This window comes from Heterodontus francisci, chromosome 7 (genome assembly GCF_036365525.1).
Source record: "Heterodontus francisci isolate sHetFra1 chromosome 7, sHetFra1.hap1, whole genome shotgun sequence".
Taxonomy (NCBI): domain Eukaryota; kingdom Metazoa; phylum Chordata; class Chondrichthyes; order Heterodontiformes; family Heterodontidae; genus Heterodontus; species Heterodontus francisci.
In genome coordinates, this window is record NC_090377.1 from 137,114,116 (window position 1) to 137,186,204 (window position 72,089).

The window sequence follows — 72,089 nt, forward strand, 5'->3', positions numbered from 1 at the left end:
TGTTTGGTGCGGTGTATCAGTCCACCTTTCGGGCAATGACCCTGAGCTCCAAGCACCCATTGAAGCAGGTAGACTGTGGCGGGACAGAACCTTATTGACCGGGGGCTGCCCGGTTTGAGGCGGGCAGTAGCTGTCCAGTGAGGTGCAATGACCTCTCCCACCGACAAAGGCAACCCGTGGCGCCCAGTTTCTACGCCAATTTATCTGGACTTATAACCCGTAACTGCTGCCTTCCGTGTTGTGTCAGTCGCTGTGAGGCAACTATGGAATGACCTCTCCATGGCGCATGCCGGGGCAAGTTTATGGAGGTTGAGAGTTGCCCAGTCGTCAAAACCCCCCTCTCGGCCTTTCTGGTGGGGTCCAAAGGAGTGCAGGACACGACGTTTGGCACCAGTATGGCTGCAGGAACTGCCGGAAACATGCCAAAGGTGACACATGACCGCCTACGGGGTTCTGCTCCGGATTATCTGTTAGGGTTTACTCCCTTAGCCTTGGTCTCTCCCGAGATGCCCACAAGGCAGTGGGGTTGTTAGGGCCCCTACACAGGTGTAGGATGGTGCCTGTGGGAGGAGGGGATGCGAGGGGGAGGGGTGGAGGGAGGGGGGGTGCGAGGGGGAGCTGGGAAGGGGGCTGTAAGGGGGTGGGGTGGGTGCAGGGGAAGGGGGTGTGGGGGGAAGATGGTGCGAGGGGGGGGCGGGCTGGGACGGGGTTGTTGGGGGGTGAGCTGAGAGGGTGGAGCAGGGAAGGGGAAGGGGGAAAAAGCGGGGGGGGGGGAAAGCGGGTGCAGGTAATAAGGTCCCTAGTGCCCACCATCGACGTCCGGAAAGCTCATCCACGTCCTTCGGGAGGTGAAGCATCTTTTGGCAGATTTACAGAGGTGATTACGTTCACTAAGGGTTTTTTTCCCAGTGGTTTAAATAAAGGCATGCAGCATTGCCGACAGTGCTGCAGATGCTCTCCGAGCCATCTCCATCGGGCGCTTTGAAGTTGCGGCCGGGGGGGCCGTTCGTGGATTTTTTGAATATCGGGGCACCTTTTCTCAAGACTTCTCTAGGGTCCCGCTGCTCCTTCTTCACCTCAATGGACTTACCGCATGCCGTGGCTGCAGACACTCTGGGCGGTGAAGACAGCAGGATCGGAGATTAAAGTATCACCAGCTGTGCTCGTCAGTTTCATCCAGATCAATTTCATTGAGAAAACAAAGAGCTGGTGTGGCTGGGGGAGGGCAGTGGGCCCAGGTAACATACACTAAACTAACTGTTAGCTTTTAGATAGGGCTAAAATGAACTGATTTAAAGAGCTAGGGGAGTTTAAACAGTTTAAGAGGGTAGCTGAAATATGCCTGTCCATTGTTCGCAGGTCATGAAATTTCACTGAATCATGGAATTACTGAAAAGTACCGTGAGAAGTCATTCAGACCATCGAGTATGTGCTGGCTCTATGGAAGAGAATACATCTGGCCCCGCTTCCCCACTCTTTCCTCATATCCCTGCAATTCGTTTTGTGCTTCAGATATGTACCCAACTCTCTGTTGAAGGCTACTATTGTATCCATTACCTCAGAAGGCAGTGAATTCCGCTTCCTAAACACTCGTTGTGTAAAAACCCTGAATTGCTCAGTGTCACCTCTGCTTCTTCTGCCAATCACCACAAATCTTTGCTCCCTTATTATCGATCCTACAGCCATTGGAAACAATTCCTCTTTAATTCCTCGATCTAAACCCTTTATGACTTTAAACAGCTGTATCAATTCTCTGAGGAGAACACCCCCAGTTTTCCAGTCTATCCACGAATCTGGAATCCCACATTCCCAAATTGTTTTTAACTTTCCATTGAACAAAAGCCAAAACATTTGTTGTTCACAACACAGCTGCTGAAATGGCTGGAGTGCCATAGGCTTGGAGCCATTGTTGAATCATTTAAAGATTACTTCTAAAAATCACCAGTTCCGAAGGGTCACTGACCCGAAACGTTAACTCTGCTTCTCTTTCCACAGATGCTGCCAGACCTGCTGAGTGGTTCCAGCATTTCTTGTTTTTATTTCTAAAAATCACCATGCCAATTGAAAATAATGATTATATTATGTTTCGATGAAAAAGAGGTGGATTGAAAATGGTAATAAAAACGCGAGTCCATGCTGGCAGGGAGTCAGATTTGAATTTCTTTTTAAAAAATTCATTCATGGGTGTGGGCGTCGCTGACCTGACCAGCATTTATCCCTAATTGCTCTTGAGAAGGTGGTGGTGAGCTGCCTTCTTGAACCGCTGCAGTCCATGTGACGTAGGTACACCCACAGTGCTGTTCGGAAGGGAGTTCCAGGATTTTGACCCAGCGACAGTGAAGGAACGGTGATATAGTTCCAAGTCAGGATGGTGTGTGACTTGGAGGGAACTTGCAGGCGGTGGTGTTCCCATGCATTTGCTGCCCATGTCCTTCTAGTTGGAGGAGGTCGCGGGTTTGGAAGGTGCTGTCTAAGGAGCCTTGGTGCGTTGCTGCAGTGCATCTTGTAGATGGTACACACTGCTGCTACTGTGCATCGGTGGTGGAGGGAGTGAATGTTTGTAGATGGGGTGCCAATCAAGCAGGCTGCTTTGTCCTTGATGGTGTCGAGCTTCTTGAGTGTTGTTAGAGCTGCACCCATCCAGGCAAGTGGAGAGTATTCCATCACACTCCTGACTTGTGCCTTGTAGATGGTGGACAGGCTTTGGCAAGTCAGGAGGTGAGTTACTCGCCTCAGGATTCCGAGCCTCTGACCTGCACTTGTAGCCACGGTATTTATATGCCTACTCCAGTTCAGTGTCTGGTCAATGGTAGCCCCTAGGACGTTGATAGTGAGGGATTCAGCGATGGTAACGCCATTGAATGTCAAGAGTAGATGGTTAGCTTCTCTCTTGTTGGAGATGGTCATTGATTGCCACTTATCAGCCCAAGCCTGGATATTTTCCAAGTCTTGCTGCATTTCTACACGGACTGCTTCAGTATCTGAGGAGTCACGAATGGTGCTGAACATTGTGCAATCATCAGCGAACATCCCCACTTCTGACCTTATGATTGAAGGAAGGAGAAGATGAAGTAGCTGAAGATGGTTGTGCCTAGGACACTACACTGAGGAACTCCTGCAGTGATGTCCTGGAGCTCAGATGATTGACCTCCAACAACCACAACCATCTTCCTTTGCGCTAGGTATGACTCTAACCAGCGAAGGGTTTCCCCCCTGATTCCCATTTACCTCAATTTTGCTAGGGCTCCTTGATGCCATACTCGGTCAAATGCTGCCTTGATGTTAAGGGCAGTCACTCTCACCTCACCTCTTGAGTTCAGATCTTTTGTCCATGTTTGAACCAAGGCTGTAATGATGTCGGGAGCTGAGTGGCCCTGATGGAACCCAAACTGAGCGTCACTGAGCAGGTTATTGCGAAGCAAGTGCCGCTTGATGGCACTGTTGATGACGCCTTCCATCACTTTACTGATGATTGAGAGTCGGCTCTCAATGGGGCAGTAATGGGCTGGGTTGGACTTGTCCTGATTTTTGTGTACAGGACATACCTGGGCAATTTTCCAAATTGCAGGGGAGATGCCATCATTGTAGCTGTACTGGAACAGCTTGGCTAGGGGTGCAGCAAGTTCTGGAGCACAGGCCTTCAGTACTATTGCCGGATTATTGTCAGTGCCCATAGCCTTTGAAGTCTCCAGTGCCTTCAGTCGTTTCTTGATATCACGTGGAGTGAATCGAATTGGCTGAAGTCTGGCTTCTGTGATGCTGGGGACTTCAGGAGGAGGCCACGATGGATCATCAACTCGGCACTTCTGGCTGAAGATTGTTGCAAATGCTTCAGCCTTATCTTTCGCACTGATGTGCTGGGCTCCCCCATCATTGAGGATGGGGATATTTGTGGAGCCACCTCCTCCAGTTAGTTGTTTAATTGTCCACCACCATTCATGACAGGATGTGGCAGGACTTCAGAGCTTAGATCTGATCCGTTGGTTATGGGATCACTTAGCTCTGTCTATCGCATGCTGCTTATGCAGTTTGGCACGCAGATGTCCTACAGCTTCACCAGGTTGATACCTCATTTTGAGGTATGCCTGGTGCTGCTCCTGGCATGCTCTCTTGCACTCTTCATTGCTGTTGATGCTATGAAGTAACCACTAAGCGAAAGCTGACGCCAATAAAAGGAGGAACACCCTTAACGAAGAATGAGCTCACAAATGTCACATGCAGTACAAGTCAGGCTAACGTCAATCAGAAGTTTTCCAAGAACACAAGAAATAGGAGCAGCAATAGACGATATGGCCCATCGAGCATGCTCCGTCATTCAATATGATCATGGCTGATCTTGGGCTTCAATTCCATTTTCCTGCCCGCTCTCCATATCCCTTGATTCCCTGCAAGATCAAAAATCTATCTATGCCATCCTTAAATGTATTCAATGATGAAGCATCCACAACCCTCTGGGGTAGAGAATTCCAAAGATTCACAACCCATTGAAGTGCAGCAATTTTTCCCCATCTCAGTTGTGAATGATTGGCCCTTTATCCTGAGACTGTGCCCCATGTTCTAGATTCCTTGACCTGTGGGAATAATCACTCAGCTTCTACCCTATAAAGCCCTTTCAGAATCTTGTATGTCTCAATTAGATCGCCTTTCATTCTTTTAAACTCCAGAGAATATAAGCCCAATTTACTCAGCCTCTCATCATAGGACAACCACCTCATCCCAGGGACCAATTTAGTAAATCTTCGTTGCACTGCCTCCAGTGCAAGTATATCCTTTCTTAAATGTGGAGACCAAAACTGCACACGGTATTGCAGGTGTGGTCTCACCAAAGCCCTGTGCAATTTTAGTAATACTTCTTTATTCCTGTACTCCAAACCCCTTGCAATAAAGGCCAACATGCCATTTGCATTTCGAATCGCCTGTTGCACCTGCATGTTAACTTTGTGCATTCCTTGCACGAGTACAACCAAGTTTCTCTAAACATCAACACTTATCAGTTTCACACCTTTTAAAAAATATGCTGCTTTACTATTTTATGACCAAAGTGAAGAACTTCACACTTCCCTACATTGGTCTCCATGCAAAGGCTATGGGCCCTGACATTATTCTGGCAATAATACTGAAGACCTGTGCTCCAGAACTTGCCATGCCCCTAGCAAAGCTATTCCAGTACAGCTGCAACACTGGCATCTACCCTGCAATGTGGAAAATTGCCCAGGTATGTCATGTACACAAAAAGCAGGACAAGTCCAACCTGGCAAATTACCACCCCATCAGTCAACTCTCAATCATCAGTGAAGTGATGGAAGTTGTCAACAACAGTGCCATCAAGCAGCACTTGCTGAACAATAACATCCTCAGCGACGCTCACTGTGGGTTCCGCCAGGGCCACTCAGCTCCTGACCTCATTACAGCCTTGGTTCAAACATGGACAAAAGAGCTGAACTCAAGAGGTGAGGTGAGAGTGACTGCCCTTGACATCAAGGCAGCATTTGACCGAGTATGGCATCAAGGAGCACTAGAAAAGCTGAAGTCAATGGGAATCAGGGGGAAATCACTCCGCTGGTTGGAGTCATACAGGGAATGCCTTCGTGCTAAGGGATCAGATGGGGAAGAATTTGTTAAGTGTGTCCAGGATAGATTGCTGAAGCAGTATGTGGATGGCCCTACAAGAGAAGGGGCTACACTCGACCTCCTCTTCGGAAATGAGGATGGGCAGGTGGTTGATGTGTCAGTGGGGGAGCATTTTGGGACCAGTGACCATAACTCTATTAGCTTCAAGATAGTTATGGAAAAAGATAGGACTGGTCCTCAGGTTGAAGTCCTAAATTGGGGGAAGGCTAATTTCGATGGCATCAGACAGGAACTCTCAAAATGAATGGGAGAGGCTGTTTACAGGTAAAGGGACGTCTGGCAAGTAGGAGGCTTTTACAAGTGAGATAGGAAGAGTTCAGGGCAGGCATGTTCCTGTTAGATGGAAGGGCAAGACTGGCAAGTTGAGGGAACCTTGGTTGACGCGGGATATTGAGGGTCTGGTCAGGACAAAGAAGGAGGCATATGTCAGGTATAGGCAGCTGGGATCAAGCGAGTTCCTCGAGGAGTATAGGGGATGTAGGACTGCACTTAAGAAGGAAATTAGGAGGGCGAAAAGGGGCCATGAGATTTCCCTGGCAGATAATATAAAGGAGAATCCTAAAAGATTTTATAAGCATATTAAGAGTAAAAAGGTAGCTAGGCAGAGGGTAGGTCCCCTTCAGAATCAGTGTGGCAATCTATGTGTGGAGCCATGGTAAATGGGCGAGGTCTTAAATGAATATTTCTCGTCCATATTTACCGTGGAGAAGGTCATGAAAGCTAGTGAGTTCAAGGGAGGGAACACCGATATCCTGGAGCATATCAACATTACAAAGGAGGAGGTGTTGGAGGTTTTGAAGCGCATTAAGGTGGATAAATCCCCAGGGCCTAACTAGGTGTATCCTAGGATGCTATGGGAGGCAAGGGAGGAGATTACAGGAGCTCTGGCAGAGATTTTTGTATCATCGTTAGCCATGGGTGAGGTACCGGAAGACAGGAGGATAGCTAATGTTGTGCCTTTATTCAAGAAGGGCAGCAGGGATAAGCCAGGGAACTACTGGACAGTGAGCCTTACATCAGTGGTGGGAAAGTTATTGGAAGGGATTCTGAAAGACAGGATTTATATACATCTGAAAAGGCATGGTCTGATTAGGGATAGTCAGCATGGCTTTGTGCATGGGAAATCATGTCTCACGAATTTGATTGAGTTTTCGAGGAGCTGACCAAGAGGATTGACGAGGGCAGGGCGACGGACGTTTTCTACATGGACTTTAGCAAGGCCTTTGACAAAGTCCCGCATGGTAGGCTGGACCAGAAGGTTCGAACACATGGGATCCAGGGTGAGCTAGCAAAGTGGATACAAAATTGGCTTGGTGACAGGAGGCAGAGGGTGGTCGTGGAGGGCTGTTTTTCAGATTGGAGGCCGCTGACCAGTGGTGTGTCGCAGGGATCGATGCTGGGCCCTCTGTTGTTTGTCATATATATTAATGACTTGGGTGTGAATGTAGGGTGCATGAGTAGTAAGTTTGCAGATGACACCAAAATTGGTGGTATAGTGGACAGTGGAGAAGGTTGTCTAAGGTTACAACAGGATATAGATCAACTGGGAAAGTGGGCAAGGGATTGGCAAATGGAATTTAACACAGACAAGTATGAAGTGATGCATTTTGGGAAGTTAAACCAGGGCAGGACATATACAGTGAATGGCAGTGCCCTGGGGAGTGTTGTTGAGCAGTTGAGCAGGGTGCAAGTACATAGTTCCCTGAAAGTGGCAACACAAGTAGACAGGGAGGTGAAGAAGGTGTATGGCATGCTTGCCTTCATCAGCCGAGGCATTGAGTACAACAGTTGGGTTGTCATGTTACAGTTGTACATAATGTCTGTTAGGCCACATTTGGAATACTGTCTGCAGTTCTGGTCGCCGCACTACAGGAAAGATGTGATTAAGCTGGAGAGGGTGCAGAGAAGATTCACAAGGACGTTGCCTGGTTTGGAGGGCTTGAGTTATAAAGAGAGATTGGACAAGCTGGGTCTGTTTTCCTTGGAACGAAGGAGGCTGAGAGGGGACATGATAGAAGTATATAAAATTATGAGAGGCATAGATAGGGTAGATAGTCAGAATCTGTTTCCCATGGTTGGGGTGACTAAAACTTGAGAGCATAGATTTAAGGTGAGAGGGAGGAGATTTAAAAGGGATCAAAGGGGTAAATGGTTCACACAAAGAATAGTGGGTATCTGGAATGAGTTGCCTGAGGCAGGAACAGTAGCGACATTCAAGAGGCATCTGGACAGGTACTTGAATGAGCAAGGCATAGAGGGATTATGGAATTAATGCAGGCAGGTGGGATTAGTATAGATGGTTATTATGGTTGGCATGGACGCCGTAGGCCGAATGGCCTGTTTCTACTCAGTACGACTCGATGACATACCCAACGCAAGCTAAGATGGCTGTGACTTTTTAATTATTTTTTTTAAGAGATGCAGCACTGAAACAGGCCCTTTTGGCCCACCGAGTCTGTGCCGACCAACAACCACCCATTTATACTAACCCTACAGTAATCCCATATTCCCTACCACCTACCTACACTAGGGGCAATTTACAACAGCCAATTTACCTATCACCTGTAAGTCTTTGGCTGTGGGAGGAAACCGGAGCACCTAACGAAAACCAACATGGTCTCAGGGAGAACTTGAAAACTTCGCACAGGCAGTACCCAGAATTGAACCCGGGCTTCTGGAGCAGTGAGGCTGCGGTGCTAACCACTGCGCCACTGTGCCGCCCAAGTCTGAGCTCCAGGACATCACTGTAGCAGTTCCTCAGGGTGGTATCAGAGGCCCAATCATCTTAAGCAGCTTAATCAATGACCTTCCTTCAACCATAAGGTCAGAGGTGGGGATGTTCGCTGATGATTGCACAATGAGGCAGTCCGTGCAGCAATGCAGCAAGACCTGGACAATATCCAGGCTTGGGCTGATAATTGGCAAGTAACATTCGCACCACACAAGTGCCAGGCAATGACCATCTCCAACAAGAGAGAATCTAACCTTCTCCCCTTGATATTCAATGGCATTACCTTCACTGAATCCCCCACTATCAACATCCTAGGAGCTACCATTGACCAGAAACTGAACTGAAGCAGCCATATAAATACCGTGGCTACAAGAGCAGGTCAGAAGCTAGGAATCCTGCGACGAGTAATTCATCCCCTGACTCCCCAATGCCTGTCCACCATCTACAAGGCACAAGTCAGGTGTGTGATGGAATATTCTCCACTTGCCTGGATGGGTACCACCTCAAAAACGCTCAAGAAGCACGACACCATCCAGGACAAAGCAGCCCGCTTGATGGCACCCCATCTACAAACATTCACTCCCTCCACCACTGATGCACAGTGGCAGCAGTGTGTCCCAATTTTTATACCAATCACTTTAAATCGATGCTCCCTCGTCACTGACCTCTCTGCTGAGGGGATTTGACCCCTTACCTCCACTCTATCCTCAAAATCTTGTACATTTCAATCAGATCTCCCCTCAGCCTTCTCTGTTCCAAGAAGAACAGCCCAGCCTATCCAATCTTTCCCCATAGCTGCATTTTTCCAGTCCTGGCAACATCCTCGTAAATCTCCTCTGTACCCTTTCCAGTGCAATTACATCCTTTCTGCAATGAGATGACCAGAACTGCACACAGTACTCAAGTTGTGGCCTAACCAATGAGTTATACAGTTCCAGCATAACCTCCTTGCTCTTGTATTCTATACCTCGGCTAATAAAGGAAAGGAATCCTTATCGACCTGACCTGCTATCTTCAGGGATCTGTGGACATGCACTCCAAGGTCCCTCACTTCATTTACACTTTTGAGTATTTCCCCATTAATCATGGGCAATGTTTGACCTTCCCAAATGCATCATCTCACACCTCTCCAAGTTGAATTCCATTTTCCACTTTTCTGCCCGTCTGACCAGACCATCAATAGCTTCTTGCAGCCCACAGCTATCCTCCTCGCTATCTACCACACGACAATCTTTGTGTCTTCTACAAACGACTTGATCATGCCCCCTACATTTACATCCAAATCGTTAATATATACCACAAAAAGCAAAGGACCCAGTACTGAGCCCTGCAGAACGCCACTGGAAACAGCCCTCCAGTCGTTAAAACAGCCGTGAACAATTACCCTTTGTTCCTGCCAGTGAGCCAATTTTGTATGCACCTTGCTGCATTTCCCTGGATCCCATGGGATTTAATTTTTGTAATCAGTCTGCCATGTGGGACCTTGTCAAAAGCCTTGTTAAAAACCATGTAGACCACATCAACTGCACTATTTCATCTATCTTCCTTTTTACGTCTTCACAAAATTCGATCAAGTTGGTCAAACAAGATATTCTCTTAACAAATCCATGCTCACTATCCTTGATTAACCTGTGCCTTTCTAAGTGACAGTTTATCCTGTCTCTCAGAATAGATTCCAACAATTTGCCCATTACTGAGGTTAGACTGACTGGCCTGTAATTATTCATGTCTATCCTTCGCTCCCTTTTTAAACAGAGCTACAACATTAGCAATTCTCCAATCGTCCAGCACCACACCCGTATCCAGTGAGGACTAGAAAATGGTGGTCAGACCTTCTGCTATTTCCTCTCTTGGTTCTCTTAACAGCCTAGGATACATTTCATCTGGCCCTGGTTATTTATCAACTTTCAAGGATGCTAATTCCATTAATACGTCCTCTCTCTCTATGTTTATCACATCCAATACTTCACACTCTTCCTCCTTAACTACAATATCTGCATCGCCCGCCTCTTTTGTGAAGACAGACGTAAAGGATTCATTAAAAACCATACTAATATCTTCCACCCCTACACAGGGTTACCTTTTTGATCTTTTATGGGCCCTCGTGTCTCCTTAGTTATCTTCTTACTCTTAATGTATTGATAAAACATCTTTGGGTTCACCTTGACTTTGCTTGCCAATATTCTTTCATGCCCTCTCTTATTGGGGAAACTTCAGGCACTAAAATCTGACAAGTCCCCGGGACCAGATGGCCTAAATCCTAGGATTCTAAAATATATAGCTGCAGAGATAGTGGATGCACTGGCTATGATTTTCCAGAATTCCTTAGATTCAGGAATGGTCCCGTCATATTTAAGTTGGCAAATGTTATGGCAGGAAAGGAGATAGCGAGAAAACTGGGAACTACAGGCCAGTTAGCCTGTCATTAGTTGTTGGGGAGATGCTGGAAATTATTTTTAAAGAAGTCTTAACATTGCACTTGGAAAAGCATAGTGTGTTTCGGACATGTCAGCATGGTTTTACTAAAGGGAGATCCTGTTTAACAAATTGATTAAAATATTTTGAGGATGTCACTAGTAGGGTAGATAAAGGGGAACCAGTAGATGTAGTAAACCTGGATTTTCAAAAGGCATTTGATAAGGTGTTGCATAAAAAATTAATAGGCAAGCTAAGGGTTCATGGTGTTGGGGGTAATATAGCATGGATAGAGGAATGGTTAACAGACAGGAAGCAGAGAGTGGGCATAATTGGGGCATTTTCAAGTTGGCAGGCAGTGAATAGTGGGAATAGCAAGATCAGTGCTGGAGCCTCAGCTATTTACACTCTATATTAGTGAGTTGGATGAAGATACTGACAGCAATGTATCTAAGTTTGCTGATGATACAAAGGTCGGTGGACAGGTAAGCTGTGGGGAGGACAGAGAGGCTGCAAAGAGATATAGACGGGTTGGGTGAGTGGGCAACAAGATGGCAATTTTTTTTAACTTCATTCATGGGATGTGGGCATCGCTGGCCTGGCCAGCATTTATTGCCCATCCCTAATTGCCCTTGAGAAGGTGGTGGTGAGCTGCCTTCTTGAACTGCTGCAGTCCATGTGAGGTAGGTACACCCACAGTGCTGTTAGGAAGGGAGTTCCAGGATTTTGACCCAGCGACAGTGAAGGAATGGTGATATAGTTCCAAGTCAGGTTTGTGTGAGATTTAGAGGGGAACATGCAGGTGGTGGTGTTCCCATGCATTTGCTGCCCTTGTCCTTTTAGTTGGTAGAGGTGCGGGTTTGGAAGGTGCTGTCTAAGGAACCTTGGTGCGTTGCTGCAGTGCATCTTGATAAAAATTAGAGGGAAGATGAGTCATAGAGAGATACAGCACTGAAACAGGCCCTTCGGCCCACCGAATCTGTCCTGACCAACAACCACCCATTTATACCAATCCTACATTAATCCCATATTACCTACCACATCCCCACCCACCTACACTAGGGGCAATTTACAATGGCCAATTTACCTATCAACCTGCAAGTCTTTGGCTGTGGGAGGAAACTGGAGCACCTGGTGGAAACCCAAGCAGTCACAGGGAAAACTTGCAAACTCCGCACAGGCAGTAGCGTGAACCGAAGCTGGGTTGCAGGAGCTGTGAGGCTGCAGTGCTAACCACTGCGCCACTCTAAAGAGGAAAAACCTCTTCATCCAGAGGGTGGTGGGGGTCAGGAACTCACTGCCTGAAAGGGTAGTTGAGGCAGAGACACATAACTCATTCAAAAGGTATACACCTCAAGTGCTGTAATCTGCAGGGCTCCGTGCAAAATGCTGGAGGGTGGGATTAGGATAGGTGGATCGTTTTTCGGCCAGCACAGACATGATGGGCAAAGTGGCCTCTTTCTGTGCCTTAAACTTTCTATGATTCTCTAATACTTCTTCTCGATTGTTATCAAAATCCTTAATCTCCTCACTTTTTAGCTACTAGGTTACTGCCTAATTCTGGTACGGAATTTGTGTCATCTACTGTGAAGACAGACACAAAATATTTGTTCAATGGCTCTGCCATTTCATCATTCCCCATGTTGATTTCTCCTGTCTCTGCCTCTAAGGGACCAAAATCTACTTTAGCTACTCTCTTCCTTTTTATCTACTTATAAAAGCTTTTACAATCTGTTTTTATATTGCTGGCTAGTTTATTCTCATTTTACTTTTTCCCTTTTTATTAACTTTTTTGTGGCCCTTTGCTGGTTTCTAAAACACTCCCAATCCTCAGACTTGCTACTATTTTCTGCAACATAGAAAGACTGCAGCATTGTTAGCTGTCAAGCTCCACTCCAGAGAGGTCAAGACAAAAATGAAGGCTGACACCACAGTTCAGTACTGAGGGAGTGCTGCACTGTACATGCTCATGTCTTTCAGGTAACCAAGGCATCGTCCGCTCTGTCAGGTGGACGTTAAAGTCCTACTCGGAAAAGAGAATGAGAGTTATTTCCGGTATCCTGGTTAACATGTATCCCTCAATCAACAAAAGCAAAACAGATTTTCGTGGCCTGGGAAAGGAAGACTGTCATTCATATAGCGATTCCATGACTCAGGACATCCCAAAGTGCTTTACATTCAATTAAATACTGCTGAAATACAGTCATTCTTATAGGAAGCACAGCAGCCAATTTTCACAGATCAAGCTCCCACAAACACAAATGTGTTATTGACCAGATTATCTGTTTTTGTCATGTTTATTGAAGGAAACATACTGACCAGGACACGGGGGATAACTCCCTTACTCTTCTTCAAAATCATGTCATATGTGTTCTTACATCCACTGAGAAGGGAGACGAGCCCTTGGTTTAACGTCTCATCCAAACATGCAGCTCTCCCTCAGTCCTGGAATGGAATATAAGCTTTCATTTTTGTGCTTAAGTCCTGGAGCAGGTTTTAAACCTGAATCTTTGCGACTCAAAGGCAGAAGTGCTACCAACTGAGCCACTGCTGACACTACAAATACAGTGCACAAAAGAAGAAAGTGTATTTTGCAAAAATGGGTTATAAAAATGGTAAGACAATTGTGACGGCAGCAGTGGTGTGGCAAAACATACAATGATAGCACAGCAGGAGGCCATTCGGCCCAGCGTGCTTCTTTGACAGAGAAGTCATTCTTGTTCGAGAGGGGATGTGTGAGGCAAGTTTTTTACACAGAGGGTGGTGAGTGCCTGGAACTTGCTGCCAGGGGAGGTGGTGGAAGCAGATACGATAGCGATGTTTAAGAGACATCTTGACAAATATATGAATAGGAAGGGAACAGAGGGATATGGGCCCCAGAAGTGCACATGGTGTTAGTTTAGGCAGGCATCAAGATCGGCGCAGGCTTGGAGGGCCGAATGGCCTGTTCCTGTGCTGTACTGTTCTTTGTTCTTTGTTCTATTGGCCGATAAATGCACCAGTTTGAACAACAGGCAACAAAAAGCCATTACCACCCACATTTGTCTTGCACCATCATCTCTATTGTCAGTTTATCCAACATGCCTTGCAACCTATCAGAGCCCTTCCCTTTAATTCTTTCACTTCTCTACCTCCATCTGTACACTTGTGTTCGACTTGTTGCACCTCTGACTTTTCTAGCTCTGAAGAAAGATCATAGACCTGGAAGGTTATCTCTGTTTCTCACTCCACAGATGCTGCTAGACCTGCTGAGCACTTTCTGATTTCTTTCAGCAAAGAAATAATTTTGCATGTGTCAGTTCATGGAGCTGCAAGAAAGTTTCATTCCATGACTGGGAATTTGACCAGGAATGGGGCGTGAATGAGCTGAATTCTAACTAATAGACCACCAGGGAATCAGTTATGTGTCATTCAAAGTTAGTTAATCCACGCTGTTTTCAAATTTCTTTACTTCAGGCCACTTTTACCACGTACAGATTCTTGCACCAAATGGCATGTTTAATCAGAACACAAAAGACTAGTTCAGCTAAGGACAGTACCAAGCACAATAGGTAAGAACATGAAATGAACAGTGAGGTGAAATAGTAGCACAAGCTGCGGATATGCAAGTTTCAATTTCCAAAACGCTCCAACCTAATCACTGTGGTTCCAATGAAACATGCAAGGCAATGCAAAGCAGTCATACATCAATAGAAGCAACTGGAAGATGTCAAACTCTGCCAGTTTCATGTAGGACCTCCTTTTGTTTCAGTCACTGCTTTTCCTCCAGCTCCCTCCGCTCCTCCAGCTCCCTGGTGAATAAGGTGCTTGATACAAATTCCTGAAACCCAGCTCTCCCAAATGATGCATGACTTTGGGAAGCAATGGGTTTTCAAAATAGCAGGATAAATAGGCACCAGGATTTCATCTTCCTGCCTCTTCCAGGTACTGAATACATGAATGTGCAAGAGCTGTTCCCACTAATCGCTATCCACAGTCGTGCTCTCCTTCCATTTTCTAAATGTTGCTTAGTTTGGCAATTGTGTGTATTTTTCCATTGCGTTTCAATGTGTCAAAAGCAGAGGTACGATACACTATTGTTATTCAGCAGAAACACAGATGAGGTCCTGCAGGCAGAGTTGCTGAGCATCCAACTTCCTTACCTGGTTCCCAAGTTTGATGTAGTCCCTCTGCTCAGCCACTGTTCCCATCCCATACAAATCTGCTGTCATCACCCCTCCTCAAATAACCCATCCTTAACCCTTCAATCTTGCAAATGACCGTCCCATCTCCAACCTCCCTTTTCTCTCCAAAGTCCTTGAATGTCCTGTCATCTCCCAAATCCATGTTCATCTTTCCCCACTATTATGCCTGAATCCCTCCAAGCACATTTTCACTCTTTCCACATTATTTATACAGCCCTTGTCTTTCACCACACCATTAGCAATCCCTTTGCTTGGCCCCCTAAACCTCCTTGTCAGTTAATCTCTCCTACCCTCTGTCCTATCACACACCTTCTCTTTTGTTCTCTTACCCCCCCACCCCCCACCCTTTCTTCACTTGCTTAAAACCTATACATTTCTAACCATTGCCAGTTCTGATGAAAGGTCACAGACCTGCAACATTAACTCTGTTTCTCTCTCCACAGATGCTGCCAGACCTGCTGAGTATTTCCAGCACGTGCTTTTTAAAATTTCAGATTTCCAGCATTCACAGTATTTTGCTATTATTTTAGCGTTTAATTCACTGCCATTTCTCTTCCAGGAATGCCTACCTTGAAGAAGTTTTTCTCTTCTCTCCTATGGGATTTTTGTTTCTCTCTTTTACCTTGTTCACCTTCATTGCTTTCTATTTCCCACCTGGTGTTTGATAAAGTGTCCACTAAAACTCGTTTACACAGCCACATCTCCTTCTTCAGTGACTGTCTCCATCTCCAAATTAATCCTTCATGTTTTGAATCCGCCCAGGATTACAGGTTATCCTGGTACAGATATACAACATTCCTCGGACTGCTGTTCTCGCCATATCTTGAGATCCACACTAAGTGCCATGCACCAGCACATGTACACATTTGACCTCTCTCTCCAGAAGCACCGCCTCACCTTGTCTAAAAGCTGTCCTGCTCCGCAGTTTCATTTCATCCTTTGGCTTATCCAACACATTAACAGAAAGCTTTTTCTCTTCCTTTCAGGTGTTAAGGAACGTAAGCTCCAGCAGCTGATGGGGACTAATGCCCCTCCCCTTTTCTCCTTCACTTCCTTATGGCCCCATTCCTTCTCCTAATCTGACCCCTTGCCATGTAATCACTATACCCTCTGACCTTTCCCTCTCTGACGCTGAACAATCTGTACTCAACAAAGGACTCAGTTTCATCCCCTTACACCCCCACCTCAATGAATTTCGTTCTCGGCATGACGTCGAGCTCTTCTTCCATTGCCTTCACCTCTGGGCTCACTTCTTTGACCAGAAGACGCATTCCGCCACCTCCAGTATTCTTGCTCTACCTGGACCCCTCTCTCTGGCCTCTTACCCACTCTTGATATTTTTATTCAGACTGTCAGCAAGACATTGGCCATCTCAATTTCTCCACTCCCCTTGCTCACTCGAACCTGTCTCCCTCTGAACTTGCTGCACTCTGTTCTCTCAGGGCTAACTCCAACATTGTGATCAAACCAGTTGACAAGGGTGGTTCTGTTGTTGTCTGGCGTACTGACCTCTACATAGAAACATAGAAAATAGGAGCAGGAGTAGGCCATTCGAGCCTGCTCCGCCATTCATTATGATCATGGCTGATCATCCAACTCAGTAACCTGTTCCCACTTTCTCCCCATATCCTTTGATCCCTTTCACCCCAAGAGCTATATCTAACTCCTTCTTGAAAACATACAATGTTTTGGCCTCAACTGCTTTCTGTGGTAGCGAATTCCACAAGCTCACCACTCTCTGGGTGAAGTAATTTCTCCTCATCTCAGTCCTGAAAGGTTTACCCCGCATCCTTAGACTATGACCGCTGGTTCTGGACTCCCCCACCATCGGGAACAACCTTCCTGCATCTACCCTGTCAACTCCTGTTTGAATTTTATAGGTTTCTATGAGATCCCCCCCCTCACTCTTCTGAACTCCAGTGAATATAATCCTAACCGACTCAATCTCTCCTCATACGTCAGTCCCACCATCCCAGGAATCAGTCTGGTAAACCTTCGCTGCACTCCCTCTACAGCAAGAAGTTCCTTCCTCAGATAAGGAGACCAAAACTGCACACAATATTCCAGGTGTGGCCTCACCAAGGCCCTGTATAATTGCAGCAAGACATCCCTGCTCCTGTACTCGAATCCTCTCACTATGAAGGCCAACATACCATTTGCCTTTTTTACCACCTGTTGGCCCTGCATGCTTACCTTCAGCGACTGGTGTATGAGAACACCCAGGTCTCGTTGCATATTCCCCTCTCTCAGTTTATAGCCGTTCAGTTAATAATCTGCCTTCCTGTTTTTGCTACCAAAGTGGATAACCTCACATTTATCTACATTATACTGCATCTGCCATGCATTTGCCCACTCACTCAACTTGTCCAAATCACCATGAAGCCTCTCTGCACTCTCCTCACAACTCACCCTCCCACCCAATTCTGTGTCATCTGTAAATCTGGAGATATTACATTTAGTTTCCTCATCTAAATCATTAATGTATATTGTGAATAGCTGGGGTCCTAGTACCGATCCCCTCAGTACCCCACTAGTCACTGCCTGCCACTCGGAAAAAGACCCATTTATTCCTACTCTTTGTTCCCTGTCTGCCAACCAATTTTCTATCCATCACAATACACTACCCCCAATCCCATGCGCTTTGATTTAGCATGCTAATCTCTTATGTCGTAAGCCTTCTGAAGGTCCAAATAAACCACATCCCCTGGCTCCCCCTCATCAATTTTACGAGTTACATCCTCGAAGAATTCTGGTGATTTGTCAAGCATGATTTCCCTTTTATAAATCCATGCTGACTGTCAGATTCTACCACTGTTCTCCAAGTGCTCTGCTGCAAAATTTTGTATAATGGACTCTAGAATTTTCCCCACTACCGTCGTCAGACTCGTCTAGAATTCCCCGTTTTCTCTCTACCTCCCTTTTTAACTAGTGGGGTTACATTAGCCAGCCTCCAATCTGTAGGAACTGTTCCAGAGTCTATAGAATCTTGGCAGATGTCCACCAGCGCATCCATTATTTCTAGGGTCACTTCCTCAAGTACTCTGGGATGTAGATGATCAGGCCCTGGGGATTTATCGGCCTTCAATCCCATCAATTTCCCCAACACCATTCCTCTACTAATACTGATTTCCTTCAGTTCCTCCCTCTCACTAAGTCCTGTGTTCTCCAACATTTCTTGTATGATACTTGTGTCCTCCTTTGTGAAGACAGAACCAAAGTATGCATTTAGTTGGTCAGCCATTTCTTTGTTCCCCATAATAAATTCCCCTTTTTCTGACTGTAAGGGACCTACATTTGTCTTTACCAATCTTTTTCTCTTCACATACCTATAGAAACTTTTACAGTCAGTTTTTATGTTCCCCGCAAGCTTACTCTTGTACTCTATTTTACCCTTCTCAATCAATCCCTTGGTCCTCCTTTGTTGAATTCTAAACTGCTCCCAATCCTCAGGTCTGTTATTTTTTCTGGCGAATTTGTGTATCTCTCCCTTAGATCTAATGCTATCTCTAATTTCTCTTGTAAGCCATGGTTTGGCTACCTTTCCCTTACAGCTTTTGTGCCAGACAGGAATAAAAAATTAGTGCAGTTCATCCATGTGCTCTTTGAATGTTTGCCATTGCCTATCCACCCCTCATCCCTTTGAGTAACGTTTCCCAATCTGTCATTGCCAACTCGCGCCTCATACCTTTGTAGTTACCTTGATTAAGATTCAGGACTCTAGTCTCAGAATCAACTACGTCACTCTCCATCTTGATGAAGAATTCTATCATATTATGGTCGCTTATCCCCAAGAGGTCTCGCCAACTAGATTGTCAATATTTCCTCTCTCATTACACAATACCCAGTCTAGGATGGCCTATTCTATTTTTTTTTATTTTTTTTTTAGAGATACAGCACTGAAACAGGCCCTTCGGCCCACCGAGTCTGTGCCGACCATCAACCACCCATTTATACTAATCCTACACTAATCCCATATTCCTACCACATCCCCACCTGTCCCTATATTCCCCTACCACCTACCTATACTAGGGGCAATTTATAATAGCCAATTTACCTATCAACCTGCAAGTCTTTGGCATGTGGGAGGAAACCGGAGCACCCGGAGGAAACCCACACAGACACAGGGAGAACTTGCAAACTCCACACAGGCAGTACCCAGAATTGAACCCGGGTCGCTGGAGCTGTGAGGCTGCGGTGCTAACCACTGCGCCACTGTGCCGCAGTTCCTCACATATTGGTCCAGAAAACCATCCCATATACACTCCATGAATTCCTCCTCTACGGTATTGTGACTAATTTGATTTGCTCTATCTATAGGCAGATTAAAATCACGCATGCTTCCTGGAGCAGAGCGGACCTGTCGGGAGAACGCCGGGAGCGGAGCCTATAAATTGACCCAGAGGATCGAGGCCCAGTCTGTTACCTTCCGGGAGCGGAGTGGAGAGGACCGGAGCGGACCTGTGTGAGAGCAGTCAGAGCTCTTCCAGCCAGCCAGAGTTTTGGGGAAAAAAAAAGCAAACAGTGACGTCAGAGGAGAGCTGCAAGGTGATTGGTTGGTGAGTAGCAGCTGTTAGAATACCTTAAAAAAGGGGAAAGTTTTTTTTTGTTGGAAAATAATCTCTGGTGATAAGGTGAGTACTACTAAAGTGTTTTTTTTTTACGGATTTTGGATTGAAGTGGGTAGAACAAGGCCCCTAGTATAATTAGTATTTTTTAATTAAGGGAGTAACTAATTAACCTAAGGGTAAGTCATCAATTACGTCACTCTCCATCTTGATGAAGAATTCTATCATATTATGGTCGCTTATCCCCAAGAGGTCTCACCAACTAGATTGTCAATATTTCCTCTCTCATTACACAATACCCAGCCTGTTCTATTTTGATCTGCTCCTCCTATATGGGAAATCAGGGATGCTTCCAGTGTCCCTGGTGACCATCTGTGCAGGAAGTGTATCAGCTGCAGCTACTGGTGACCCGCATTATGGAGCTGGAGCTGCGGGTGGATTCACTGTGCAGCATCCACGATGCTGAGGAGATCGTATATAGCACATTTAGTGAGGTGGTCACACCGCAGGTAATGGCTGCACAGGCAGAAAAGGGATGGGTGACTACCAGACGGAGTAGGTGCAGGCACGTCGTGCAGAAGTGTCCTGTGGCCATCCCCCTCTCAAACAGATATACCGCTTTGGATACTGTTGGTGTGGTGACCTCCCAGGGGAAAGCAGCAACAGCCAAGTTCGTGGCACCACGGAGGGCTCTGCTGCACAGCAGGGGAGGAAAAGGGGTGGAAGAGCTATAGTGATAGGGGATTCTATCGTAAGGGTTGCAGATAGGCGTTTCTGTGGCCAGGATGGTATGTTGCCTCCCTGGTGCAAGGGTCAAGGATATCTCAGAGCGGCTACAGGACATTCTGAAAGGGGAGGGTGAGCAGCCAGAGGTTGTGGTCCGTATTCGTACTAACGACATAGGCGGGAAGAGAGATGAGGTCCTGCAAAGTGAATATAGGGAGTTAGGCAGAAGGTTAAAAAGCAGGACCTCTAAGGTTGTAATCTCAGGATTACTCCCTGTGCCACGCGGTAGTGAGGGTAGGAATAGGAGGATTAGAACAAAGAATAAAGAACAAAGAACAGTACAGCACAGGAACAGGCCATTCGTCCCTCCAAACCTGCGCCGATCTTGATGCCTGCCAAAACTAACACCTTCTGCACTTCCGGGGCCCATATCCCTTTATTCCCTTCCTATTCATATATTTGTCAAGATGTCTCTTAAACGTCGCTATCGTATCTGCTTTCACCACCTCCCCTGGCAGCATGTTCCAGGCACTCACCACTCTCTGTGTAAAAAACTTGCCTCGCACATCCCCTCTAAACTTTGCCCCTCGCACCTGTGTCCCCTAGTAACTGACTCTTCCACCCTGGGAAAAAGCCTCTGACTATCCACTCTGTCCATGCTGCTCATAACTTTGTACACCTCTATCATGTCGCCCCTCCACCTCCGTCATTCCAGTGAAAACAATCTGAGTTTTCCCAACCTCTCCTCATAGCTAATGGCCTCCAGACCAGGCAACATCCTGGTAAACCTCCTCTGTACCCTCTCCAAAGCCTCCACGACCAGAATTGCACACAATATTCTAAGTGCAGCCTAACTAAGGTTCTGTACAGCTGCAACATGACTTGCCAATTTTTATACTCTATGCCCCGACCGATGAAGGCAAGCATGCCGTATGCCTTCTTGACTACCTTGTCCACCTGCATTGCCACTTTCAGTGACCTGTGGACCTGTACGCCCAGATCTCTCTGCCTGTCAATACTCCTAAGGGTTCTGCCATTTACTGTATACCTCCCACCTGCATTAGACCTTCCAAAATGCATTACCTCACATTTAGTTTAGTTTAGTTTAGTTTAGAGATACAGCACTGAAACAGGCCCTTAGCCCACCGAGTCTGTGCCGACCATCAACCACCCATTTATACTAATCCTACACTAATTCCATATTCCTACCACATCCCCACCTGTCCCTATATTTCCCTACCACGTACCTATACTAGGGGCAATTTATAATGGCCAATTTACCTATCAACCTGCAAGTCTTTGGCATATGGGAGGAAACCGGAGCACGCGGAGGAAACCCACGCAGACACAGGGAGAACTTGCAAACTCCACGCAGGCAGTGTGTCCGGATTAAACTCCATCTGCCATTTCTCCGCCCAAATCTCCAACTGATCCATATCCTGCTGTATCCTCTGACAATCCTCATCATTATCCGCAACTCCACCAACCTTTGTGTCGTCCGCAAACTTACTAATTAGACCAGCTACATTTTCCTCCAAATCATTTATATATACTACAAACAGCAAATTAGGCAAATGAATGCGTGGCTGAAGAGCTGGTGTAGGCGGGAGGGCTTCAGCTACTTGGATCATTGGGATCTCTTCTGGTGCAGAGGTGAACTGCATAAGAAGGACGGGCTGCATCTAAACTGGAGGGGGACCAATATCCTTGCGGGGAGGTTTGCTAGTACTACTCGGGAGGGTTTAAGCTAGTCTTGCAGGGGGGTGGGACCCAAAGTAGAAGTCTCTCCAATGAGATAGTTGAGGCAAATGTCAAGGTTAAAGCAAGCAAGTCCAGTAGGCAGGCCGGGCAGGGGCAGGACAGGGAGAGAAGGTCTGGTAGGCTAAACTGCATTTACTTTAATGCAAGAAGCCTTACAGGTAAGGCAGATGAACTCAGAGCATGGATTGGTACATGGGATTGTGATATTATAGCTATTATGGAAACGTGGTTGAGGGATGGGCAGGACTGACAGCTCAATGTTCCAGGGTACTGATCCTTCCGGCGTGACAGAGGTGGAGGTAAGAGAGGAGGGGGAGTAGCACTGTTGATTAGGGAGGACATCACGGCACTACTTGGAGAGGATATCCCGGAACGAATGTCCAGCGAGGCCATATGGGTAGAACTTAGAAATAAGAAAGGGGTGATCACTTTGATGGGATTATACTGTAGGCCCCCCGATAGTCAGAGGGAATCGGAGGAGCATATATGTAGGGAAATCACAGATAGGTGTATGAATTATAGGGTTGTAATAGTAGGTGATTTTAACTTCCCTAATATTGACTGGGACTGCCTTAGTGCTAAGGGATCAGATGGGGAAGAATTTGTTAAGTGTGTCCAGGATAGTTTTCTGAAGCAGTATGTGGATGGCCATACAAGAGAAGGGGCTACACTCGACCTCCTCTTAGGAAATGAGGATGGGCAGGTGGTTGATGTGTCAGTGGGGGAGCACTTTGGGACCAGTGAGCAGTGAGCTTCAAGATAGTTATGGAAAAGGATAGGAGTGGTCCTCAGTTTGAAGTCCAGAATTAGGGAAGGCTAATTTCGATGGCATCAGACAGGAACTCTCAAAAGTTGAATGGGAGAGGCTGTTTACAGGTAAAGGGATGTCTGGCAAGTGGGAGGCTTTTAAAAGTGAGATAGGAAGAGTTCAGGGCCGGCATGTTCCTGTTAGATAGAAGGGCAAGGCTGGCAAGTTTAGGGAACCTTGGTTGACGAGGGATATTGAGGGTCTGGCCAGGACAAAGAAGAAGGCACATGTCAGGTATAGGCAGCTGGGATCGAGCGAGTCCCTCGAGGAGTATTGCGGGTGTAGGAGTACACTTAAGAAGGAAATTAGGAGGGGGAAAAGGGACCATGAGATTTCCCTGGCTGATAAGATAAAGGAGAATCCTAAAAGATTCTATAAGTACATTAAGAGTAAAAGGGTAGCGAGGGAGAGAGTAGGTCCCCTTAAGGATCAGTGTGACAATCTATGTGTGGAGCCACGGGAAATGGGTGAGGTCTTAAATGAATATTTCTCGTTTGTATTTACCATGGAGAAGGTCATGGAAGCTATGAGTTCAAGGGACAGAATACCGATATCCAGGAGCATATCAACATTACAAAGGAGGAGGTGTTGGAGGTTTTGAAGCGCATTAAGGTGGATAAATCCCCAGGGCCTGACCAGGCGTATCCTAGGATCTATTTTTTTATTCATTCCTGGGATGTGGGCGTCGCTGGCTAGTATAGCATTTATTACCCATCCCTACTTGCCCTTGAGAAGGTAGTGGTGAGCTGCCTTCTTGAACCGCTGCAGTCCATTTGGGATAGGTTTACCCACAGTGCTCTTAGGAAGGGAGTTCCAGGAATTTGACCCAACGACAGTGAAGGAACGGCGATATAGTTCCAAGTCAGGATGGTGTGTGACTTGGAGGGGAACTTGCAGATGGTGGTGTTCCCATGCATTTGCTGCTCTTGTCCTTCTAGTTGGTAGAGGTCGTGGGTTTGGAAGGTGCTGCCTAAGGAGCCTTGGTGAGTTGCTGCAGTGCATCTTGTAGATGGTACACACTGTTGCCACAGTGCGTCGGTGGAGGGAGTGAATGTTTGTAGGTGGGGTGCCAATCAAGCGGGCTGCTTTGTCCTGGATGGTGTCGAGCCTCTTGAGTGTTGTTGGAGCTGCACCCATCCAGGCAAGTGGAGAGTATTCCAGCACACTCCTGACTTGTGACTTGTAGATGATGGACAGGCTTTGGGGAGTCAGGAGGTGAGTTACTCGCCTTAGGATTCCTGGCCTCTGACCTGCTCTTGTAGCCACGGTATTCATATGGCTACTCCAGTTCAGTTTCTGGTCAATGGTAGCCCCTGGGATGTTGATAGTGGGGGATTCAGCGATGGTAATGCCGTTGAATGTCAAGGGGAGATGGTTAGCTTCTCTCTTGTTGGAGATGGTCATTGCCTGGCACTTGTGTGGCGCGAATGTTATTCGCCACTTATCAGCCCAAGCCTGGATATTGTCCAGGTCTTGTTGCATTTCTACACGGACTGCTTCAGTATCTGAGGAGTCACGAATGGTGCTGAACGTTGTGCAATAACCTTTTACATTTCTAATATTTGCCATTTCTGAAGACGGCTCACTGATCTGAAACGTTAACTCTACTTCTCTCCCCACAGATGCTGCCAAACCGACTGAGTATTTCCAGCATTTCTTGCTTTTATTTCTGCTGAGCTGACCCCGCCCACCCTGGTTGATTGACGGCAGCCCTGGAACAATGGGAGGAAAGGGGGCGGGATTGGAGGTCCGGACGGTCAATTGGCTCTCCCGACATTCGGAGCGATAAGGGGGCGGGGCGGGGCGGGGCTTGGCTGGATCTTCTGGGCGGGTTTGCGCCAGACTTTCAGTCCCGTCCTCCTTGCTATTGTTCTAGATTTTTCGTGATCACCTGATGTGAGAGGTCGCTGGCCCGAGTTTCAAGTACCGTGTGCGCAAACGCATTGCGGCGCAGTGTTTGGAGAATGTGCAGCGCGAGTGATGGCGGTGGTGAGATGTTTCTCAGTCGTGCGTGCAGTCTGTAAGTGGTGGCGGGGCGGAGGGAGCGATGGGTGGGGGTGGAAACTTCAGAAACTGCCGGTGTAGGCCGCAACCCCCCCCCCCGCCAATAAGCAACTCCCGGTCCTGCGTTTGCACCCAGCGGGCGGCAGCTGCGGGGCTTTTCCTGGTGGCAGTCCTGGGTTAACGGCCGCCAGGTTTCCAGCTCTTTTGGTGGAATTAGCGGTTTAATAAACTGTAACATCAAAGGGCAAAACATTAAAGGAAACTGATCTCAATTATAAAGGGGTCTGGGGGAGGGAAGGAGGAACCATTTGGAACAAAGCACAGGGCAGGAGGTTCCCCCCTGCACAGTGGTTAGCACCGCAGCCTCACAGCTCCAGGACCCGGGTTCAATTCTGGGTACTGCCTGTGTGGAGTTTGCAAGTTCTCCCTGTGTCTGCGTGGGTTTTCTCCGGGTGCTCTGGTTTCCTCCCACATGCCAAAGACTTGCTGGTTGATAGGTTAATTGGCCATTATAAATTGCCCCTAGTATAGGTAGGTGGTAGGGAAATATAGGGACAGGTGGGGATGTGGTAGGAATATGGAATTAGTGTAGGATTAGTATAAATGGGTGGTTGATGGTTGGCACAGACTCGGTGGGACGAAGTGCCTGTTTCAGTGCTGTATCTCTAAACTAAACTAAAACTCCCTGGTTCCACAGGGACTTTTGGACTGGGCTGCACGTGGGTAGGACTGGTTCAAGGTTCAGGAAGCTGATAGGCTGAGCTGTGGGCTGGGAGGAGTGGGGGGTTTGAATGAGGGGAGGTGGGGAAGGGGATATCAGGGCAGGTACGCACACTGCTGCCCCTTTTCTTCCTGGGATGTTTTACTGGACTTGTGTTGCTGAGTGTGTCTAAACTTTGTCAGCCTATCTCGGTAATGTACGGGGATTGTAGGTTGCTGTTAGTGTTGGACTATATTGCCTCTCCTCATTATTCCTTCTCCTATTCCCAAGAACTTATGCCCTTGGCAGTTGAAGGCACAGGCGCCAATGGTGGAACAGAAAAATAGGCCATTGTTTATTCTAGTTGCATTTCCCCACGGGTCACAACATATATTTAAATTCCTTCGCATTTACTGATGTGGTCAATCATAGATTCTATTTTTATCCCATAATAAAACACGCCAACCAGGTTTCTTTAATGAACAACAAAATTATCAGTTTATTATAAAACAGATGTTAGTCAATCGTGAAGTAAAGCGTAAACACAGACATTGAAATATTAAAGCTCCTTTTACTTATCAAGTTGTGTAGCACTGTGCTAAATAGAATAGATTTCGAACAGATCTAGCAGTGCAAAACATGAGGTGCTGCGGGCCATCAGCAGTAGCAGTACTCAACCACAATCTGTAACTTCATGACTTGGCATAATCCCCCACTCTAGTATTACCATCATGCCAGGGGATTAACCCTGGTTTAATCAGGAGGGCATGCCAGGAGCAACACCAGGCATACCTCAAAGTGAGGTATCATCCGAGTGAAACTACAACCCAGGAGTACTTGCATGCCAAACAGCGTAAGCAGCATGCTATAGCCAGAGATCAGTTATCCCAGAACTAGTGGATCAGAGCTAACCTCTGCAGTCTTGCCACATCCGGTTGTGAATGGTGGTGGGCAATTAAACAGGAGGAGGTGACTCCACACACATCCCGATTCTCAGTGATGAGGAAGCACATCAGTGCAAAAGGTAAGGCTGAAGCATTGGCAACAATCTTCAGCCAGAAGTGTCAAGTTGATGATCCATCTCGGCCTCCTCCTGAAGTCCCCAGCATCACAAATGCCCGTCGTCAGCCAATGCAATTCACTCCACGTGATATCAAAAAATAACTGAAGGCACTGGATACTGCAAAGGCTATGGGCCCTGTCAGCATTCTGGCAATAGTACAGAAGATCTGTGCTCCAGAATTTGCTACATCCCTAGCCAACTTATTCCAGTATAGTTACAATACTGGCATCTACCTGGCAATGTGGCAAATTGTCCAGGTATGTCCTGTACACACAAGGCAGGAGTCCAACCCAGCAACTTATTGCCCCATCAGTCTAATCTCTGTCATCAGTAAAGTGATGGAAGGTATCATTGACAGTGCTATCAAGCGGCACTTGCTTAGCAATAACCTGCTCAGTGACGCTAAGTTTAGGTTCCGTCAAGGCCATTGAGCTCCTGACCTCATTACAGCCTTGGTTCAAACATGGACAAAAGAGATGAGGTGAGAGTGACTACTCTTGCCATCAAGGCAGCACGTGACCGTGTATGGCATCAAGGAGCCGTAGCAAAACTGGAGTTAATGGGAATCAGGGGGGAAACTCTCTGCTGGTTGGAATCATAACTAGCACAAGGGAAGATGGTTGTGGTTGTTAGAGGTCAATCATCACTTCTCCAGGACATCACTGCAGGAATTCCTCAGGGTAATGTCCTAGGCCCAACCATCTTCAGCTGCTTCATTAGTGACCTTCCTTCAGTCAGAAGTGGGGATGTTTGGTGATTGCACAATGTTCAGCACCATTCGCAACTTCTCAGATACTGAAGCAGAACATGTAGAAATGCAGCAAAATCTGGACAATAGCCAGGCTGGGGCTGATAAGTGGCAAGTAACATTTGTGCCACACAAGTGCTAGGCAGTGACCAACAAGAGAAATCTAATCATATCCCCTTGACATTCGATGGCATTACCATTGCTAAATTCCCCAACTATCGACATCCTGAGGGTTACCATTGACCAGAAACTGGAGTAGCCATATAAATACCATGGCTACAAAAGCAGGTCAGAGGCTAGGAATCCTGTGGCGAGTAACTCACTTCCTGACTCTCCAAAACCTGTCCACCACTGACAAGACACAAGTCAGGAATGTGATGGAGTACTTACCTGGATGGGTGCAGCTCAAACAACGCTCAAGAAGCTCGACGCCATCCCTGACAAAGCAGCCCACTTGATTGGCACCCCATCTACAAACATTCACTCCCTCCACCTCCGATGCACAGTGGCAGCAGTGTGCACCATCTACAAGATGCACTGCAGCAATGCATGAACGTTCCTTCGATGGCACCTTCCAAACCCATGACCTCTACCACCTAGAAAGACAAGGGCAGTAAATGTATGGGAATACCTGCAGCTGCAAGTTTCCTTCCAAGCCACACATCATCCTTATTTGGAACTATCTCGCCGTTCATTCACTGTCGCTGGATCAAAATCCTGGAACTCCCTTCCTAACAGCACTGTGGGTGTACCTACCTCACATGGACTGCAGTGGTTCAGGAAGGCAGCTTACCACCACCTTTTCGAGGGCAATTGGAGATGGGCAATAAATGCTGTCCTGGTCAGTGATGCCCACATCCCATGAATGAATAAAAAAACCTTAGTCTCTCACACACACACACACACACACACACACGCATCGGTTAACCAGGAAAATGAAAGGGATTTTTACTTAGCGTCCTATTACAATACCAAAACAAAAACACTTGGGCTGAGTACTTGCTCAGACTTGAAGAAACAAAGAAAATATGGAAAGATGTGGTTTGGTTTGGCTCCCAAATGCATTCAGGGGGCTGTCATTGGGATTTTCTTAGAACAATTCTTTCCAGGCAATGTTCAAGATCCATTTGGATAGGCTTTCCGGAAGATGCAGCTACAGGAGGTTTCGGTTAGGCTTTACAGCAGAAATGTAAAGGTTTCTTCAAATAAAGTAAATAGGAGATTTCTTTTCAAGAGAAAGAGAGGCGAGCATCTTCTTTGCTGGCAAAACACCAACTGTCTTTTTTTTATATAGTTCAAATTGAAACTGAATGCAGTCCAGATGTTAAGACTCCTGACCTCTATGAATCCCAACCTGGCATTTCTTTGCAAACATCTTCCCAAGTCAAAAACAGCCCCTACTGGGTTGTTATTTGAAAACAGGTTCCTTCCAGTAACTCTTTACAGTTCAAACTCACTTCTTGTGATTTCTTTAAAAAAAACACTCAAAAGTTCGAGTATCCATGGGATCCTTTTCAGTTTTAAAACACGAATTCTCGAAATTTAACAAAAAAGGAAGCACTCGTAACAGATCCCAGAATTAGATGAGCTCTGATCTGTCGGAGGGTTGTAGGGGTGGAGGAGACTATAGAGATAATGAGAAGCGAGGGCATGGAGGAACTTGAAAACTAGAATGAGAATTTTAAGTGAGGTGCTGCTTAACAGGGAGCCAATGTAGGACAGCAAGCACAGTGGTGATGGATGATCTCAAGTAGGGTTGAATGTGGGAGACTGATCAGGAGTGTGTTAGAATAGTCAAGTTGAGAGGTAACAAATGCATGGATTTAAGTTTCAGAGGCAGATGAATGCAAGCATTGGTGAAGTCAGGCGATGTTACTGAGGTGGAAATAGGCGGTCTGAGTGATGGTGTCAGTATGCAGTCGGAAGCTCGTCCTGGGGTCAAATGTGACACAAGGGTTATGAACAGTCTGGTTTAGCTTCAGACAGTTGCAAGGGAGAGGCAAGTTGTCGGTGACTAGAGACTGAAGTTTGTAGTGGGGACTGAAGATAATGGCTTCAGACTTCCCAATATTTAATTGGAGGAAATTTTTGTGCATCCAGTACTGGATATCAGACAAGTCAGGATGGTGTGTGAATTGGAGGGGCACTTGGAGGTAATGGTGTTCGCATGCACCTACCTTGCTCTTTCTAGATTGTGGAAATTGAGCATTTGTTATGTTCTCTTAAAGTTCTGATAGAGTTATAGATATGTAAAGTCCCTCTCCTTCACTCCCTGCCCCTCCCTCTCCCTCTCTCCTTCCATAGAGGGCAAAGTATTGTGTAGGCCCAGATTGGTTGGGAGGTTCCCTTCCGTGTAGGACATTAGTGAGCCAGTTACAACATTTTAGCGGCTTTCATGATCATTTGCAGATGACCCAAAGCTGGGTGGGAGTGTGAGCTGTGAGGAGGATACAGAGAAGCTCCAGTGTGATTTAGAGAGGTTGAGTGAGTGGGCAAATACATGGCAGATGCAGTATAATGTGGATAAATGTGAGGTTATCCACATTGGTGGCAAAAACAGAAAGGCAGATTATTATCTGAATGGTGATAGATAAGTTTAGTTTAGAGATACAGCACTGAAACAGGCCCTTCGGCCCACCGGGTCTGTGCCGACCATCAACCACCCATTTTATGCTAATCCTACACTAATTCCACATTACTACCACATCCCCACCTGTCCCTATATTTCCCTACCACCTACCTATACTAGGGGCAATTTATAATGGCCAATTAACCTATCAACCAGCAAGTCTTTGGCATGTGGGAGGAAACCGGATCACCCGGAGGAAACCCACGCAGACACAGGGAGAACTTGCAAACTCCACACAGGCAGTACCCAGAATTGAACCCGGGTCACTGGAGCTGTGAGGCTGCGGTGCTAACCACTGTGTAGATTGGGAAAGGGGAGGTGCAACGAGACCTGGGTGTCCTTGTGCACCAGTTGCTGAAAGTAAGCATGAAGGTGCAGCAGGCAGTTAAGAAGGCAAATGGTATATTGGCCTTCATAGTGCGAGGATTCGAGTACAAGAGCAAGGATGTCTTGCTGCAGTTATACAAGGCCTTGGTGAGTCCACATCTGGAGTATTATGTGCAGTTTTGGTCTCCTTATCTGAGGAAGGATCTTCTTGCTATAGAGTGAGTGTGAAGAAGGTTCACCAGACTGATTCCTGGGATGGCAGGACTAACGTATGAAGAGAGATTCGGTCGATTAGTCTTGTATTCGCTAGAGTTTAGAAGAATGAGTGCGGATCTCATAGAAACCTACAAAATTCTAACAGGACTGGACAGAGTAGATGCAGGAAGGATGTTCCCGATGGTGGGGGAGTCCAGGACCAGGGGCCACAATCTAAGGATAAGGGGTAAACCATTTAGGACTGAGATTAGGAGGGATTTCTTCACCCAGAGGGTGGTGAACCTGTGGAATTCTCTACCACAGAAGGCAATTGAGGCTAAATTATTAAATATATTCAAGAAAGAGTTCGATATAATTCTTAAGGCTAAAGGAATCAAAGGATACGGGGAGAAAGCAGGAACAGGGTACTGAGTTTGGATGATCAACCATGATCGTATTGAATGGCGGTGCAGGCTCGAGGGGCCGAATGGCCTACTCCTGCTCCTATTTTCTATGTTTCTATTTTCTTTCCTAGTGCCAGTTCCGCAAATTACATTCATTCAGCTCCATTTCGCAACTTGTCTTTGTGTTTTAATGGGTTCTCTCTTTTTTTCTGATTTAAATCAATTTCACAGGGTTTTAGAAAGGGAGAATTTGCAGCTGGGAAATGCAAAGCACACAGCAGATGGATATTTCGAGGAGTTTTTATCGGAACCCGAATATCACCGGATTTTGAACATGGAAGGAAAACGCATCGATCACGGTGGGGAGAAACTGTACATGTGTTCTTTGTGTGGACTAGGTTTCAGTCAATCATCTGTCCTTTCGAAACACAAGTGCAGTTACACTAGGAAGAAACCATGGAAATATGGGGACTGTGGAAAGGAGCTGAATTATCCAGGTGAGCTGGAAACTCATCCACGCAGTCACACCCTGGAGAGGTCGTTCACCTGCTCCCAGTGTGAGAAGGGATTCACTAAATCATCCCACCTGCTGAGACATCAGCGAGTTCACAGTGGGGAGAGGCCATTCACTTGCTCAGTGTGTGGGAAGGGATTCGCTACTTCATCCAACCTGCTGAAACATCAGCGAGTTCACACCGGGGAGAAGCCATTCACCTGCAGTGTGTGTGGGAAGGGATTTGCTGATTCATCCCACCTGCTGAAGCATCAGCAAGTTCACACCAGGGAGAGACCATTTAAATGTCCAGACTGTGGGAATTGCTATAAATATTCGGATGAACTGATCATCCATCAACGTGTTCACACTGGGGAGAGACCATTCAGATGCACTCACTGCGGCACTGGGTTCAGGCGATCATCTGATCTCACTGTACACCAGCGTACTCACACTGGGGAGAGGCCATTCACCTGCTCCGTGTGTGGGAAAGGATTCTGTACTTCATCTCACCTGCTGAGACATCAGCGAGTTCACAATGGGGAGAAACCGTTTACCTGCTCCGACTGTGGGAACAGATTCACTACTTCATCCGTCTTACTGAAACACCAGCGAGTTCACACTGGGGAGAGGCCATTCACCTGCTCCGAGTGTGGGAAGGGATTCACTACTTCATTCGACCTGCTAAAACACCAGCGAGTTCACACTGGGGAGAGGCCGTTCACCTGCTCAGAGTGTGGGAAGGGATTTGCTAATTCATCCTACCTTCTGACACACCAGCGATTTCACACTGGGGAGAGGCCATTCACCTGCTCCTTGTGTGGGAAAGGATTCTGTACTTCATCTCACCTGCTGAGACATCAGCGAGTTCACAATGGGGAGAAACCGTTTACCTGCTCCGACTGTGGGAACAGATTCACTACTTCATCCGTCTTACTGAAACACCAGCGAGTTCACACTGGGGAGAGGCCATTCACCTGCTCCGAGTGTGGGAAGGGATTCACTACTTCATTCGACCTGCTAAAACACCAGCGAGTTCACACTGGGGAGAGGCCGTTCACCTGCTCAGAGTGTGGGAAGGGATTTGCTAATTCATCCTACCTTCTGACACACCAGCGATTTCACACTGGGGAGAGGCCATTCACCTGCTCCTTGTGTGGGAAGGGATTCACTCAGTCATCCGATCTGCTAAAACACCATCGAGTTCACACTGGGGAAAGGCCGTTCACCTGCTCAGAGTGTGGGAAGGGATTTACTACTTCATCGCACCTGCTGAAACACCAGCGGGTTCACACCGATGAGCGACCTTTTAAGTGTCCAGACTGTGGGAATTGCTATAAAAGTTCTGCTGAACTGATGATCCATCAACATGTTCACACTGATGAGAGACCATTCATGTGCTCTCACTGCGGGGCTGGCTTCAGGCGATCATCTGATCTCACTGTACACCAGCGTATTCACACTGGGGAGAAACCATTCACCTGCTCAGAGTGTGGGAAGGGATTTGCTCGGTCATCCCATCTTTTGACACATCAGCGAATTCACACTGAGGAGAGGCCATTCACCTGCTCAGTGTGTGGGAAGGGATTCACTGCTTCATCCCACCTGCTGAAACACCAGCGGGTTCACACCAACGAGAGACCTTTTAAATGTCCAGACTGTGGGAATTGCTATAAAAGTTCTGCTGAACTGATGTCCCATCAACGTGTTCACACTGATGAGAAACCATTCAGGTGCTCTCACTGTGGGACTGGGTTCAAGCGATCATCTGATCTCATTGTACACCAGCGCACTCACACTGGGGAGAAACCGTTCACCTGCTCAGAGTGTGGGAAAAGATTTACTCGGTCATCCAACCTGCTAACACACCAGCGAATTCACACTGGGGAGAGGCCATTCACCTGCTCAGAGTGTGGGAAGGGATTCACTCGGTTATCTACCCTGCTGACACACCAGCGAGCTCACAAATAACTTGGATGAGGAATTTCTGCCAAATAGCAGATTTCCAACATTGGGGTTTCAGAAATCTACCATTGGCTTTTCCCTTTCCGACCTTAACCTAAAGACAGGCTTTTTAAAAAAAAAAAATGGAACTGTCATTTCATGTCAGTTCTGCTTTTTTAAAATCTGGCCAATCACAAAGCTGTCTTTTTACCTGTTCTTAAGTTGTCTTTATTTTTTTATTGTCTTCCACCTCGGTGAAAATGAATTTCAACCAGGAACGCAAGTGGGTAGAACTGCATATTCCTTCACAACTTCAGTGTGCCAGTCTTCTATAAATGGCCAAAAAGGAGGTGTGTGTACACAGACCAATTCCCAATGTTTGTATCTGCCTTCCTGGGATATCTGAGCAGAGACCACCTGAGAACTGACTCAGCTCATTTGACATGGCTTAAAATGAATGGTGCAGCATCAGTAGCTGACAAGTCGCTGATCTGCAGCAAAAACATTGGTCTGTCAATGGGAATTTGAAACTTCCTTCCATTTACACAGCAGTGTGTGTCTGAAGTAATTTCTGAAAACCCTGCACCAACTGGTTACTGCATGTAAATATCCTGCAAAGAACATGAGCTGTATAAACTTTGCAGCAACTGAAGTGATCTGGAATTTCCACTTATCGGTTTGCTCAGGTGCATGGCTGAATTCCATTCAATGTTCACCTTCGCTTTCACTGTCTACTGCCCCAGTCACACTTGAGTCAGTGTGAAGCTATCACCATAGTGAATCAAGGCAGGGAGTCTAACTCTGGCCATCTTTGTTGAATGTGTGGTTTGGCATTGCTTAAGATTATCTGGAAAAGGCTGTCCTGCAGCACAGGTGCTGTGCATTGGCTATAGTGCAACTATCCTATGAGCTCTCTGCAGTCACTATTAATGGTTACTGGGCTTCTGAGGCTGATGGCACAATACTCTGTACATGTATGAACATTTATATACAGTGTGCAGCCTTTCTCCAAGCCAATGCAATAGCTATGATTTTCAGCTCACTTTGATGTTAAATGCAGTTGCCAGTGCACCAATTGATGCAGTAGAGCAGGAGCCAGAAGTGTTCAACGCTGTTGGGTTATACAGCTGTCCATTGGACCCCTGCATTGTCACAGTGCCATTACCAAACTTTTGAGCCTGATTTGGGAATGATGCCACAGAACTTCAAACTTATTACTGGAGAGGTCATTGTCGACTCTCCCTCATTCGAGGATGCCATCTGCTCAAGGTCGCGAGTTTCTGCCATGGGTCTTCACGTGACTGCATAGGCTGATTCTCAACCTGCAGATCTTTGGGCGCATGGGGCAGGACATCCCACAAGGTAGTGGGACCTGGAGTGCAGGATTTGCTTCTTAGAGGTACAACACTAGTCTCATTACTTTTCCACAGTTACTAGCAAGATCTGGTGCAATATGTACGTTGCATAATATTTGGACCCTTTGCAGAGGAAAACCACATCTTAATTAGTTTTCATTAAGATTGTGATGAGATCTGCACAGCAAACAAGATTATTTTAGTTTAGAATCATTATAATGTGACTAATTATTTTAATTTATAAAATCTGCCATGAGTCATGATATTTAAAAACATGCATACCATCTATAGAGGCAACATATTTGCTAAAGTTAATAAGCTATATTTTCCTCTTTTTTTGTGCTTGAAGCTAAATAATTGTCTAAAAGAAATTAGGTCGGGGGTATCACATGCTCCTAACAGAATGTATGTGATATTCCTGTCCATTTAAATTAATGGACAGCAAACTGGGCAGGCTGCATAACTGGCATACAATCCTCCCTATCTGGTTTTGCTTTCTGCTTTGTTCAGGTGATTGTCATAGCACAAAATAAGAAAAATTACCTCGATAATGTTCAAGTTTCTGGATTGTCAATGTCCCCTAAAAGTTTACTTTTTATTAATTTATATACCTACTGATTTGTGCACATCGCTTACCAAGGTGCCAGAATGTGCCATCTGGTATGCTTCTGTATATTCCTTTCCCTTAAAGTTGACACATCTTCACAGAACACCTTTTACATGAGCAATCTATAAATAGGCAGAAGCAGGACATTGAGAACATGCAGCTCTGTAAAACCAATTATCAACTGTCAGGTAAGTCTCATGAAATTGTACTCTTGAGTACAGTGCAATTTTATTTATTACATATACAAAATGTACAAAATTGCCATTACTCAACCAGTTTGCTTCAATAACAGTGCTATAATTACATGATCCCTTGTCCAAAAAAATTCAGACTTTTTTGTCTTCGGCCACTAATTTTCAGAGGTTTTGGTCTTTGGCCACTCTCACTCCTGCATCTGTTACTTGTTTTTTGTGAAATAATCTCCCAATTAGTGTTCAACTGCTGGATATGATTACATGTTTATACATGTCTGTAAGGTTTCTGTGTGTCCAGATTTAACTAAGTTGTGATTTGTAACCAATAAATGATGTTTCGGGCATGACTTGTAGTCTGGTGTCTTGGTGATTTAAGAAAGATTTAATTCACTCACTCAGCAGCTTCAGGGGAGCCAGACTGAGGTTTAATGAAAATAAGAAATATGAGCTGGAGGAGGCCATTTGGCCCTTCAAGCCCGCTCTGCCATTGACCTAGATCATGGCTGATTTTCTACCTTCCCGCACTATCCCCATATCCCTTAATTTCCTTCGTACCCAAGCACTTTCAATCTCTGTCTTAAATATACTCAATGGCTGAGCATCCATAGCTCCCTGGGGTAGACAATTCCAAAGATTCATGACCCTTTCAGTAAAGAAATTTCTCCTTATCTCAGTCCTAAATGGCCGACCCCTTATCCTAAAATTGTTTAGTTCAGTTTTAGTGATACAGCACTGAAACAGGCCCTTCGGCCCACTGAGTCTGTGCCGACCATCAACCACCCAATTATACTAATCCTACACTAATTCCATATTCCTACCACATCCCCACATTTCCCTACCACCTACCTATACTAGGGGCAATTGCTTCTGGCCAATTTACCTATCAACCTGCAAGTCTTTGGCTTGTGGGAGGAAACCGGAGCACCCGGAGGAAACCCACGCAGACACAGGGAGAACTTGCAAACTCCACACAGGCAGTACCCAGAATTGAACCCGGGTCGCTGGAGCTGTGAGGCTGCGGTGCTAACCACTGTGCCGCATGGTGGGAGTGCTGTAGTATAGTGGTTATGTTACTGAACTAGTAATCCAGAGGCCTGAACTAATGACACTGAGACGAGCATTCAAATCCCAGCATAGCACTTCAGGACTTTAAAATCAATTAACTAAATGAATCTGGGATTTAAAAAAAAAACACTAGTATCAGTAATGACCACCATGCAACTACCAGGTTGTCCTAAAAACGTACCTGGTTCACTAATCTGCCATCCTTACCCAATCTGGTTGATATGTGACTCCAGACCCTCAAAAATGTGGTTGAGTTTTAACTGCCCTATGAAATGACCCAGTTGGCCATTCAGTTATTTCATGGATGTAGCTCACCGCCACCCTCTTAAGGGCAATAAATGCTGGCCTTTCCAGCAAAACCTGCATTTTGTGAATAAATAGAACAATCACATCATCCCAGGACCCTTCGTTGCATTCCCTCATGGGCAAGTATGTCCCTCCTTAGGTAAGGAGACCAAAACTGTACACAGTACTCCAAGTGGGGCCTCGCTGATGTCCTGTATAATTATAGTAAGACTTCTTTACTCTTGTACCTCAAGCCCTTTGGAACAAAAGCTTGCTGTACCTGCATGTTAATTTAATGTGATTTATGGACAAGGACACCCGGTCCCTCTGAATACAAACATTTCTCTGTCTCTCATTCATAAAAAAAAGTTTTTCTTATGTTTTTCTACTAAAGTGGATGACGTCACACTTAACCACGTATTCCATCTACCCACTCACTCAACATGTCTGTATCCCTCTGCAGCCACTTTGTGTCCTCTTCACTGCTTATTTTCCCACCTAATTTTGTATCATTGGCAAAACTGGATACGTTACATTCAACCCCCTCATCTAAGTCATTAACACAGGTTGTAAATAGCTGAGGCCCAAGCACTGATCCTTGCAATATCCTGCTAGTTGCAGCCTGCCAAACTGAAAATGTCCTGTTTATTCCTACTCTGTTTTCTGTCCATTAACCAATCCTCAATCTATGCTAATATATGACCCCTTCCCCCCCCCCCCCAATTCCATGAGTCCTAATTTTGTGTAATAACCTCTTGTGTGGCACCTCATCAAATGCTTCTTGAAAATGCAAATACACTATTGGGTCTCCCTTTTTGATTTCACCGGACTTTCACAAGTCCATGTTGACTCTGCTTAATCATATTTTGATTTCTGAGTGCCCTTTTACCACGTTCCTAATAATAGATTCTAGCATTTTGCTTACTACTGATAGGATAACTGGCCTATAGGTCCCCCTTTTTCTGTCTTTCTTGAATAGTAGATAATGTTTGCCACCTTTCAATCCTCGAGAACTGTTCTTGAACCTAAGGAATTCTGCAAGATCAAAATCAATACATCCACTATTGTTGCAGCTCAATCTTTTAAAAGCCTAGGATGCAGGTTGCAAGGTCCAGGGGATTTGTCACCGCTTTGTTCTGTTAATTTCTGATGAAAGGACAAACAGACATGAAATATTAGCTCTGTTTCTCTCTCCACAAATGGTGCCAGACCTGCTGAGCATTTCCAGCATTTGCTGTTTTTGTTTCAGTTCTACACTCACTCCTTCCCTGAAGATGCTGACTCCTGGCTGGGTTCAATTCTACAGCAACTGGTTCCTCCCTCTCTCCACCCCTGAAGACTGCTGACTCTGGCTAGGTTCAGTTCTGCACTCACTCGTTCCCTTCCCTCCCCTGAAGGTGCTGACTCTGGCTGTGCTTACGTGCTCTCTTCCCCCACCCCCACTACCACCCCCGGCACTCTGGCCCTCCCTGTCCAATGTAATATCTCCCAGTTCTGGTGATGGGCTCTCCATTTCTCCTCCTTATGCAGATGCTCCCGATCATTGCCATTTCATATAATCATACAGCTCAGAAGAAGGCCATTCGGTCCATCATATCTGTGCTGGCTCTCTGAAAGAACTATCAAATTAGTTCCACTGCCCTACACTGTCCCCATAGCCTTGGAAAATTCCCCCTCTGAAGTTTTTATCCAATTCCCTTTTGAAAGTTATTGTTGAGTCTGTTTCCTCCACCCATTCAGGCAGTGCATTCCAGATCAGAATAATTCACTGCCTAAAAATATTTCTCCTCACCTCCTCCTGCTGGCTTGATGAGCCAATTATTTTAAATCTCTGTCCTCTGGTTACTAAACGTCCTGCCAGTGGAAACAATGGCTCCCTCTCTACTCAATAAAAATCCCTCATCATTTTGAAGACATCTATTAAGTCTTTCCCCTTAACCTTCTCTGCTGTCGGGAGAAGAATCCCAGCTTCTCCAGAGAACTGAAACCCCTCATTTTTGGTATCATTCCAGTAACTTTCCTCTGCACCCTCTCCAAGGCCTCGACTCTGTTCTAAATTCTGGTGCACAGAACTGGACACTATCTTCTAGCTGAGATCTGACCGGTGATTTATTAATTTATTAGAACCTTATTGCCTCTGTACGCTAGGTTTCAATTTATAAAGTCAAGGATCTGGTTTATTTTTTAAACAGCTTTATTTCTCCTGCCACCTTCAAAGATTTCTGTACAGGCATTCCCCAGGTCTCTCTGATCCTACATTCTGGTTAAAATTGTGCTATTTAGTTTATATTGCCTCTCATTCATCCTTCCAAAATTCATTATTTTATGTTTTCTCCATTAAATTTCATCTGCCACGGATCTACCCATTGCACCACTCTGTCACTATCCTCCGGAGATCTGGTACCATCTTTCTAACTGTTTACTGCTCCCTTGTCATTTTCACACCATCCCTGACCAGTTCCATTTTCTTCTCCATTTATAGATGCTCTCTGACCAGTTTCCAATTCTGCATTTACAGACACTCCCTGACCAGTTCCTATTTCTCCTCCATTTACGTGTTGCCAGCGGAGGTGGTAGACGCGGGCACGATAGCGTCTTTTAAGATGTATCTAGCCAGATATGTGAATGGGCAGGAAGCAAAGAGATACAGACCCTTAGAAAATGTGCTCTATCAGATGCAGCATTACACAAAACGACTATACGCTCGAAGCTAACTCTATATTCAAAAGCGCTAGGCATTATTATCTAGCTCTATATCCTAAAGCATTATGCTCAGTAAGCTTCAGCATACTACTGAAGGTTTCTTACCTTGTTGTTTTGGCGCTTTCTTTTTGCAGCGGCAACAGGGAGAGCGAGGTGGCCGCTGGGTAAGTGAGTCCTATATATTTGGGCAGCGGCTGAACCCAAGACACTACACCTGTAGTGTCTCCCACCCGCCGCCCTCCTCTAACCAAAAAAAAAAAAGGACTCGGTGGTGTGTAGATAAGGTAAGGCTTTTTCTATTCCTTTTTTTTTTCTTTTTCCGTGTGATTGGTAAAAACTTTTCATTCCTTTTTCATTTATCTAAGTTAAAACTAAGTTAAGCTTAAGATTAAAAATGGCAGGAGATCTCAGACCCGTGTTATGCTCCTCTTGCTCAATGTGGGAGCTCGGACACGGCTGATGTCCCTGACTCCTTCATGTGCTGGAAGTGTGTCCAGCTGAAGCTCTTGTTCGACCGCATGACGGCTCTGGAGCTGCGGATGGACTCACTTTGGAGCATCCGCGATGCTGAGGAGGTCGTGGATAGCACGTTTAGCGAATTGGTCACACCGCAGATTAGGATTGCTGAGGGAGAAAGGAAATGGGTGACCAAAAGGCAGAGAAAGAGCAGGAAGGCAGAGCAGGTGTCCCCTGCGGTCATCTCCCTCCAAAACAGGATTCTATCACATGTTCCTTACCCTCTCTGTTACATCCCTGAAACAGTCTGAATTATCCTTATTCACTGATACATTCCGTGTGTTCTTTATCCTGTCTGATACATCCTGAGGATTTCTTATCCTGTTTGATGCATCCTGAGTGATCCTTATCCTCTCTGTTATATTCTGAGGATTTCTTCTCTCTGAATCATCCTGAGCGTTATTTATCCTCAACGATACATCTAGAGTGATCGTTACACTCTCTGATACGTCCTGAATTACCCTAATCCTCTCTGATGCATCCTGAGTGATCCTTCTGCTCTCTGATGCATTCTGATTGATCCGTTTCCTCTCTGATCCATGCTGAGTGGTCGTTATCCTCTTTGATAAATACTGAGGATTCCTTATGCTCTGTGATACATTCTGAGCGTTCTTTATCCTCTCTGATGCATGTTGAGTGGAAGTTATCCTTTCTGATACATCATGACCATTCCTCATCCTCGCTGATACGTCCTGAGAATTCGCTACCCTCTCTGATATATCCTGAGTGATTCTCATCCACTCTGATAAATGCTAAGTGATCCTTATACTCTCTAATACATCCTGAGCATTCCTATTCTCTGATACATCCTGGACATACCTGATCCTCTTTGATACATCCTGTATGTTCGTTATCCTGAGTGATCCTTATCTTCTATAATCCATGCTGCTAGATATTTATCGTCTCTGTTACATCATGAGTGATCCTTATCCTCTCTGATATATCCAGAACATTCCTTACCCTCTGTGATACATCCGGAGCTTTATTTATCATCTCTGATATATCTTGGCATTTCCTTATCCTCTCTGATACATCCTGAGTGATTATTATACTCTCTCATACATCCTGAGGATTCCTTAACCTCGCTGATACCTCTTGAGAGTTTCTTACCCTTTCTGACACGTCTTGATCTTTCCTTATCCTCTCTAATGCATCCAGCGCATTCCATTTGCTTTCTGATGCATCCTGAGTGTTCCTTATTCTCTCTGATACATCCAAAGTGTTCATCATCCTTTCTGATACATTTGAGCATTCATTATCCTCTCTGATACATCCTGGGCTTTCGTTATCCTCTCTGATGCATCCAGAGCATTCCATATCCTCTCTGATACATCCTGAGTGATCACTATACTCTTTCTTACATGCTGATGATTCCTTATCCTCGCTGATACCTTCTGAGTGTTCCTTATCCTCTATGACACGTCTTGAGCTTTCGCTATCCTCTCTGATACATCCAGAGCATTCCATATCGTCTCTGATACATCCTGACTGTTCCTTAACCTTTCTGACACATCTGAACATTCCTTATCCTCTCTGATACATCCTGATAGTTCCCTACCCTCTCAGGTACATCCTAGTCCTACCAATTCCTCTCTGGTAAATACTGAGCATTCCTAATCCTCTCTTATACATCCTGCGTGTCCCTTATCCTCACTGATACATGCTGAGTGATGCTTAGCCTCTCTGAAACATCCTGAGAGATCTTTACCCTCTCTAATGCATTAGAGTTTTCCTTACCCTCTCTGATACATCCTGAGCTTTCCCTATCCTCTCTGATGCATCCTGAGTGTTCTCTTCCATTCTGAGACAGGCTGAACATTCTTATCCGCTCTGATTCATCCGGAGAATTCCTTTACCTCTCTGATACATCCTGATCATTCCCTATCCTTTCTAAAGCATCCTGTGAGATTCCTTATCCTTGCTGATGCATCCTAAGCAGTCTTTAAACTCTCCGATACATCCTGTGCATTGTTTATCCTCTCTGAAAGATCCGAAGGGTTCCTTATACTCTGACACATACGGAGCATTTCTTATCCTCTCGATACATCCTGAGCATTTCTTATCCTCTCGATACATCCTGAGCATTCCTTGTCCTGTCTGATACATCCATAGCATTCCTTATCCGCTCTGAAACATCCTGAGAGTTCCTTATCCGCTCTGAAACATCCTGAGAGTTCCTTATCCGCTCTGAAACATCCTGAGAGTTCCTTATCCGCTCTGAAACATCCTGAGAGTTCCTTATCCGCTCTGAAACATCCTGAGAGTTCCTTATCCGCTCTGAAACATCCTGAGAGTTCCTTATCCGCTCTGAAACATCCTGAGAGTTCCTTATCCGCTCTGAAACATCCTGAGAGTTCCTTATCCGCTCTGAAACATCCTGAGAGTTCCTTATCCGCTCTGAAACATCCTGAGAGTTCCTTATCCGCTCTGAAACATCCTGAGAGTTCCTTATCCGCTCTGAAACATCCTGAGAGTTCCTTATCCGCTCTGAAACATCCTGAGAGTTCCTTATCCGCTCTGAAACATCCTGAGAGTTCCTTATCCGCTCTGAAACATCCTGAGAGTTCCTTATCCGCTCTGAAACATCCTGAGAGTTCCTTATCCTCTCTGAAACATCCTGAGAGTTCCTTATCCTCTCTGAAACATCCTGAGAGTTCCTTATCCTCTCTGAAACATCCTGAGAGTTCCTTATCCTCTCTGAAACATCCTGAGAGTTCCTTATCCTCTCTGAAACATCCTGAGAGCTCCTTATCCTCTCTGAAACATCCTGAGAGCTCCTTATCCTCTCTGAAACATCCTGAGAGCTCCTTATCCTCTCTGAAACATCCTGAGAGCTCCTTATCCTCTCTGAAACATCCTGAGAGTTCCTTATCCTCTCTGAAACATCCTGAGAGTTCCTTATCCTCTCTGAAACATCTGGGTGTTCGCTATCCTCTCTGATACAGCCTGAGCATTCATTACTCTCTCTGATACGTCCTGAGTGTTCCTTCTCCTCGCTGATAAATCCTGAGTGATGCTTAGAATCTCTGAAACATGCAGAGTATTCATTATCCTCTCTGACATCGTTGTTATTCCTTCTGCTCTCTGAAACATCTTGAGTGTTCCTTATTCTTTCTGATACACCCTGAATATTCTTATCCTCTCTGATCCATCCTGAGCATCCCTTTGCTTCTCTGATACATCCTGAGCATTCCATATTCTCTCTGATACATCCTGAGAGTTCCGTAAAGACACTGATACATCCTGAGAGTTCCTTATCCTCTCTGATGCATCCTGGGTGTTCATTATCCTCTGTGATACATCCAGAGCAATCCTTATCCTTTCTGATACATCCTGAGTGCTCTCGATCCCTTCTGATACATGCTGAATCCTCTTATACTATCTGATTCATCCTGAGAATTCCTTTACCTCTCGGATACATTCTGATCATTCCATATCCTCTCTAATACATCTTGAGTGATTTCTTATCCTCGCTGCTGCATCCTTAGGATTGCTTATCCTGTCTGATACATGCTAAGCTTTCCTTATCCTCTCTGACACATACTGGTCTTTCCTATTCCTCTCTGATAAATCCTGAGCATTCCTTATCCTCGCTGATACATCCTGAGTGATGCTTAGAATCTCTGAAACATCCTGAGAGATCCTTATCCTCTCTAATACATTACAGTGTTCCTTACTCTCTCTGATACATCCTGAGTGATCCTTATTCTGCCTGATGCATCCTGAGTGTTCATTATCCTCTCTGGTACATCCTGAACGTTTCTTGTACTCTATGATTAATTTGGAGCATTCCACATATTCTCTGATACACCCTGAATGTTCCTTATCCTCTCTGATTTATATGCTGCGTGTTCCTCATCCTCTCTGATACATCCTGAGCATTCCTTTACTTCTCTGATACATCCTGAGGATTCCTTATCAACCCTGATACATCCTGTGCATTCTTTATTCTCTCTGATACAGTAAATGGAAAAGTCCTGGGGAAAATTGATGTGCAGAGAGATTTGGGTGTTCAGGTCCATTGTTCCCTGAAGGTGGCAGCGCAGGTCAATAGAGTGGTCAAGAAGGCATACGGCATGCTTTCCTTCATCGGACGGGGTATTGAGTACAAGAGTTGGCAGGTCATGTTACAGTTGTATAGGACTTTGGTTCGGTCACATTTGGAATACTGCGTGCAGTTCTGGTTGCCACATTACCAAAAGGATGTAGATGCTTTGGAGAGGGTGCAGAGGAGGTTCACCAGGATGTTGCCTGGTATGGAGGGCGCTAGCTATGAAGAGAGGTTGAGTAGATTAGGATTATTTTCATTAGAAAGATGGAGGTTGAGGGGGGACCTGATTGAGGTGTACAAAATCATGAGATGTATAGACAGGGTGGATACCAAGAAGCTTTTTCCCAGAGTGGGGGATTCAATTACTAGGGGTCACGAGTTCAAAGTGAGAGGGGAAAAGTTTAAGGGGGATATGCGTGGAAAGTTCTTTACGCAGAGGGTGGTGGGTGCCTGGAACGCGTTGCCAGCGGAGGTGGTAGACGCGGGCACGATAGCGTCTTTTAAGATGTATCTAGACAGATACATGAATGGGCAGGAAGCAAAGAGATACAGACCCTTAGAAAATAGGCGACAGGTTTAGATAGAGGATCTGGATCGGCGCAGGCTTGGACGGCCGAAGGGCCTGTTTCTGTGCTGTAATTTTCTTTGTTCTTTGATACATCCTGAACTTGCCTTATCCTCTCTGATACATCCTGAGTGTTTCTCATCTTTTCTAATGCATGCTGAACATTATTATCCGCTCTGATTCATCCTGAGAATTCCTTTGCCTCTCTGATACATTCTGATCATTCTGTATCCTTTCTAAAACATCTGGAGTGATTCCTTATCCTCGCTGATACACCTGAGCCGTCTTTATACACTCCGATACATACTGTGCATTCTTTATCCTTCTCTTTGATACATCCTGAGTGTTCCTTATACTCTCTGACCTTTCCTGAACATTCCCTATCCTGTATGATACATCCTAAGCATTCCTTATCAACTCTGATACAACCTGAGCTTTCCCTCTCCGCTCTGGTACATCCTGAGAGTTTCTTATCTTCTCTGATACATCCTGGTAATTCCTCAAAATTTCTGACAAACCCTGAGCATTTCTTATCCTCTCTGATACACCCTGGGTGTTCGCTATTCTCTCTGGTACATCCTGTGTGATACCTATTCTCCCTGATACATCCTGAGTATCCCTTGTCCTCTTTAATACATCCTGAGTGATCCTTATACACTGATACATCCTGAACATTCCTTATCCTCACTGAAACATCCTGGGCATCCCATATCCTGTCTGATACATCCTGATCATTCTGTGTCATCTGTAATACATCCTGAGTGATTCTTAACGTCTCTGATGCATCCTGAGCAGTCTTTATACTCTCCAATACATCCTGTGCATTCCTTATCCTCTCTGATACATCCTGGTCATTCCCAATCCTCTGATAAATACCGAACATTCCTTATCCTCTGATGCATCCTGAGTGTTTGTTATCCCATCTGATATATCCTCAGTGTTCCTTATCCTCTCTGATTAATCCTGTGTGATCCTTTGCCCCTCTCATGCATCCTGAGTGATCCTTATACTCCTTGATCCATCCTGGGCATTCCTTGCCCTCTCTTATATAGATAACTGTAGACCTTATAAATTAGAATACGAAAGGGTTGATCACTTTGATTGGATTATACTGTAGGCCCCCCGATAGTCAGAGGGAAGTGGAGGAGCATATATGTAGGGAAATCACAGATAGGTGTAGGAATTATAGGGTTGTAATAGTCGGTGATTTTAACTTCCCTAATATTGACTGGGACTGCCTTAGTGCTAAGGGATCAGATGGGGAAGAATTTGTTAAATGTGTCCAGGATAGTTTTCTGAAGCAGTACGTGGATGGCCCTACTGGAGAAGGGGGTACACTCGACCTCCTCTTCGGAAATGAGGATGAGCAGGTGGTTGATGTGTCAGTGGGGGAGGGGGTCACATTGGGACCTGTGACCATAACTCTATTAGCTTCTAGATAGTTATGGAAAAGCATAGGACTGGTCCTCGGGTTGAAGTCCTAAATTGGGGGAAGGCTAATTTCGATGGCATCAGACAGAAACTCTCAAAAGTTGAATGGGAGAGGCTGCTTACAGGTAAAGGGACGCCTGGCAAGTGGGTGGCTTTTAAAAGTGAGATAGGAAGAGTTCAGGGCCGGCATGTTCCTGTTAGATGGAAGGGAAAGGCTGGCAAGTTTAGGGAACCTTGGTTGACGAGGGATATTGAGGGTCTGGTCAGGACCAAGAAGGAGGCATATGTCAGGTATAGGCAGCTGGGATCAAGCGAGTCCCTCGAGGAATATAGGGGTTGTAGGACTACACTTAAGAAGGAAATTAGGAGGGCGAAAAGGGGCCATGAGATTTCCCTGGCAGATAATATAAAGGAGAATCCTGAAAAATAAATCTATAAGTATATTAAGAGTAAAAGGGTAGCTAGGGAGAGAGTAAGTCCCCTTAAGGATCAATGTGGCAATCTATGTGTCGAGCCACGGGAAATGGACGAGATCTTCAATGAATATTTCTCGTCAGAATCTACCGTGGAGAAGATCATGGAAGCTAATGAGTTCAAGGCATGGAACAGCGATATCCTGGAGCATACCAACATTACAAAGGAGGAGGAGTTGGAGGTTTTGAAGCACATTAAGGTGGATAAATCCCCAGGACCTGACCAGGTGTATCCTAAGATGCTATGGGAAGCAAGAGAAGAGATTGCTGGGGCCCTGGCAGAGATTTTTGTATCATCGTTAGCCACGGGTGAGGTACCGGAAGACTGGAGGATAGCTAATGTTGCGCTTTTATTGAAGAAGGGCAGCAGGGATAAGCCAGGGATCTACAGGCCGGTGAGCCTTACATTAGTGGTGGGAAAGTTATTGGAAGGGATTCTGAGAGACAGGATTTATATGCATTTGGAAAGGCATGATCTGATTAGCGTGGTCAGCGTGGCTTTGTGCATGGGAAATCATGTCTCACGAATTTGATTGAGTTTTTCGAGGAGGTGACCAAGAGGATTGACGAGGGCAGGGCGATGGACGTTGTGTACATGGACTTTAGCAAGGCCTTTGACATGGTCCCGTATGGTCGGCTGGTCCAGAAGGTTCGAACACATGGGATCCAGGGTAAGCTAGCAAATTGGATACAAAATTGGCTTGGTGATAGGAGGCAGAGGGTGGTAGTGGAGGGTTGTTTTCAGATTGGAGGCCGGTGACCAGTGGTGTGCCGCAGGGATCAGTGCTGGGCCCTCTGTTGTTTGTCATATATATTAATGACATGGTTGTGAATGTCGGGGGCAGTATTAGTAAGTTTGCAGATGACACCAAAATAGGTGGGATTAGTATAGATATGATAGTGAAGAAGGTTGCCTAAGGTTACAACAAGATATAGATCAACTGGGAAAGTGGTCAAGGGAGTGGCAAATGGAATTTAACGCAGACAAGTGTGAAGTGATGCTTTTTGGGAAGTTAAACATGCACAGTGAATGGCAGGGCCCTGGGGGAGTGTTCTTGAGCAGAGACACCTTGGGGTGGAAGTACATAGTTCGCTGAAAGTGGCAACACAGGTAGACAGGGTGGTGAAGAAGGCGTATGGCATGCTTGCCTTCATTGGCCGAGGCATTGAGTACAAGAGTTGGGACGTCATGTTACAGTTGTACATAACGTTGGTTAGGCCGCATTGGAGTACTGTGTGCAGTTCTGGTCGCCGCACTAGGGGAATTATGTGATTAAGCTAGAGAGGGTGCAGAAAAGATTCACAAGGATGTTGCCTGGTTTGGAGGGCTTTAGCTATAAAGAGAGATTAGATAGGCTGGGTCTGTTATCCCTGGAGCGAAGGAGGCTGACAGGAGACATGATGGAGGTATATAAAATAGGGTAGATAGCCAGAGTCTGTTTCCCATGGTAGGGGTGACTAAAACTAAAGGGCATAGATTTAAGGTGAGAGGGAGTAGGTTTAAAGGGGATCAAAGGGTACATTTTTCACATGAAGAATAGTGGGTGTCTGGAATGAGCTGCCTGAGGAGGTTGTGGAGGGTAGCAACATTTAAGAGGCATCTGGACAGGTGGACAGAATGGACAAGGCATAGAGGGATATGGAATTAATGCAGGCAAGTGGGATTAGTATAGATAGACATTATGGTCGGCATGGATGCTGTGGGCCGAAGGGCCTGTTTCTATGCTCTACTACTCTATGACTGTCTGACTCTATGATATATCCTGAGCATTCCCTATCCACTCTGATACATCTGGAGCATTCCTTATCCTCTCTGATACATCCCGGGTTTTCGGTATCCTCTGTGATACATCCTGAGCGTTGCTTATCCTTTCTGAGATATCCTGAGTGATCCGTATCCTCTCTGATACATCCTCAATGATCCTTATCCTCCATGATACATCCTGAGTGTTCATTGAACTCTCTGCTACATCCTGAGTGTTCATTATACTATCTGAGACATCCTGAGCATTCCCTATCCTCTCTGATACCTCCCGTGTGTTCCTTAACCTCTCTGATAAATCCTGAGCATTATGTACCCTCGCCGTTAAATCCTGAGCATTCACTATCCCCTCTGATACATCCTGGGCGTTTCGTATCCTCTCTGATGCATCCTGAGCATACCAACTAGTCTCTGATACATCCTGAGCCTTCCTTACCCTCTATGATACATCCGTAGTGGTCCTTATCCTCTCTAATACAGCCTGAGTGTTCCTTATGCTCTTTCTGACACATTCCTAGCAATACTTATCCTCTCTGATACATCCTGAGAGTTCCTTATCCTCTCTGATAAATCGAGAGTGATCTTTATTCCCCCCGATACATCCTTAGTGAACCTTATACTCACAGATTCATCCTGTGTGTTCCTTAACCTCTCTGATACACCCTGAGCATTCCTCATCTTCCCTGATACATCCTGAGTGATCCTTATACTCTCTGATACTTACTGAGTGATCCTAAGACTCTCTAATACATGCTAGGTGTCTCTTATCTTCCCTGATAGATACTTAGTGATCCTTATTCGCCATGATACATCCTGAACAATCCTTATCCTCTCCGATACATCCTGAGCATTTTGTGTACTTTCTGATAGATCCTGAGGGTCCTTTATCCTCTCTGTTAAATCCTAGTTGTTTCCTAATGTCTATGATACATCCTGAACATTCCTATCCTCAGTGATGAATCCAGATCATTCGTTGTGCTCCTACATCCTGAATGTTTCTTGTCCTCTGATAAATCCTGTGCATCCCAGATCCCCTCTGATAACTCCAGGATGCTCCATATGCTCTCAGACAAAACATGAACATTTCTTATCCTCCTTGCTACATCCTGAACATTCCTTAAGGTCTCTGAAACACTCTGATCATTCGTTATCCTCTCTTATACATCCTTATCCATTCTGATACATCCTGACCATTCCTTCTCCTATCTGATGCATGCTGCGTGATCCTTATACTCTCGCATACATGCTGATGATTCCTTATCCTCTATTACACATCCAGAGTGTTCCTTCACCTCTCTGACACAGCCTGAGCTTTCCTTATCCTTTCTGATACATTCTGAGCATTCAACATCATCTCTAATACATCCTGAGTGATTCTTATCTTCTCTGGTGCATCCTGAGCAGTCTTTATACTCTCCGATACATCCTGTGCATTCCTTATCCTCTCTGATACATCCTGAGCATTCCTTATCCTGTCTGATACATCCGAAGCGTTCCTTACCCTCTCTGATACATCCTGAGTATACTGTATCCTCTCCGATACATACTAATAGTTCCATATCCTCTCTGATACATCCTGGTCATTCCTAATCCTCTCTGATAAATCCTGAGCCTTACTTATCCGCTCTGTTACATTCTGGGTGTTTTCTGTCCTCTCTGATACATCCCTCAGTGTTCCTTACCTTCTCTGATATATCTTGAGTGTTCCTTATTCTCGCTGATACAGCCTGAGTGATCCTTCGCCTCTGTCATACATCCTGAGAGATCCTTATCCTCTATGACACATCCTGAGTGCTCATTATCCTATCTGGTACATCCAGAACATTTACTCTCTGATACATCTGGAGCAGCTCATATCCCCTCGCATACATCCTGAGTGTTCCTTATCCTCTCTGATATATCCTGCATGTTCCTTATCCTTTCTGATACACCCTGAATATTCTTATCCTCTCTGATACATCCTGAGCATTCCTTTACTTCTCTGATACACCTTGAGCATTCCTTATCCTCTCTGACAACATTTGTATTCCTGATTATCGTTGATGCATCTTGAGTATTCCTTTATCCTTTCTGATACACTATGAATATTCTTATCCGCTCCAATACATACTGAGCATTCCTTATCCTCCATGATACCTCCTGGTCATTCCTAATCCCCTCTGATAAATACTGAGCATTCCTTCTCCTCTCTGATACATCCTTCGTGTTCTTTATCGTCGCTGATATAGCCTGAGTGATCCTTCCCCTCTCTAATACATTAGAGTGTTCCTTGCCCTCTCTGATACATCCCGAGTGATTGTTATATCCCCCTGATGCATCCTGAGTGTTCATTATCCTATTTGCTGCATCCAGCACATTTCTGATACTCCTTGATTCACGCTGAGCATTCCATATTCTCTCTGATACATCCTGAGTGATCCTTAACCTCTCTGATACATCCTGAGGATTCCTTATATTCTCTGATACCTCCTGAGCATTCCTTATCCCCTCTGATTCGTCCTGAGTGATCCTTACACTCTCTGATACATCCTGATCCTTCCATACCCTCTCTGATACATCCTGGGCATTCCATATCCTCACTGATACATACAATGGGTTCCATAGTCTCTCTGATGCATCCTGAGCATTTTGTATCCCCTCTGATACATCCTGAGAGTTCCGTATCCATTCTGATATATCTTGGACATTCCTAATCCTCTCTGATATATTCTGAGGATTCATTATCCTCTCTGATACATCCTGAGTAATTCTTATCCACTCTGATATATCCTGAAAATTCCTGACCATCACTGATACATCCTGAGCATTCCCTATCCTCCCTGATACACCCAGATCATTCTGTATCAACTCTAATACATCCTGAATGATTCCCATCATGTCTGATGCATCCTGAGCCGTCGTTATACACTCCGTTACATCTGGCGCACTCCTTATCCTCTCTGATACATCCTAAGCATTTCTTATCCGCTCTGATACAAGCTGAGAATCCCTTAACCGCTTTGATACATCCTGAGAATTCCTTATACTCTCTGATACATCCTGTGCATTCATATCCTCTCTGATGCATCCTGAGTGATGCCTATACTCTCTGATATATCCTGAAAATTCCATCCCTCTCTGATACATCCAATCTCAAACACACTGAGCATTCCTTATCCTCTCTGAATCGTCCTGAGTGATCCTTACACTCTCTGATGCATCCTGATCCTTCCGTACCCTCTCTATGCATTCGTTATCCCGTGTGATACACCCTAAGCATTCCTTATCCTGTCATAAATAAATAATACATCCTGAATATCCCTTATCCGCTCTGGTACATCCTGAGTGTTCCTCATCCTCTCTGATACACCCCGAATATTCTTATCCTCCCTGATGCATCCTGTGTATTCCTTTAGCCTCTCTGATAAATCCTGAGTATTCCTTATCCTGTCTAATACGTCCTAACCATCTCTTATGCACTCTGATACAACCTGACAATTCCTTATCCGCTCTGATACATCCTGGTCATTCCTAAAACACTCTGACACACCCTGAACATTCGTTATCCTCTCTGATACATCCTGGGTGTTCATTATCCTCTCTGATACTTCCTGAATGAACCTTCGCCTCTCTGATACATCCTGAGAGTTTGTAATCCTCTCTGACACATCCTGAGGTGCTGTTGATCCTCTTCGATACATGCTGAACGTTCTTACCCGCTTTGATTCATCCAGAGCATTCCTTATACTCTATGATATCATTTGCATTCATTATTCTCGCTGATCCATCCTGAGTGTTCCTTATTCTCTCTGATAGATCTTGAGTGTTCCTTACCCTTTCAAATACACCCTGAAATTTCTTACCCTCTCCGATACATCCTGAGCATTCCTTTACTTCTCTGATACATCCTGAGCATTCCTTATCCACTCAGATACATCCTGAGAGTTCCTTATCTCTCTTAGACATCCTGGGTGTTTGTTATCCTCTCTGATACATCCTGAACATTCGCTATCCTCTCTGATACATATTGAGTGCTCCTTATCCTCTCTTATACATCATGAGGGTTCTTGTATTCTCTCTGATATATCCTGGACATTCCTTATCATCTGATGCGTCCTGAGCTGTGGTTATACTCTCTGATACACCCTGTGCATTCCTTATCCTCTAATAGATCCTGAGTGTTCCTTATCCTCTCTGATACATTCTGATTATTCTACATCCTCTCTGATGCATCCTGGTCTTTCCCAATCCTCTCTGATAAATACTGAGCATTCCTAATCCTCGCTGATACATCCTAGGTATTTGTTATCCTCTCTGATACATCCTGAGAGTTCCTTATCCTCTCTGATACATCCTGAGAATTCAATAACCTCTCTAATACATCCGGGGTGTTCCTTACCCTCTCTGATATATTCTGAGCATTCCTTATTTTCTTTGATACATCCTGAGTATTCCTTATCCTCTCTGATGCATGCTGAGTGTGTTTTGTCCTCTCTGATTCAACCTGAGCATTCCTTTACCTCTCTGATGCATCCTGATGTTTACTTAACCACTCTGATACATCCTGAATGATCCTTATTCTCGGTGATACATCGTGAGCGATCCTTATCCTCTATAGTACTTGGTGAGTGTTACATATTGTCTCCGATACATCTTGTGCGAAGCTTATAGCCCCGATTCATCCTGAGTGATTTGTTTTTACCATCTCTGATACATCCTGAACAATCTTTATCCTCTCTGATACAGGCTGAGCATTCTTTAGCATCTCTGATACATCCTGAGCATTCCTTATCCTCCCTGCTACATCCCGATTGATCCTTATCTGCTCTGTTACATCCTGAGGTTTCCTTTTCCTCTCTGATACATGCTGAACATGCTTTTGCTCTCAGAAACATCCTGAGCATTCATTATCCTCTCTGCTACATCCTGAGCATTCCTTGATCCCTCTGATACACCCGGAGCATTCTTTATCCTCTCAGATTATTCCTGCGTGATCTTTATTCTCTCTGATACATCCTGATTGATCTTTGCCCCACTGATACATTCAAAGGATTCCTTATCACCTCTGACACATCCAGAGAATTCTCTGCCTTTTCTGATGCAGTCTGGGTGTTTCTTATCCTTTCTGATACATCCTGAACATTTCTTATCATCTCTGATACATCCTGAGCATTCTTTATCTCCCCTGATACTTCCTGAGCCTTCGTTATCCTCTCGAACACATCCTGAGCATTCCTGATCCCCTGATACGACCCGAGTGATCCTTATACTCTCTGATGCATCCTGAACATTCCATAACCTCTCTGATGCATCCTGAACATTCCATAACCTCTCTGATACATCCCGAACATTCCTTGTTCTCTCTGATACATCTTGAGAAGTGCTTATCCTCTCTGATCCATCCTGAGGATTACCTTATCCTCTCTGATAAATCCTGGGTGTTCCCAAACTTCTCTGATACATACTGAACATTCCCATTCACAATGATAAAACTTGAGCATTCGTTCTGTTCTCTTCTACATCTTGAGCATTCTATATCCTCTCTGATACATCCTTTGTGTGTCTTAATCTCTCTGATACATCCTGAGCATTCCTTATCCTCTCTGATACATCCGGAGCATTCCTTACCATCTCTGATACATCCTGAGCATTCCGTAACCTCTCTGATACATCCTGAGTATTTGGCATTGTCTCGGTTACATCCTGAGTGATCCTTATCCTCTCCGATGCATCCTCAGCATTCCTTATCCGCTGTAATACATCTTGCATGATCCTTATCATCTCTGATATACCCTAAGCCTTTCCTTATACTCTGTGATACATCCTGAGCATTCCGTATCCTCTCTGATACATCCTGAACATTAGTTATACTTTCTGATACATCCTGAGTGTTCCTTAACCTCTCTGATACACCCCGAGTGATCCTGATATTCTCTGAATCATTTGAGTGATCCTTAGCTTCTCTAATACATGCTGAGATGTCCTTATCCTTTCTGATACATCTTGAGTGATCCTTATCCTCGTTGCTACATTTTTTGTGATCCTTATACTGTCTAATACATCCTGAGCATTCCTTATCCTCTCTGATACCTCCTGAGTGACCCTTAGCCTCTCTGATGGATCCTGAGCATTCATTATCCTCTTTGATACAACCTGAGTGATCCTGAATTCTCTGATACATTCTGAGTGATCCATACCTTCTATAATGCATGCTTAGATTTCCTTATCCTTTCTGAAACATCATACTTGAACCTTATGCACTCTGATACATCCTGACTGTTCCTTACACACTCTGGTACATTCTGAGCGTTCATTATCCTCTCTGATACATTCTGCACATTTCATATCCTCTCTGATACATCCTGAGTGCTCCTTATCCTCTCTGATACACCCTGGATATTCCTTATACTCTGACAAATCCTGAGTGCTCCTTATACTTTCTGATACATCCTGAACATCCTATCCTCTCTTATACATCCTGAGCATTCCCTCACTTCTCTGATACATCCTGAGCATTCCCTCACTTCTCTGATACATCCTGAGCATTCCCTCACTTCTCTGATACATCCTGAGCATTCCTTATCCTCTCTCATACATCCTGAGTGATCCGTATTATCGCTGATACATTCTGTGTGATCCTTATACTCTTTGATACATCCTGAGCTTTACTCATCCTCTCAGCGACATCCCGAGTGTTCGTTATCCTCTCTGATACCTCCTGAGTGTTACTTATCATCTCTGATATATCCTAAGCATTCCTTATACTCTGTGATACATCCTGAGCATTCCGTAACCTCTCTGATACATCCTGAACATTCGTTATACTTTCTGATAGAAGCTGAGTGATCCTTATCCTCTCTTACGTATCCTGAGCATTCCTTGCCTTCTGTGATACATCCTGAGCATTCCTTTTCCTCTCTGGTACATTCTGAGCGATCCTTACCATCTATGATGCAACGTGAGCATTTCCTAACTTTTCTGATGCATCCTGAGTTATCGTTCTCCTCGCTGATGCATCGTGAGTCTTCCATATCCTCTCTGATATATCCTGTGTGATCCTTAGACTGTCTAATACATCCTGAGCATTCCTCATACTGCCTGGTACATCACGAGCATTCATTATCCTCTCTGATACATCCTGAGCATTCCTTATGCTCTCTGATAAACCGTGTGTGACCCTTAGACTCTCTGATACATCCAGAGCATTCATTATCTTCTCTGATACATCCTGAGCATAACTTGTTTACTCTGATACTTCCTGGGTACTCCTTATCCTCTCTGATACTTCCTGAGTGATCCTGATTTCTCTGTAATAATCTGAGTGATCCTTGTCTTCTCTACTGCATGCTGAGATTTCCTTATCCTTTCTGAAACATCCTACTTGAACCTTATCCTCTCTAACACACCCTGAGTGTTCGCTACCCTCTCTGATACATCCTGCACATTTCTTACTCTCTCTGACACATCCAAAGCATTCCATATTCTCTCTGATACATCGTGAGTGACGCTTAAAGTCTCCGATACATCCTCAGCATTGCCTAACTTCTCTGATACATCCTAATCCTTACCCTCTCTGATACATCCTGAGTGATCCTTATTATCGCTGATACATTCTGTGTGATCCTTATACTCTCTGATACATCCTGAACAATCCTTATTCTCTCTGATACATCTTGACCTTTACTCGTCTTCTCTGATACATCCTAAGCATACCTTATCCTCTCTGATACTTCCTGAGTGTTCCTTATCCTCTCTGATACATCCTGAGCATTCATTATACGTTCTGATAAATTCTGAATGATCCTTATCCTCTCTTATGTATGCTGAGCATATTTTGCCATCTGTGATACATCCTGAGCATTCGCTATCATCTCTTATACATCCTGAGCATTTCGTGTACACTCTGATACATCCTGAATGATCCTTATCCTCTCTGATACATTCTACGCATTCTTTATCTGCTCTGATACATCCTGAGTGATCCCTGTACTCTCTGATACAACCTGACCATTCCATATCCTCTCTGATACATCCATAGAGTTCTTTACACAATTTGATGCATCCTAAGAATTGCCTGTCCTCCCTGTTATATCCTAAGCATACCGTATATCCTCTGATAGATGCTGGGTGGTCGTTATCCTCTCTGATACAAGCTGTAGTCTTCCCTATCATCTCTGACACATTGTGATTGTTCCTTATCCTGTGATATCTCCTGAGTAATCCTGGCCCTCTCCGATCCATCCTGAGAGATCGTTATCTTCTCTAATACATGCTGAGAATTTCCCATCCTCTCTGATACATACTGCGTGAACCTTATCCTCTCTCATGTATCCTGAGTGTTCCTTATCCTGTCTGATACACCCCGAGTGTAAATTATCCTCTCTGATGCATCCTGTGTGTTCTTTAACCTCTCTGATACATCCTGAGTGTTTCTCAGCGTGTCTGATACGTCCTCAGCATTCCATATCCTCTCTGATACTTCCTGGGTGATCCTTCTACTCTCTGATACATCCTGAGAATTCCTTATCTTCGCTGATACAACCTGAGGGATCTTTACCCTCTCTGATGCATCCTGAGTGATCCTTCACCTGTCCATTACATGCAGAGAGTTCCTTATCCTCTCTGATACATCCTGCGTGAACCTTATTCTCTTTGAAACATCCCGAGTGTACCTTATGCTCTTACATACATACTGAGTGTTCATTATCTAGTACATCCTGAACATTCCTGATCATCTCTGATACATCGAGAGCATTCCAAATCCTCTCATATGTCTTGAGTGTTCCTTAACCTCTCTGATACATCCTGAGCATTCCATACCCTCTCTGATAGATCCTGGGTGTTTCTTGTCCTCTCTGATGCATCCTGAGCATAGCTTATCCTCCCCGATACATCCTGGCTGTTCGTTATCCTCTCTGATACGTCCTGAGTGCTCCTTATCCCCTTTGATACATCATGAGTGTTCCGTATCCTCTCTAACACATCCCGAGTGATCCTTAAACTGATATCTCCGGAGCATCCCTTACCCTCTCTGATAAATCCTGAGAGATCCCTATCAACTCCGATACCTCCTGAGTGTTCCTTATAATCTCTGATACATCGTGAGTGATCCTCATCCTCTCTTATGTATCCTGAGCAGTCCTTATGCTGTCCGATACACCCTGAGTGCTCTCCATCATGTCTGATACATCCTCAGCATTCCATATGCACTCTGATACGTCTTGGGTGATCCACATGCTCTCTGATATATCGTGAGCATTCTATACCCTCTCCGATACATCCTGGGTGTTTCTTATCCTCTCTGATGCATCCTAAGCATTCCTTATCCTCTATGATACATCCTGAGCATTCCCAATCCGCTCTGATACATCCTGAGCATATCATATCCTCCCCGATACATACTGGGTGCTCGTTATCTTCTCTGATACGTCCTGAGTGATCCTTAAGCTCTCTCGTGCATCCTGAGGGATCCTTATTATCCCTGATACATTGTGTATGATCTTTATACTCTCTGATGCAGCCTGTGCATTCCGTATCCGCTCTGATACATGTTGAGAATTCCTTATCCTCTCTGATACGTCATGAGTGAACCTTATATTCTCTGATATATCCTGAACAATCCTTATCCTCTATGATACATCCTAAGCTTTGCTTTTCCTCTCTGATACAATCTAAGCATTCCTTTTCATCCCTGGTGCATCCTGAGTAATCCTTTTCCTCTCTGATATGTCCTGAGTGATCCTTAGACTCTCTGATATATCCTGAGCATTCGCTATCATCTCTGATACATCCTGAGCATTTCTTTTCCACTCTGATACATCCTGAATGATCCTTATCCTCTTTAATACATCCTGAGTGATCCCTATCCTCTCTAATACATCCTGAGGATTCCTTATCTTCTGTGAGGCATCCTGAGGATTCCTTATCTTTTCCAATACATCCAGAGTTATCCTTGTTCTCTCTGATATATACTGAGCATTCCTTACCCTCTCTGATGCATCCTGCGCATTCCTGATCCCCTCTGATACATTCTGAGTGATCCCTATACTCTCTGTTACATCCAGAGAGTTCTTTCACATCCTGAATATTCCCTGTCCTCCCTGTTATATGTTACTCTCTGATACATGCTGGTAGTCATCCTCTCTGACACAGGCTGGAGTGCTCCCTATGCTCCATGATACATTGTGAGTGTTTCTTAACCTCTCTGATATTTCCTGAGTGATCCTCATCCTCTCTGATACATCCTGATAGATCGTTATCTAATACATGCTGATAGATCCCTATTCTCTCTGATACATCTTGCGTGAACCGTACCCTCTCTCATACATCCTGAGTGTTCCTTATCCTGTCTGATTCACCCTGAGTGTAAATTATCCTCTGAAATATCCTGAACCTTTCCTATCCTCTCTAAAACATCCAGAGCATGACATATCCTCTATGATACATCATGAGCGTTCCTTATTCTCTCTGACACATTCTGAGTCTTTTTGATCCTCTCTGATGCATCCTGAGCAAGCCTCAACCTCCCTGATATATCCTGAGTGTTTTTCAGCATGTCTGATGTCCTCAGCATTCCATATCCTCTCTGATACTTCCTGGGTGATCCTCATCCTCTCTGAAACATCCTTTGCATTCCTCATCCTCTCTGATATACCCTGTGCATTCCTTATCCTCACTGATATATCTTGAGTGATCCTTACACTCTCTGATACATCCTGAGCATTCCTTATCCTCTCTGATACATCCTGAGTGATCCTTTTCCTATCTATGACCCAAGAGAATGAGGATGTAGACATGGAACACAGAGAGAGAGACTGTGGCTTTTGAGCAAATTGTCTTAGTGAGTGACAAGGTATTGGAGGTTTTGGCAGGCTTAATAGTGGACAAATCTCCAGGTCCAGACGACTTGTGTCCCTGGATGCTGTGGGAGGCGAGGGTGGAGATTGCAGGGGCTCTGACCCAAATTTTTAATTCCTCTCTGGCCACGGGGGAGATGCCAGAGGACTGGAGAACAGCTAATGTGGTCCCACTATTTAAGAAAGGTTGTAGAGATAACCCAGGGAACTATAGACCAGTGATTCTCACGCCAGTGGTAGGGAAGTTATTGGAGTTAATTCTGAAGGAGAGAATCTATCACCACTTGGAGAGGCAAAATTTGATTAGGAACAGTCAGCAAGGCTGTGGTTGAATTTTCTGAGCATGTGGCCAGGTATGTAGATGAGGGTAGTGCAGTTTATGCAGTTTACATGGATTTCAGCAAAGCTTTGGAAAAGGTCCCATATGGGAGACTTATCAAGAAAGCAAATGCACACATGGGATACAGGGTAACTTGATAAGGTGGATTCAAAATTGGCTTAGCTCTAGGAGACAGAGAGTGATGACAGACGGCTGTTTTATTGACTGGAAGCCAGTGTCCAGTGGGGTGGACCACAGGGATCTATTGTTTGTCATTTATATAAACGACATAGATGACTATGTGGGGGGTAGGATCAGTAAGTTCGTGGATGACACAAAGATTGGCCGTGTAGTTAACAGTGAGGTTGAGTGTCTTGGGTTACAGGAAGATATAGGCGGGGTGGTCAAATGGGCAGAAAAGTGGCAGATGGAATTTAACACTGAAAAGTGTGAGGTGATGCACTTTGGAAGGAGTAATGTGACATGGAAGTATTCAATGAATGGACTGACACTGGGAAGTTCCGAGGAACAAAGGGACCTTGGCGTGTTTGTCCATAGATCTCTGAAGGCAGAAGGACAGGTTAATGGGGTGGTGAAAAAGGCATGTGAGACACTTGACTTTATCAATCGAGGCATAGATTACAAAAGCAGGGAGGTCATATTGGAGTTGTATAGAACTTTGGTAAGGCCACAGCTGGAGTACTGTGTGCAATTCTGGTCGCCACATTATAGGAAGTATGTGATTGCATTGGAGGGGGTGCAGAGGTGATTCACCAGGATGTTGCCTGGGATGGAACATTTAAGCTATGAAGAAAGGTTGGATAGGCTTGGATTGTTTTCGTTGGAGCAGAGGTGACCTGATCGAGATGTACAAGATTATGAGGGGTATGGACATGGTGGATAGGGAGCAGCTGTTCCCCTCAGTTGAAGGGTCAGTTACGAGGGGACACAGGTGAGGGGCGGGAGGTTTAAGTGGGATTTGAGAAAAAAACTTTTTTACCCAGAGGGTGGTGACGGTCTGGAATGCCCTGCCTGGGAGGGTGGTAGAGGCGGGTTGCCTCACATCATTTAAAAAGTACCTGGATGAGCACTTGGCACGTCATAACATTCAAGGCTGTGGGCCACGTGCTGGCAAATGGGATTAGGTAGACAGGTCAGGTGTCTTTAATGCATCGGTGCAGACTCTATGGGCCGAAGGGCCACTTCTGCACTGTATTATTCTGTGATTCGGTGATTCTATCACATGTTCCTTACCCTCTCTGTTACATCCTGCGTGAACCTTATTCTCTTTGAAACATCCCGAGTGTAACTTATGCTCTCACATATATCCTGAGTCTTCATTATCCTCTCTGGTACATCCTGAACATTCCTTATCATCCCTGATACATGCAGAGCATTCCATATCCTCTCTGATACATCATGAGTGTTCTTTAACCTCTCTGATGCATCCTGAGCATTCCATATCCGCTCTGATACACCCTGGGTGTTTCTTATCCTCTCTGATGCATCGTGAGTGTTCCGTGCCCTCTCTGATATATCCTGCGAGATCATTATATTCTCTAACACATGCTGAGAGATCCTCAACCTCTCTGATACATCCTCCGTGAACCTTATCCTCTCTGATACATCCAGATCCTCTATCTAAACATGTCGCCTATACATTCTGAAAATTCCTATTTAATACACAATGAGTGACCCTTAAACTCTCTGATAAATCCTGAGCGTTCCTTATCCTCTTTGATACATCCTGAGAGATCCTTATCCTCCCTGATACATCCTGGCTGTTCGTTATCCTCTCTGATGCGTCCTGAGTGTTCCTTATCCCCTCTTATACATCATGAGTGTACCTTATCCTCTCTGATACAGCCAGAGCATTACAGACCCTCTCTGATACATCCCGAGTGTCCATTATCCTCTCTGATACATCGTGTTTCTTTCTTGTCCTCTCTGATACATCCTGAGTGATCCTGATCGTCTCTGATACATCCTGCGTGAACCTTATTCTCTCTCATGCATCCTGAGTGTTCCGTATCCTCTTATACATCCTGAGTGTTCCTTATTCTTTCTGATACATTCTGAACTTTCCTAACCTCTTTGATACATCCTGAGAATTCCCTATCCACTCTGATACGTCCTGATTGTTCCTTATCCTCTCTGATACATCCTGAGTAATACATAAATTCTCTAATTCACGCTGCGAGCTCCTTACAATCTCTGAGATATCCTGCATGAACATTACTCTCTCTGACACATCCTGAGTGTTCCCCATTCTCTCTAATGCTTCCTGACTGTTCCCTATACGCTCTGATAAATCCTGAGTGTTCCTTATACATTCTGAAAATTCCTCTCCTCTTTGATACGTGCTGAGCATTCCTTATCCTCTCTGATACATCCTGTGATTTTCTATCCTCCCTAATACATCATGAGCATACCGTATCCTTTCTGTTACATCCTGAGTGCCCCTTATCCTGTCTGATGCATCCTGAGAGTTCCTTATTCTCTCTGATACATGCTGCATGTTGCTTATCATCTCTGATACATCCTGAGTGTTCCTTATCCTTTCTGACACATTCTGATCATTCCTATTCTCTCTGATGCATCCTGTATAATCCTTTACCGCGCTGCTACATCTTGAGCATTCCTCATTCCCTCTGATGCATCCTGAGTGTTCTCTAACCTCTCTGATACATCCTGGGTGCTATCTTCTGTCTCTGAAATATCCTAAGCCTTACTTATATTCTGTGATACATCCTGAGCATTTGTTATACTTTCTGATACATCCTGAGCGTTCCCAACCTCTCTGCCACATTCTGTGCATTCCATATCCTCTCTGATGCATCCTGAACATTCCTTGTCCTCTTTGATACATCCTGTGCACTCCTTATCATCTCTGATACATCCTGAGTGTTCCTTATACTCTCTGATGCATCCTAAGTGATCCTGATATTCTCTGATACATCCTTATCTTCTCTATTGCATGCTGATTTCCTTATCCTTTCTGATGCATCCTGAGAATTCCTTATCCTCTCTGATACATCCTGGGTCTTCGCTGTCATCTCTGATACATCCTGAGTGATCCTTATCTTTTGTAACACATGTTGAGATTTCCTTATCCTTTCTGATACATTCTACGTGGACCTTATCCACTCTGATACATCGTGAGCTTTCCATATCCTCTCTGATACATCCTGGGTGTTTCATATTCTCTCTGATATATCCTAAGCCTTCTTTATACTCTCTGATACATCCTGATCATTCGTTACACTTTCTGATACATGCTGAGTAATCCTTATTCTTAAGTATCCTGAGCATTCCTTGTCCTCCTTGATAAATCCTGTGCACTTATCATCTCTGCTACATCCTGAGCATTCCTTTTCATCTCTGGTGCATCCTGAGTGATCCTTATCATCTATGATGCAGCCTGTGCATTTCCTAACCTCTCTGATACATGCTGAGCGATCCTTCTCCTCTCTGATGCATCGTGAGTCTTCCATATCCTTTTTGATACAACCTGTGTGATCCTTATACTCTCTCCTACATCCTGATAATTCATTCTTCTCTCTGATATCTGCTGTGTCTTTCCTATTCTCTCCGACACATCTTGAGCTTTCCTTTTCCTCTCTGATACATTGTGAGCTTTCCTTATCTGCTCTGATGCATCCTGAGCATACCTTTTCCTCTCTGATACACCTGGGTGTTTGCTATTCTCTCTGCGACTTCCTGAGTGTTCCTTATCCTCTCTGATACATCCAGAGTGATCCTTATATTTTCTAACACATGCTGAGATTTCCTTATCCTTTCTGATACATCCTGCCTGGACCTTATCCTCCTTGATACATCCTGAGGGTTCCTCATCCGCTCTGATACATCGTGAGCTTTCCATATCTGCTCTGATACATCCTGGGTGTTCCATATTCTCTCTGATATATTCGAAGCCTTCCTTATACTCTGAAGCATCCTGAGCATTCCTTAGCATCTCTGATACATCCTGCGCATTCATTATACTTTCTGATACATGCTGAGTAATCCTTATCCTCTCTTAAGTAACCTGAGCATTCATTGTCCTCCCTGATGAATCCTGTGCGCTTCCTATCATCTCTGATACATCCTGAGCATTTGTTTTCCTCTCTGGTACATCCTGAGTATTCCTCATCATCTCTGAAGCAACCTGAGCATTTCCTAACCTCTCTCATACATCCTGAGAATTCATTATCCTCTCTGATATCTCCTGTGCGTTTCTTATCCTCTCTGACACATCTTGAGCTTTACTTTTCCTCTCTGATACATCCTGAGCATTCCTATTCCTCTCTGATGCAACCTGAGAATTCTATATACTCTCTGATACATCCTGAGTGATCCTGAACCTCCCTGATGCATCCTGAGTAAAGCTAACTTCTCTAATTCATGCTGAGAGTTCTTTATACTCTATGATAAATCCTGCGTGAACCTCATCCTCTCTGATACATCTGGAATGTTCCTTATCCTCTCTGATACATCCTGAGCATTCCTTTTTCTTTCTGATACATCGTGAGTGATCCTTATATAAAAGCAAAATACTGCGGATGCTGGAAATCTGAAACAAAAACAAGAAATGCTGGATTCACTCAGCAGGTCTGGCAGCATCTGTGGAAAGAGAAGCAGAGTTAACGTTTCGGGTCAGTGACCCTTCTTCGGAACTGACAAATATTAGAAAAGTCACAGATTATAAACAAGTGAGGTGGGGGTGGGGCAAGAGATAACAAAGGAGAAGGTGCAGATTGGACCAGGCCACATAGCTGACCAAAAGGTCACGGAGCAAAGGCAAACAATATGTTAATGCTGTGTTGAAAGACAAAGCATTAGTGCAGATTAGGTGTGAATATACTGAATATTGAACAGCAGCAAGTGCAAACCTGAAGAAAAACAACCTGAAAAAAACAGTGGGTAAGCAAACTGAACAAACTAAGATGAAATGAAATAAATGCAAAAAAGATTGTAAAAAATGTAAAAAGGAATGTAAAAAAAAGGAAGAAAAAATAACTAAAAATGACTAAAAATGAAAGTAAAGTGGGGGGCTGTCATGCTCTGAAATTATTGAACTCAATGTTCAGTCCGGTAGGCTGTAGTGTGCCTAATCGGTAGATGAGATGCTGTTCCTCGAGCTTGCGTTGATGTTCACTGGAACACTGCAGCAATCCCAGGACAGAGATGTGAGCATGAGAGCAGGGGGGAGTGTTGAAATGGCAAGCAACCGGAAGCTCAGGGTCCTGCTTGCGGACTGAGCGGAGGTGTTCCGCAAAGCGGTCACCCAGTCTGCGCTTGGTCTCCCCAATGTAGAGGAGACCACACTGTGAGCAGCGAATACAGTATACTACATTGAAAGAAGTACAAGTAAATCGCTGCTTCACCTGAAAGGAGTGTTTGGGGCCTGGGATAGTGAGGAGAGAGGAGGTAAATGGGCAGGTATTACACCTCCTGCGATTGCAAGGGAAGGTGCCCTGGGACGGGGACGAGGTGGTGGGGGTAATGGAGGAGTGGACCAGGGTGTCGCGGAGGGAACGATCCCTTTGGAATGCTGACGGGAAGGGAGGGGAAGATGCGACTGGTAGTGGCATCACGCTGGAGGTGGCGAAAATGGCGGAGGATGATCCTTTGGATATGGAGGCTGGTGGGATGAAAAGTGAGGACAAGGGGAACCCTGTCACGGTTCTGGGAGGGAGGGGAAGGGGTGAGGGTAGAGGTGCGGGGAATGGGTCGGACACGGTTGAGGGCCCTGTCAACCACAGTGGGGGGAAAATCCTCGGTTGAGGAAAAAGGAGGTCATATCAGAAGCACCGTCATGGAAGGTAGCATCATCAGAGCAGATGCGTCGGACGGAGAAACTGGGAGAATGGAATGGAGTCCTTACAGGAGGTAGGGTGTGAAGAAGTGTAGTCGAGGTAGCTGTGGGAGTCAGTGGGCTTATAATGAATATTGGTAGACAACCTATCCCCAGAGATGGAGACAGAGAAGTCGAGGAAGGGAAGTGTCAGAGATGGACCATGTAAAGGTGAGAGAAGGGTGGAAATTGGAAGCAAAGTTGATAAAGTTTTCTAGTTCGGGGCGGGAGCAGGAAACGGCACCGATACAGTCATCAATGTACCGGAAAAAGAGTTGGGGGAGGGGGCCTGAGTAGGACTGGAACAAAGAATGCTCGACATATCCCACAAAAAGACAGGCATAACTGGGACCCATGCGGGTACCCATAGCGACACCTTTTACTTGAAGGAAATGCATGGAGTTGAAGGAGAAGTTGTTCAATGTGAGAACAAGTTCAGCCAGGCGGAGGAGGGTGTTGGTGGATGGGGACTGGTTGGGCCTCTGTTCCAGGAAGAAGCGGAGAGCCCTCAAACCATCCTGGTGGGGGATGGAGGTGTAGAGCGATTGGACGTCCATAGTGAAGAGGACCTTATCCTCTCGTAAAAATCTTTCCTTATCCTCTCTGATGCATCCTGAGCATTCCTTATCCTGCCTGGTACACCCTGAGCATTCCTTATCCTCTCTGACACATCCTGAGCATAACTTGTCCTCTCGGATACATCCTGAGTGTTCCTTGTTTTCTCTGATACACCCTGAATGTTCCTTATACGCTCTGATAAATCCTGAGTGCTCCTTATACTTTCTGATACATTCTGGACAGTCCAGTACTCTCTGATGCATCCTGAGCATTCCTTAACTTCGCTAATACATCCTGAGCATTCCTCATCCTTTCTGATACATCCTGAGTGATCCTTAGCCTCTCTGATGCATTCTGCATGATCCTTATACCCTCTGATACATCCTGAGCATTCCGTATCCTCTCTGGTACATGTTGAGAATTCCTTATCCTCTCTGATACATCCTGAGCTTTACTCATCCTCTCTGATACATCCTGGGTGTTCGTTAGCCAGTCTGATACTTCCTGAGTGTTCCTTACCCTCTCTGATATATCCTAAGCATTCCTTATACTCGGTGATACATCATGAGCATTCCTTATTCTCAATGATACATCTTGAGCATTAGTTATACTTTGATACATTCTGAATGATCCTTGTACTCTCGTATGTATCCTGAGCATTCCTTGCCGTCTAGATACATTCTGTGCATTCCTTAACATCTCTGATACATCCTGAGCATTCCTTTTCCTCTCTGGTACATCCTGAGAGATCCTTATCCTCTCTGATGCATTCTGTGTGATCCTTATACACTCTGATGCATCCTGAGCATTCCGTATCCGCTCTGATACATGTTGAGAATTCCTTATCCTCTCTGATACATCCTGGGTGTTTGTTATACACTTTGATACTTCCTGAGTGTTCCTTACTCTCTCTGATATATCTTAAGCGTTCATTGTGGTTTGTTATACATCTTGAGCATTCGTTATACGTTCTGATACATGCTGAGTGATCCTGACACTCATATGTATCCTGAGAATTCCTTGCCATCTGTGATACATCCTGTGCATTCCTTAACATCTCTGATACATCCTGAACATTCCTTTTCCTCTCTGGAACAACCTGAGTGATCCTTATCGTCTATGATGCATCGTGAGTCTTCCATGTCCTCTCTGATACATCCTGTGTGATCCTTATCCACTCTGCTGCATCTGGAGTGACTCTTCTCCTCTCTGATGCATCGTGAGTCTTCCATATGCTCTGTGATACATCTTGTATGATCCTTATGCTCTCTTATACATCCTGAGGATTCATTATCCTCTCTGATATCTCCTGTTTGTTTCTTATCCTCTCTGACTCATCTTGTGCTTTCCATTTCCTCTCTGATGCATCCTGCGTGCCCCTTAGACTCTCTGACATATCTTGAGCATTCCCTGTCCTCCCTGTTATTTACTGAGCATACCTTATACTCTGATACATGCTGCGTGGTTGGTATCCTCTCTGATACAGGCTGGAGTGTTCCCTATCCTCTCTGATACATCGTGAGTGTTCCCTCTCCTTTTGGATATATCCTGAGTGATCCTGATCCTCTCTCATACATCCTGAGAGATCGTTATCTTCTCTAATACTTGCTGTGAGATCCCCATCCTCTGATACATCCTGCGTGAAGCTTATCCTCTCTGATTCATCCTGTGTGTTCCTTATTCTGTCTCATACACCCTGAGTATAAATTATTCTCTCTGATATATCCTGAACCTTTCTTATTCTCTCTAACAATTCCAGAGCATTACTTATCCTCTCTGATACATCCTGAGCACTCCTTAACCTCCCTGATACATCTTGAGTGTTTCAAATCATGCCTGATACATCCTCAGCATTCCATATCCTCTGATACTTCCTGGGTGATCCTCATCACAGGGCGGCGCAGTGGTTAGCACCGCAGCCTCACAGCTCCAGGGACCCGGGTTCGATTCCGGGTACTGCCTGTGTGGAGTTTGCAAGTTCTCCCTCTGTCTGCGTGGGTTTTCTCCGGGTGCTCCGGTTTCCTCCCACAAGCCAAAAGACTTGCAGGTTGATAGGTAAATTGGCCATTATAAATTGTCACTAGTGTAGGTAGGTGGTAGGGAAATATAGGGACAGGTGGAGATGTTTGGTGGGAATGTGGGATTAGTGTAGGATTAGTGTAAATGGGTGGTTGATGTTCGGCACAGACTCGGTGGGCCGAAGGGCCTGTTTCAGTGCTGTATCTCTAATCTAATCATCCTCTCTGAAACATCCTTCATATTCCATATCCTCTCTGATATACCCTGAGTGATCCAAAGACTCTATGATAATCCTGAGCATTCTTTATCCTCTCTGATACAACCTGAGTGATCGTTATCCTCTCTGATTCATCCTGAGCATTCCATATCCTTTCTGATACATCCTGGGTGTTTGGTATCCTCTCTGATACATCCTGAACATTCCCAGTCCGCTTTGATACATCCTGAGCATAATTTATACTCCCAGAAATCTTTGCATCCTCATTGGCTACAGGTGAGGTCCCAGAGGACTGGAGAATAGCCAATGTTGTTCCTTTGTTTAAGAAGGGTGGCAAGGATAATCCAAGAAATTATAGGCCGGTGAGCCTTACGTCAGTGGTAGGGAAACTATTAGAGAGGATTCTTCGGGACAGGATTTGCTCCCATTTGGAAACAAACGAACTTATTAGCGAGAGACAGCATGGTTTTGTGAAGGGGAGGTCGTGTCTTACTAATTTGATTGGGTTTTTTGAGGAAGTGACGAAGATGATTGATGAGGGAAGGGTGGTGGATGTTTATATGGACTTTATTAAAGCCTTTGACAAGGTCCCGCATGGCAGACTGGTGCAAAAGGTGAAGTCACACGGGATCAGAGGTGAGCTGGCAAGATGGATACAGAACTGGCTCAGTCACAGAAGACAGAGGGTAACAGTGGATGGGTGTTTTTCTGAATTGGAGGGATGTGACTAGTGGTGTTCCGCAGGGATCAGTGCTGGGACCTTTGCTGTTTGTAGTATATATAAATAATTTGGAGGAAAATGTAGCTGGTCTGATTAGTAAGTTTGCGGACAACACAAATGTTAGTGGAGTTGCGGATAATGATGAGGATTGTCAGAGGATACAGCAGGATATAGATCAGTTGGAGACTTGGGCGGAGAAATGGCAGATGGAGTTTAATCCGGACAAATGTGAGGTAATGCATTTTGGAAGGTCTAATGCAGGTGGGAGGTATACAGTAAATGGCAGAACCCTTAGGAGTATTGACAGGCAGAGAGATCTGGGCGTACAGGTCCACAGGTCACTGAAAGTGGCAACGCAAGTGGATAAGGTAGTCAAGAAGGCATTCAGCATGCTTGCCTTCATCAGTCGGGGCATAGAGTATAAAAATTGGCAAGTCATGTTGCAGCTGTACAGAACCTTAGTTAGGCCACATTTAGAATATTGCGTGCAATTCTGGTCGCCACACTACCAGAAGGACGTGGAGGCTTTGGAGAGGGTACAGAGGAGCTTTACCAGGATGTTGCCCGGTCTGGAGGGCATTAGCTATGAGGAGAGGTTGGAAAAACGCGGATTGTTTTCACTGGAACGACGGAGGTGGAGCGGCGACATGATAGAGGTTTACAAAGTTATAAGCGGCATGGACAGAGTGGATAGTCAGTAGCTTTTTCCCAGGGTGGAAGAGTCAGTTACTAGGGGACATAGGTTTAAGGTGCGAGGGGCAAAGTTTAGAGGGGATGTGCAAGGCAAGTTTTTTTTACACAGAGGGTGGTGAGTGCCTGGAACTTGCTGCCAGGGGAGGTGGTGGAAGCAGATACGATAGCGACGTTTAAGAGACATCTTGACAAATATATGAATAGGAAGGGAATAGAGGGATATGGGCCCCCGAAGTGCAGAAGGTGTTAGTTTTGGCAGGCATCATGATCGGCGCAGGCCTGGAGGGCCGAATGGCCTGTTCCTGTGCTGTACTGTTCTTTGTTCCCGGATGCATCCTGACTGTTCGTTTTCCTCTCTGATACATCCTGAATGCTGTTTTCCCCTCTGACACACTATGAGTGCTCCTGATCCTCTCAAATACATCAGGAGAGATCCTTATCCTCTCTGATACGTCCTCAGTGTTTCTTATACCCTCTGATACATCCTGAATGATCCTGATCCTCTGTTATGTACCCTGAGCATTCCTTATCCTGTCTGATACATCCTGACCATTCCTTATCCTCTCTGATACATCCGGAGGGTTCCTTAGGCTCTCTGATACATCCTGAGCATACATTGTACGCTCTGATACATGCTGGATGGTCGTTATCCTCTTTGATATGTCCTGAGTGTTCCCTAACACCTCTGATGCATAGTGAGTGTTCCTTATCCTCGCTGATATATCCTGAATGATCCTGATCCTCTCTGATACATCCTGAGAGATCTTTAATACATGCTGAGTGATCCTCATCCTCTCTCTGATACATCCTGCGTGAACCTTATCCTCCTTGATACATCCTGAGGGTTCCTTATCCTCTCTGATACATCCTGAGTGATTGTTATCCTCTGAGGCATCCTGAGCATTCCTTATCCTCTCTGATACATTCTGACCATTCCTTATCCTCTCTGATACATCCTGAGCATTCCTTATCCTCTCTGATACATTCTAAGCTTTCGCTGTACTCTGACACATCCTGAGAATTGCTTATCCACTCCGATACACCCTGCATGATCTTTATCCTCTCTGACGCGTCCTGAGCATTCCTTATCCTCTCTGTTACAAAATGAGTGATTCTTATAATCTCTGATATGTCCTGAGAAATCCTTATCCTCTCTGATAAATCCTGAACTTTCCTATCCTCTCTGATGCAACCTGAGTAATCCTTCTCCTCTCTGATGCATCCTGAGTGATTCCTATAATCGCTGATACATCCTGAGCTTTCCTTATACTGTGATATATCCTGCACAGTCCTTACACTCTCTGATACATCCTAAGCTTTCCCTATCCGCTCTGATATATCCTGGATGTTCGTTATCCTGTTTGATACGTCCTGAGTGCTCCTTGCCCTCTCTGATACATCCTGAGTGAAAATGATCATCTCTGATACAATCTGAGTGATCCTCATATTCTCTAATAAATGCTGAGAGTTCCTTATCCTCTCTGATATATCCTGAGTATTTCTTATCCTGTGCAATGCATCCTGAGTGTTCATTATGCTCTCTGATATAATCTGAACATTCCTTATCCTCCCTGATACATCCAGAGTATTACATATCCTCTCTGATACATCCTTTGTGTTCCTTACTCTCTCTGAGTGTTTCTGATCATCTCTGATACATCCTGAGTGTTACTTATCCTTTCTGATACATCCTGAACATTCATATCCTCCCTGATGCATGTTGAGAATTCCTTTACATCTCAGATACACCCAGAGTGCTCCATATCCTCTCTGATACGTCCTGACTTAACGTCATACCCTGTGATACATCCTGAGCATTCCTATCATATCCAATACATCCTGAGCATTCCTTATTTTTTTCTTCATTCATGGGATGTGGGCGTCACTGGCTACGCCAGCATTTATTGCCCATCCCTAATTTCCCTTGAGAAGATGGTGGTGAGCTGCCTTCTTGAACTGCTGCAGTCCATTTGGGATAGGTAGACCCTCAGTGCTGTTAGGAAGGGAGTTCCAGGATTTTGACACAGTGAAAGAACGGCGATATAGTTCCAAGTCAGGAGGTTTGTGACTTGGAGGGGAACTTGCAGGTGGTGGTGTTTCCATGTATTTGCTGCCCTTGTGCTTCTAGTTGGCAGACGTCGTGGGTTTGGAAGGTGCTGTCTAAGGAGCCTTGGTGCATTGCTGCAGTGCATCTTGGAGATGGTACACACTGCCGCTACTGTGCGTCGGTGGTGGATGGCGTGAATGTTTGTAGATGGTGTGCCAATCAAGCAGTCTGCTTTGTCCTGGATGGTGTTGAGCTACTTGCGTGTTGTTGGAGCTGCACCCATCCAGGCAAGTGGAGAGTATTTCATCACGCTCCTGACTTGTGCCTTGGAGATGGTGGACAGGCTTTGAGGAGTCAGAAGGTGAGTGACTTGCCTCAGGATTCCTAGCCTCTGACCTGCTCCTGCAGCTATGGTATTTATATGGCTACTCCAGTTCAGTTTCTGGACAATGGTAGCCTCCAGGATCTTAATAGTGGGGGATTCAGTG

General features: G+C 45.1%; 1 protein-coding gene across 1 annotated transcript; it reads left to right on the plus strand.

The window, feature by feature from the left end:
- The first annotated feature begins 24,657 nt into the window (after positions 1 to 24,657).
- On the plus strand, positions 24,658 to 33,448 carry LOC137372351 (zinc finger protein 585A-like). The gene is made up of 2 exons (XM_068036239.1): positions 24,658 to 24,841; positions 31,123 to 33,448. Exons 1-2 carry the CDS (start codon positions 24,786 to 24,788, stop codon positions 33,353 to 33,355), a joined length of 2,289 nt encoding a protein of 762 aa, XP_067892340.1. The 5' UTR covers positions 24,658 to 24,785; the 3' UTR covers positions 33,356 to 33,448.
- The last annotated feature ends 38,641 nt before the right edge of the window (positions 33,449 to 72,089 follow it).

What these genes read in the sequence shown, in the direction of transcription:
- LOC137372351 (XM_068036239.1), top strand. Translation starts at nt 24,786, where the DNA reads ATGTGCAGCGCGAGTGATGGCGGTGGTGAGATGTTTCTCAGTCGTGCG. An exon ending in CTCAGTCGTGCGTGCAGTCT is followed by an intron (nt 24,842 to 31,122) that starts GTAAGTGGTGGC and finishes TCAATTTCACAG; the next exon opens with GGTTTTAGAAAGGGAGAATT.